Source organism: Cetorhinus maximus, chromosome 3, assembly GCF_964194155.1.
Source record: "Cetorhinus maximus chromosome 3, sCetMax3.hap1.1, whole genome shotgun sequence".
NCBI classification, from domain to species: Eukaryota; Metazoa; Chordata; class Chondrichthyes; order Lamniformes; family Cetorhinidae; genus Cetorhinus; species Cetorhinus maximus.
The window spans coordinates 2,801,352-2,862,299 of NC_135881.1; the positions used below are offsets into that span (position 1 = coordinate 2,801,352).

General features: G+C 40.5%; 1 long non-coding RNA gene across 2 annotated transcripts; it reads left to right on the top strand.

The window, feature by feature from the left end:
• Positions 1 to 36,071: 36,071 nt before the first annotated feature.
• LOC144674846 (uncharacterized) lies at positions 36,072 to 54,482 on the top strand. Of its 2 annotated transcripts, XR_013574655.1 has the most exons (5): positions 36,072 to 36,236; positions 36,343 to 36,423; positions 43,552 to 43,587; positions 52,792 to 52,873; positions 53,762 to 54,482. It is a non-coding gene; the product is annotated as an uncharacterized LOC144674846 (long non-coding RNA). The 2 variants fall into 2 exon arrangements; XR_013574654.1 differs by lacking the exon at positions 36,072 to 36,236 and having other exon boundaries at positions 36,316 to 36,423.
• The last annotated feature ends 6,466 nt before the right edge of the window (positions 54,483 to 60,948 follow it).

A 60,948-nucleotide genomic window follows, 5' to 3' on the forward strand; every position in this document is an offset into this window, starting at 1 on the left:
AATGGTTTTAAGGTTATAGATTTGATGGTGTGTGTGTTTAGTGGTTTTTCGGTTATACATTTGATGGTGTGTGTGTTTAGTGGTTTTAAGGTTATAGATTTGATGGTGTGTGTGTTTAGTGGTTTTACGGTTATAGATTTGATAGTGTGTGTGTTTGTTGTTTTTATAGTTATAGATTTGATGGTGTTCCTTTAGCGGTTTTACGGTTATACATTTGATGATGTGTATGTTTAGTGGTTTTACGGTTATAGACTTGATGGCGTGTGTTTAGTGGTTTTAAGGTTATACATTTGATGGTGTGTGTGTTTAGTGGTTTAATGGTTATAGATTTGGTTGTGTGTGTGTTTAGTGGTTTAATGATTATAGATTTGGTTGTGTGTGTGTTTAGTGGTTTTATGGTTATAGATTTGATGGTGTGAGTGTTTAGTGGTTTTACGGTTATAGATTTGATGGCGTGTGTTTAGTGGTTTTAAGGATATAGATTTGATGGTGTGTGTGTTTAGTGTTTTTAAGGTTATAGATTTGGTGGTGTGTGTGTTTAGTGGTTTTATGGTTATAGATTTGATGGTGTGTGTGTTTAGTGGTTTTATGGTTATCGATTTAACGGTGTGTGTGTTTAGTGGTTTTACGGTTATAGATTTGATGCTGTGTGTGTTTAGTGGTTTTAAGGTTATAAATTTGGTGGTGTGTATGTTTAGTGGTGTTACGATTATAGATTTGATGGTGTGTGTGTTTAGTGATATTGTGGTTATAGATTTGATGGTGTGTGTGTTTAGTGGTTTTTATGTTATCGATTTGATGGTGTGTGTGTTTAGTGGTTTTAAGTTTATCGATTGGATGGTGTGTGTGTTTAGTGGTTTTACGGTTATCGATTTGATCGTGCGTGTGTTTAGTGGTTTTAAGGTTATAGATTTGATGGTGTGTGTGGTTAGTGGTTTTAAGGTTATAGATTTGATGGTGTGTGTGTTTACTGGTTTTATGGATATCGATTTGATGGTGTGCGTGTTTAGTGCTATTGTGGTTATAGATTTGATGGTGTGTGTGTTTAGTGGTTTTACGGTTATAGATTTGATGGTGTGTGTGTTTAGTGGTTTTACGGTTATCGATTTGATGGTGTGTGTGTTTAGTGGTTTTCCGATTATAGATTTGATGCTGTGTGTGTTTAGTGGTTTTAAGGTTATATATTTGGTTGTGTGTATGTTTAGTGGTTTTAAGGTTATTGATTTGATGGTGTGTGTGTTTAGTGGTTTTGTGGTTATGGATTTGATGGTGTGTGTGTTTAGTGATATTGCGGTTATAGATTTGATTATGTGTGTGTTTAGTGCTATTGTGGTTATAGAATTGATGGTGTGTGTGTTTAGTGGTTTTACGTTTATCGATTTAATGGTGTGTGTGTTTAGTGGGTTTACGGTTATAGATTTGATGGTGTGTGTGTTTAGTGGTTTTACGGTTATAGATTTGATGCTGTGTGTGTTTAGTGGTTTTAAGGTTATAGATTTGGTGGTGTGTATGTATAGTGGTTTTAAGGTTATTGATTTGATGGTGTGTGTGTTTAGTGGTTTTGTGGTTATGGATTTGATGGTGTGTGTGTTTAGTGATATTGCGGTTATAGATTTGATTATGTGTGTGTTTAGTGCTATTGTGGTTATAGAATTGATGGTGTGTGTGTTTAGTGGTTTTACGTTTATCGATTTAATGGTGTGTGTGTTTAGTGGGTTTACGGTTATAGATTTGATGGTGTGTGTGTTTAGTGGTTTTACGGTTATAGATTTGATGCTGTGTGTGTTTAGTGGTTTTTAGGTTATAGATTTGGTGGTGTGTATGTATAGTGGTTTTAAGGTTATAGATTTGATGGTGTGTGTGTTTAGTGGTTTTGTGGTTATAGATTTGATGGTGTGTATGTTTAGTGTTATTGTGGTTATAGATTTGATGGTGTGTGTGTTTAGTGCTATTGTGGTTATAGATTTGATGGTGTGTGTGTTTAGTGGTTTTGTGGTTATAGATTTGATGGTGTGTGTGTTTAGTGATAATGTGGTTATAGATTTGATGGTGTGTGTGCTTAGTGCTATTGTGGTTATCGATTTGATGGTGTGTGTGTTTAGTGGTTTTATGGTTATAGATTTGGTGGTGTGTATGTTTAGTGGTTTTAAGGTTATAGATTTCATGGTGTGTGTGTTTAGTGGTTTTAAGGTTATGGATTTGGTGGTGTGTGTGTTTAGTGGTTTCATGGTTATCGATTTGATGCTGTGTGTATTTAGTGGTTTTACGGTTATAATTTTGATGCTGTGTGTGTTTAGTGGTTTTTAGGTTATAGATTTGGTGCTGTGTATGTTTAGTGGTTTTAAGGTTATAGATTTGATGGTGTGTGTGTTTAGTGGTTTTAAGGTTATAGATTTGGTGGTGTGTGTGTTTAGTGGTTTTATGGTTATAGATTTGATGGTGTGTGTGTTTAGTGGTTTTATGGTTATAGATTTGATGCTGTGTGTGTTTAGTCGTTTTAAGGTTATAGATTTGGTTCTGTGTTTGTTTAGTGATATTGTGGTTATAGATTTGATGGTGTGTGTGTTTAGTGATATTGTGGTTATCAATTTGATGGTGTGTGTGTTTAGTGGTTTTAAGGTTATAGATTTGATGGTGTGTGTGTTTAGTGGTTTTAAGTTAATCGTTTGGATGGTGGGTGTGTTTAGTGGTTTTACGGTTATCGATTTGATGGTGCGTGTGTTTAGTGGTTTTAAGGTTATAGATTTGATGGTGTGTGCGTTTAGTGGTTTTAAGGTTATAGATTTGGTGGTGTGTGTGTTTAGTGGTTTTATGGATATCGATTTGATGGTGTGTGTGTTTAGTGCTATTGTGGTTATAGATTTGATGGTGTGTGTGTTTAGTGGTTTTCCGATTATAGATTTGATGCTGTGTGTGTTTAGTGGTTTTAAGGTTATAGATTTGGTTGTGTGTATGTTTAGTGGTTTTAAGGTTATTGATTTGATGGTGTGTGTGTTTAGTGGTTTTGTGGTTATGGATTTGATGGTGTGTGTGTTTAGTGATATTGTGGTTATAGATTTGATGGTGTGTGTGTTTAGTGCTATTGTGGTTATAGAATTTATGGTGTGTGCGTTTAGTGGTTTTACGTTTATCGATTTAATGGTGTGTGTGTTTAGTGGGTTTACGGTTATAGATTTGATGGTGTGTGTGTTTAGTGGTTTTACGGTTATAGATTTGATGCTGTGTGTGTTTAGTGGTTTTAAGGTTATAGATTTGGTGGTGTGTATGTATAGTGGTTTTAAGGTTATAGATTTGATGGTGTGTGTGTTTAGTGGTTTTGTGGTTATAGATTTGATGGTGTGTATGTTTAGTGTTATTGTGGTTATAGATTTGATGGTGTGTGTGTTTAGTGCTATTGTGGTTATAGATTTGATGGTGTGTGTGTTTAGTGGTTTTGTGGTTATAGATTTGATGGTGTGTGTGTTTAGTGATAATGTGGTTATAGGTTTGATGGTGTGTGTTTTTAGTGGTTTTGTGGTTATAGATTTGATGGTGTGTGTGTTTAGTGATATTGTGGTTATAGATTTGAGGTGTGTATGTTTAGTGCTATTGTGGTTATCGATTTGATGGTGTGAGTGTTTAGTGGTTTTAAGGTTATAGATTTGATGGTGTGTGTGTTTAGTGGTTTTACGGTTATACATTTGATGGTGTGTGTGTTTAGTGGTTTTAAGGTTATAGATTTGATGGTGTGTGTGTTTAGTGGTTTTACGGTTATAGATTTGATAGTGTGTGTGATTATTGGTTTTATTGTTATAGATTTGATGGTGTTCCTTTAGCGGTTTTACGGTTATACATTTGATGATGTGTATGTTTAGAGGTTTTACAGTTATAGATTTGATGGTATGAGTGTTTAGTGGTTTTAAGGTTATAGATTTGATGGTCTGTGTGTTTAGTGGTTTAATGGTTATAGATTTGGTTGTGTGTGTGTTTAGTGGTTTAATGATTATAGATTTAGTTGTGTGTGTGTTTAGTGGTTTTATGGTTATAGATTTGATGGTTTGAGTGTTTAGTGGTTTTACTGTTATAGATTTGATGGTGTGTGTGTTTAGTGGTTTTATGGTTATAGATTTGATGGTGTGTGTGTTTAGTTTTTTTATGGTTATAGATTTGATGGTGTCTATGTTTAGTGGTTTTAAGGTTATAGATGTAATTGTGTGTATGTTTAGTGGTTTTAAGGTTATAGATTTGATGTTGTGTGTGTTTAGTGGTTTTATGGTTATAGATTTGATGGTGTGTGTGTTTAGTGATATTGTGGTTATAGATTTGATGGTGTGTGTGTTTAGTGATATTGTGGTTATCGATTTGTTGGTTTGTGTGTTTAGTGGTTTTAAGGTTATAGATTTGGTGGTGTGTGTGTTTAGTGATATTGTGGTTATAGATTTGATGGTGCGTGTGTTTAGTGATATTGTGGTTATCGATTTGATGGTGTGTGTGTTTAGTGGATTTAAGGTTATAGATTTGATGGTGTGTGTTTTTAGTGGTTTTAATGTTATAGTTTTGATGCTGTGTGTGTTTAGTGGTTTTAAGATTATAGATTTGGTGGTGTGTATGTTTAGTGTTTTTAAAGCCATAGATTTGACTGTGTGTGTGTTTAGTGGTTTTCAGGTTATAGATTTGGTGGTGTTTGTGTTTAGTGGTTTTATGGTTATAGATTTGATGGTGTGTGTGTTTAGTGGATTTAAGGTTATAGATTTGGTGGTGTGTATGTTTAGTGGTTTCAAGGTTATAGATTTGATGGTGTGTGTGTTTAGTGGTTTTAAGGTTATAGATTTGGTAGTGTGTGTGTTTAGTGGTTTTATGGTTATCAATTTGATGGTGTGTGTGTTTAGTGGTTTTAAGGTTATAGATTTGATGCTGTGTGTGTTTAGTGGTTTTAAGGTTATAGATTTGGTGGTGTGTATGTTTAGTGGTTTTAAGGTTATAGATTTGATGGTGTGTGTGTTTAGTGGTTTTAAGGTTATAGATTTTGTGTTGTGTGTGTTTAGTGGTTTTATGGTTATAGATGTAATGGTGTGTGTGTTTAGTGGTTTTATGGTTATAGATTTGATGGTGTGTGTGTTTAGTTTTTTTATGGTTATAGATTTGATGGTGTCTATGTTTATTGGTTCTAAGGTTATAGATGTAATTGTGTGTATGTTTAGTGGTTTTAAAGTTATAGATTTGATGTTGTGTGTGTTTAGTGGTTTTATGGTTATAGATTTGATGGTGTGTGTGTTTAGTGATATTGTGGTTATGGATTTGATGGTGTGTGTGTTTAGTGATATTGTGGTTATCGATTTGCTGGTGTGTGTGCTCTGTGGTTTTAAGGTTTTAGATTTGGTGTTGTGTGTGTTTAGTGATTTTGTGGTTATAGATTTGATGGTGCGTGTGTTTAGTGATATTGTGGTTATCGATTTGATGGTGTGTGTGTTAAGTGGTTTAAAGGTTATAGATTTGATGTTGTGTGTTTTTAGTGGTTTTAATGTTATAGATTTGATGCTGTGTGTGTTTAGTGGTTTTAAGATTATAGATTTGGTGGTGTGTATGTTTAGTGGTTTTAAGGCCATAGATTTGATTGTGTGTGTGTTTAGTGGTTTTAAGGTTAAAGATTTGGTGGTGTGTGTGTTTAGTGGTTTTATGGTTATAGATTTGATGGTGTGTGTTTTTAGTGGTTTTAAGGTTATAGATTTGGTGGTGTGTATGTTTAGTGGTTTTAAGGTTATAGATTTGATGGTGTGTGTGTTTAGTGGTTTTAAGGTTATAGATTTGGTGGTGTGTGTGATTAGTGGTTTTATGGTTATCGATTTGATGGTGTGTGTGTTTAGTGGTTTTACGGTTATAGATTTGATGCTGTGTGTGTTTAGTGGTTTTAAGGTTATAGATTTGGTGGTGTGAATGTTTAGTGGTTTTAAGGTTATAGATTTGATGGTGTGTGTGTTTAGTGGTTTTAAGGTTATAGATTTGGTGGTGTGTGTGTTTAGTGGTTTTATGGTTATAGATTTGATGGTGTGTGTGTTTAGTGGTTTTACGGTTATAGATTTGCTGCTGCGTGTGTTTAGTGGTTTTAAGGTCATAGATTTGGTGGTGTGTGTGTTTAGTGATATTGTGGTTATAGATTTGATGGTGTGTGTGTTTAGTGATATTCTAGTTATCGATTTGATGGTGTGTGTGTTTAGTGGTTTTAAAGTTATAGATTTGATGGTGTGTGTTTTTAGTGTTTTTAATGTTATAGATTTGATGCTGTGTGTGTTTAGTGGTTTTAAGGTTATAGATTTGGTGGTGTGTATGTTTAGTGGTTTTAAGGTTATAGATTTGATGGTGTGTGTGTTTAGTGGTTTTAAGGTTATAGATTTGGTGGTGTGTGTGTTTAGTGGTTTAACGGTTATAGATTTGACGGTGTGTGTGTTTAGTGGTTTTATGGTTATCGATTTGACAGTGTGAGTGTTTAGTGGTTTTATGGTTATAGATTTGATGCTGTGTGTGTTTAGTGGTTTTAAGGTTATAGATTTGGTGGTGTGTATGTTTAGTGGTTTTATGATTATCGATTTGAAGGTGCGTGTGTTTAGTGATATTGTGGTTATAGATTTGATGGTGTGTGTGTTTAGTGGTTTTTATGTTATCGATTTAATGGTGTGTGTGTTTAGTGGTTTTAAGTTTATCGATTTGATGGTGAGTGTGTTTAGTGGTTTTACGGTTATCGATTTGATGGTGTGTGTGTTCAGTGGTTTTAAGGTTATAGATTTGATGTTGTGTGTGTTTAGTGGTTTTAAGGTTATAGATTTGGTGGTGTGTGTGTTTAGTGGTTTTATGGTTATCGATTTGATGGTGTGTGTGTTTAGTGCTATTGTGGTTATAGATTTGATGGTGTGTGTTTAGTGGTTTTACGGTTATAGATTTGATGGTGTGTGTGTTTAGTGGTTTTACGGTTATCAATTTGATGCTGTGTGTGTTTAGTGGTTTTACGGTTATAGATTTGATGCTGTGTGTGTTTACTGGTTTTAAGGATATAGATTTGGTGGTGTGTATGTTTTGTGGTTTTAAGGTTATAGATTTGATGGCGTGTGTTTAGTGGTTTTAAGGTTATAGATTTGATGGTGTGTGTGTTTAGTGGTTTAATGGTTATAGATTTGGTTGTGTGTGTGTTTAGTGGTTTAATGATTATAGATTTGGTTGTGTGTGTGTTTAGTAGTTTTATGGTTATAGATTTGATGGTGTGAGTGTTTAGTGGTTTTACGGTTATAGATTTGATGGCGTGTGTTTAGTGGTTTTAAGGTTATAGATTTGATGGTGTGTGTGTTTAGTGGTTTAATGGTTATAGATTTGGTTGTGTCTGTGTTTAGTGGTTTTATGGTTATAGATTTGATGGTGTGTGTGTTTAGTGGTTTTACTGTTATAGATTTGATGATGTGTGTGTTTAGTGGTTTTACTGTTATAGATTTGATCATGTGTGTGTTTAGTGGTTTTAAGGCTATAGAATTGATGGTTTCTCTGTTTAGTGGTTTTATGGTTATTGATTTGATGGTGTGTGTGTTTAGTGGTTTTAAGGTTATGGATGTAATGGTGTGTGTGTTTAGTGGTTTTATGGTTATAGATTTGATGGTGTGTGTGTTTAGTGGTTTTAAGGTTATAGATGTAATGGTGTGTGTGTTTAGTGGTTTTATGGTTATAGATTTGATGCTGTGTGTGTTTAGTGGTTTTCAGGTTATAGATTTGGTGGTGTTTGTGTTTAGTGGTTTTATGGTTATTGATTTGATGGTTTGTGTGTTTAGTGGTTTTAAGGTTATAGATTTGGTGGTGTGTATGTTTAGTGATTTCAAGGTTATAGATTTGATGGTGTGTGTGTTTAGTGGTTTTAAGGTTATAGATTTGGTGGTGTGTGTGTTTAGTGGTTTTATGGTTATCGATTTGATGGTGTGTGTGTTTAGTGGTTTTACGGTTATAGATTTGATGCTGTGTGTGTTTAGTGGTTTTAAGGTTATAGATTTGGTGGTGTGTATGTTTAGTGGTTTTAAGGTTATAGATTTGATGGTGTGTGTGTTTAGTGGTTTTAAGGTTATAGATTTGGTGGTGTGTGTGTTTAGTGGTTTTATGGTTATAGATGTAATGGTGTGTGTGTTTAGTGGTTTTATGGTTATAGATTTGATGGTGTGTGTGTAGTTTTTTTATGGTTATAGATTTGATGGTGTCTATGTTTAGTGTTTTTAAGGTTATAGATGTAATTGTGTGTATGTTTAGTGGTTTTAAGGTTTTAGATTTGATGTTGTGTGTGTATAGTGGTTTTATGGTTATAGATTTGATGGTGTGTGTGTTTAGTGATATTGTGGTTATCGATTTGTTGGTGTGTGTGCTCTGTGGTTTTAAGGTTATAGATTTGGTGGTGTGTGTGTTTAGTGATATTGTGGTTATAGATTTGATGGTGCGTGTGTTTACTGATATTGTGTTTATCGATTTGATGGTGTGTGTGTTTAGTGGTTTTAAGGTTATAGATTTGGTGGTGTGTGTGTTTAGTGGTTTTATGGTTATAGATTTGATGGTGTGTGTGTTTAGTGGTTTTAAGGTTATAGATTTGGTGGTGTGTGTGTTTAGTGGTTTTATGGTTATCGATTTGATGGTGTGTGTGTTTAGTGCTATTGTGGTTATAGATTTGATGGTGTGTGTTTAGTGGTTTTACGGTTATAGATTTGATGGTGTGTGTGTTTCGTGGTTTTACGGTTATCAATTTGATGCTGTGTGTGTTTAGTGGTTTTACGGTTATAGATTTGATGCTGTGTGTGTTTACTGGTTTTAAGGATATAGATTTGGTGGTGTGTATGTTTTGTGGTTTTAAGGTTATAGATTTGATGGTGTGTGTGTTTAGTGGTTTTGTGGTTATAGATTTGATGGTGTATGTGTTTAGTGCTATTGTGGTTATAGAATTGATGGTGTGTGTGTTTAGTGGTTTTACGTTTATCGATTTGATGGTGTGTGTGTTTAGTGGTTTTAAGGTTATAGATTTGATGGTGTGTGTGTTTAGTGGTTTTGTGGTTATAGATTTGATGGTGTGTATGTTTAGTGTTATTGTGGTTATAGATTTGATGGTGTGTGTGTTTAGTGCTATTGTGGTTATAGATTTGATGGTGTGTGTTTTTCGTGGTTTTGTGGATATAGATTTGATGGTGTGTGTGTTTAGTGATATTGTGGTTATAGATTTGATGGTGAGTGTGTTTAGTGCTATTGTGGTTATAGATTTGATGGTGTGTGTGTTTAGTGGTTTTAAGGTTATAGATTTGATGGTGTGTGTGTTTAGTTGTTTTACGGTTATACATTTGATGGTGTGTGTGTTTAGTCGTTTTAAGGTTATAGATTTGATGGTGTGTATGTTCAGTGGTTTTACGGTTATAGATTTGATAGTGTGTGTGTTTATTGGTTTTATTGATATAGATTTGATGGTATTCCTTTATCGGTTTTACGGTTATACAATTGATGATGTGTATGTTTAGAGGTTTTACGGTTATAGATTTGATGGCGTGTGTTTAGTGGTTTTAAGGTTATAGATTTGATGGTGTGTGTGTTTAGTGGTTTAATGGTTATAGATTTGGTTGTGTGTGTGTTTAGTGGTTTAATGATTATAGATTTGGTTGTGTGTGTGTTTAGTAGTTTTATGGTTATAGATTTGATGGTGTGAGTGTTTAGTGGTTTTACGGTTATAGATTTGATGGCGTGTGTTTAGTGGTTTTAAGGTTATAGATTTGATGGTGTGTGTGTTTAGTGGTTTAATGGTTATAGATTTGGTTGTGTCTGTGTTTAGTGGTTTTATGGTTATAGATTTGATGGTGTGTGTGTTTAGTGGTTTTACTGTTATAGATTTGATGATGTGTGTGTTTAGTGGTTTTACTGTTATAGATTTGATCATGTGTGTGTTTAGTGGTTTTAAGGCTATAGAATTGATGGTTTCTCTGTTTAGTGGTTTTATGGTTATTGATTTGATGGTGTGTGTGTTTAGTGGTTTTAAGGTTATGGATGTAATGGTGTGTGTGTTTAGTGGTTTTATGGTTATAGATTTGATGGTGTGTGTGTTTAGTGGTTTTAAGGTTATAGATGTAATGGTGTGTGTGTTTAGTGGTTTTATGGTTATAGATTTGATGCTGTGTGTGTTTAGTGGTTTTCAGGTTATAGATTTGGTGGTGTTTGTGTTTAGTGGTTTTATGGTTATAGATTTGATGGTTTGTGTGTTTAGTGGTTTTAAGGTTATAGATTTGGTGGTGTGTATGTTTAGTGATTTCAAGGTTATAGATTTGATGGTGTGTGTGTTTAGTGGTTTTAAGGTTATAGATTTGGTGGTGTGTGTGTTTAGTGGTTTTATGGTTATCGATTTGATGGTGTGTGTGTTTAGTGGTTTTACGGTTATAGATTTGATGCTGTGTGTGTTTAGTGGTTTTAAGGTTATAGATTTGGTGGTGTGTATGTTTAGTGGTTTTAAGGTTATAGATTTGATGGTGTGTGTGTTTAGTGGTTTTAAGGTTATAGATTTGGTGGTGTGTGTGTTTAGTGGTTTTATGGTTATAGATGTAATGGTGTGTGTGTTTAGTGGTTTTATGGTTATAGATTTGATGGTGTGTGTGTTTAGTTTTTTTATGGTTATAGATTTGATGGTGTCTATGTTTAGTGTTTTTAAGGTTATAGATGTAATTGTGTGTATGTTTAGTGGTTTTAAGGTTATAGATTTGATGTTGTGTGTGTATAGTGGTTTTATGGTTATAGATTTGATGGTGTGTGTGTTTAGTGATATTGTGGTTATCGATTTGTTGGTGTGTGTGCTCTGTGGTTTTAAGGTTATAGATTTGGTGGTGTGTGTGTTTAGTGATATTGTGGTTATAGATTTGATGGTGCGTGTGTTTAGTGATATTGTGTTTATCGATTTGATGGTGTGTGTGTTTAGTGGTTTAAAGGTTATAGATTTGATGTTGTGTGTTTTTAGTGGTTTTAATGTTATAGATTTGATGCTGTGTGTGTTTAGTGGTTTTAAGATTATAGATTTGGTGGTGTGTATGTCTAGTGGTTTTAAGGCCATAGATTTGATTGTGTGTGTGTTTAGTGGTTTTAAGGTTATAGATTTGGTGGTGTGTGTGTTTAGTCGTTTTATAGTTATAGATTTGATGGTGTGTGTGTTTAGTGGTTTTAAGGTTATAGATTTGGTGGTGTGTATGTTTCGTGGTTTTAAGGTTATAGATTTGATGGTGTGTGTGTTTAGTGGTTTTAAGGTTATAGATTTGGTGATGTGTGTGTTTAGTGGTTTTATGGTTATCGATTTGATGGTGTGTGTGTTTAGTGGTTTTACGGTTATAGATTTGATGCTGTGTGTGTTTAGTGGTTTTAAGGTTATAGATTTGGTGGTGTGTATGTTTAGTGGTTTTAAGGTTATATATTTGATGGTGTGTGTGTTTAGTGGTTTTAAGGTTATAGATTTGGTGGTGTGTGTGTTTAGTGGTTTTATGGTTATAGATTTGATGGTGTGTGTGTTTAGTGATATTGTGGTTATAGATTTGATGGTGTATGTGTTTAGTGCTATTGTGGTTATAGAATTGATGGTGTGTGTGTTTAGTGGTTTTACGTTTATCGATTTGATGGTGTGTGTGTTTAGTGGTTTTAAGGTTATAGATTTGATGGTGTGTGTGTTTAGTGGTTTTGTGGTTATAGATTTGATGGTGTGTATGTTTAGTGTTATTGTGGTTATAGATTTGATGGTGTGTGTGTTTAGTGCTATTGTGGTTATAGATTTGATGGTGTGTGTGTTTAGTGGTTTTGTGGATATAGATTTGATGGTGTGTGTGTTTAGTGATATTGTGGTTATAGATTTGATGGTGAGTGTGTTTAGTGCTATTGTGGATATAGATTTGATGGTGTGTGTGTTTAGTGATATTGTGGTTATAGATTTGATGGTGAGTGTGTTTAGTGCTATTGTGGTTATAGATTTGATGGTGTGTGTGTTTAGTGGTTTTAAGGTTATCGATTTGATGGTGTTCCTTTAGCGGTTTTACGGTTATACATTTGATGATGTGTATGTTTAGAGGTTTTACGGTTATAGATTTGATGGCGTGTGTTTAGTGGTTTTAAGGTTATAGATTTGATGGTGTGTGTGTTTAGTGGTTTAATGGTTATAGATTTGGTTTTGTGTGTGTTTAGTGGTTTAATGATTATAGATTTGGTTGTGCGTGTGTTTAGTGGTTTTATGGTTATAGATTTGATGGTGTGAGTGTTTAGTGGTTTTATGGTTATAGATTTGATGGCGTGTGTTTAGTAGTTTTAAGGTTATAGATTTGATGGTGTGTGTGTTTAGTGGTTTAATGATTATAGATTTGGTTGTGTGTGTGTTTAGTGGTTTTATGGTTATAGATTTGATGGTGTGTATGTTTAGTGGTTTTACTGTTATAGATTTGATGATGTGTGTGTTTAGTGGTTTTACTGTTATAGATTTGATGATGTGTGTGTTTAGTGGTTTTAAGGCTATAGATTTGATGGTTTCTCTGTTTAGTGGTTTTATGGTTATAGATTTGATGGTGTGTGTGTTTAGTGGTTTTAAGGTTATAGATGTAATGGTGTGTGTGTTTAGTGGTTTTAAGGTTATAGATTTGATGGTGTGTGTGTTTAGTGGTTTAATGGTTATAGATTTGGTTGTGTGTGTTTTTAGTTTTTTATGGTTATAGATTTGATGCTGTCTGTGTTTAGTGGTTTTAAGGTTATAGATGTAATGGTGTGTATGTTTAGTGGTTTTAAGGTTATAGATTTGATGTTGTGTGTGTTTAGTGGTTTTATGGTTATAGATTTGATGGTGTGTGTTTAGTGGTTTTATGGTTATAGATTTGATGGTGTGTGTTTAGTGGTTTTATGCTTATAGATTTGATGGTGTGTGTGTTTAGTGGTTTAATGGTTATAGATTTGGTTGTGTGTTTTTAGTTTTTTATGGTTATAGATTTGATGGTGTCTGTGTTTAGTGGTTTTAAGGTTATAGATGTAATGGTGTGTATGTTTAGTGGTTTTAATGTTATAGATTTGATGTTGTGTGTGTTTAGTGGTTTTATGGTTATAGATTTGATGGTGTGTGTTTAGTGGTTTTATGGTTATAGATTTGATGGTGTGTGTTTAGTGGTTTTATGCTTATAGATTTGATGATGTGTGTGTTTAGTGGTTTTAAGGTTATAGATTTGATGGTGTGTGTGTTTAGTGGATTTATGGTTATAAATTTGATGGTTTGTATGTTTAGTGGTTTTACTGTTATAGATTTGATGGTGTGTGTGTTTACTTGTTTTACGGTTATAGATTTGATGTTCTGTGTTTAGTGGTTTAACGGTTATAGATTTGATGGTGTGTGCGTTTAGTGGGTTTATGGTTCTTGATTTGATGGTGTGTGTGTTTCGTGGTTCAACGGTTATAGCTTAGATGTTGTGTGTGTTGAGTGGTTTTACAGTTATAGATTTGATGGTGTGTGTGTTTGGTGGTTTTACGGTTATAGATTTGATGGTGTGTGTGTTTAGTGGTTTTACGGTTATAGATTTGGTGGTGTGTGTGTTTAGTGGTTTTATAGTTATAGATTTGATGGTGTTTCTTTAGCGGTTTTACGGTTATAGATTTGATGATGTGTATGTTTAGTGGATTTAAGGTTATAGACCTGGTGGTGTGTGTTTAGTGGTTTTACGGTTATAGATTTTATGGTGTGTATGTTTAGCGGTTTTAAGGTTATAGATTTGAGGGTGTGTGTTTAGTGGTTTTACGGTTATATATTTGATGCTGTGTGTTTAGTGGTATTACGGTTATAGATTTGATGGTGTGTATGCTTAGCGGTTTTAAGGTTATAGATTTGATGGTGTGTGTGTTTATTGGTTTTACGGTTATAGATTTGATGGTGTGTGTGTTTATTGGTTCTATAGTTATAGATTTGATGGTGTTTCTTTAGCGGTTTTACGGTTATAGATTTGATGATGTGTATGTTTAGTGGTTTAATGGTTATAGATTTGATGGTGTGTGTGTTTAGTGGTTTTAAGGTTATAGATTTGATGATGTGTATGTTTAGTGGTTTTAAGGTTATAGATTTGATGGTGTGTCTGTTTAGTGGTTTTGTGGTTATAGATTTGATGGTGTGTGTGTTTAGTGGTTTTACGGTTATAGATTTGATGGTGTGTCTGTTAAGTGGTTTTACGGTTATAGATTTGATGGTGTGTGTGTTTATTGGTTATACGGTTATAGATTTGATGATGTGTATGTTTAGTGGTTTTAAGGTTATAGATTTGATGGTGTGTGTGTTTAGTGGTTTTGTGGTTATAGATTTGATGGTGTGTTTATACTTGTTTTATGGTTATAGATTTGATGGTGTGTGTGTTTAGTGGTTTTACGCGTTTAGATTTGATGATGTGTGTGTTTAGTGGTTTTGTGATTATAGATTTGATGGTGTGTGTGTTTAGTGGTATTACAGTTATAGATTTGATGGTGTGTGTGTTTAGTGGTATTGTGGTTATAGATTTGATGGTATGTGTGTGTTTAGTGGCTTTACAGTTATAGATTTGATGGTGTGTGTGTTTAGTGGTATTAAGATTATAGATTTGATTTTGTGTGTGTGTGTTTAGTAATTTTACGGTTTTAGATTTGATGGTGTGTGTGTGTTTAGTGGTTTTACGGTTATAGATTTGATGGTGTGTGTGTTTAGTGATACTGTGGTTATAGATTTGATGGTGTGTGTGTTTAGTAGTTTTACGGTTATAGATTTGATGGAGTGTGTGTTTAGTGATACTGTGGTTATAGATTTGATGGTGTGTGTGTTTAGTAGTTAAAGAGTTATAGATTTGATGGTGTTTCTTCCGCGGTTTTACAGTTATAGATTTGATGATGTGTATGTTTAGTGGTTTTAAGGATATAGATTGGATGGTGTGTTTTTACTTGTTTTACGGATATAGATTTGATCGTGTGTGTTTAGTGGTTTTATGGTTATGGATTTAATCGTGTGTGTGTTTAGTGGTTTTATGGTTATAAATTTGATGGTGTGTGTTTCGTGGTTTTACGGTTATTGATTTGATGGTGTGTGTTTAGTGATATGGTGGTTATAGATTTGATAGTGCATGTGTTTAGTGATATTGTGGTTATGGATTTGATGGTGTGTGTGTTTAGTGGTTTTAAGGTTACAGATTTGATGGTGTGTGTTTTTAGAGGTTTAATGTTATAGATTTGATGCTGTGTGTGTTTAGTGGTTTTAAGGTTATAGATTTGGTGGTGTGTATGTTTAGTGGTTTTAAGGTTATAGATTTGATTGTGTGTGTGTTTAGTGGTTTTAAGGTTATAGATTTGGTGGTGTGTGTGTTTAGTTGTTTTATGGTTATAGATTTGATGGTGTGTGTGTTTAGTGGTTTTAAGGTTATAGATTTGATGGTGTGTATGTTTAGTGGTTTTAAGGTTATAGATTTGATGGTGTGTGTGTTTAGTGGTTTTAAGGTTATAGATTTGGTGGTGTGTGTGTTTAGTGGTTTTATGGTTATTGATTTGATGGTGTGTGTGTTTAGTGGTTTTACGGTTATAGATTTGATGATCTGTGTGTTTAGTGGTTTTAAGGTTATAGATTTGGTGGTGTGTATGTTTAGTGGTTTTAAGGTTATAGATTTGATGGTGTGTGTGTTTAGTGGTTTTAAGGTTATAGATTTGGTGGTGTGTGTGTTTAGTGGTTTTATGGTTATAGATTTGATGGTGTGTGTGTTTAGTGGTTTTACGGTTATAGATTTGATGCTGTGTGTGTTTAGTGGTTTTAAGGTTATAGATTTGGTGGTGTGTGTGTCTAGTGATATTGTGGTTATCGATTTGTTGGTGTGTGTGTTTAGTGGTTTTAAGGTTATAGATTTGATGATGTGTGTTTTTAGTGGTTTTAATGTTATAGATTTGATGGTGTGTGTGTTTAGTTGTTTTAAGGTTATAGATTTGGTGGTGTGTGTGTTTAGTGGTTTTGTGGTTATAGATTTGATGGTGTGTTTATACTTGTTTTACGGTTATAGATTTGATGGTGTGTGTGTTTAGTGGTTTTACGCGTTTAGATTTGATGATATGTGTGTTTAGTGGTTTTGTGATTATAGATTTGATGGTGTGTGTGTTTAGTGGTATTACAGTTATAGATTTGATGGTGTGTGTGTGTTTAGTGGTTTTACAGTTATAGATTTGATAGTGTGTGTGTTTAGTGCTATTGTGATTATAGATTTGATGGTGTGTGTGTGTGTTTAGTAATTTTACGGTTTTAGATTTGATGGTGTGTGTGTGTTTAGTGGTTTTACGGTTATAGATTTGATGGTGTGTGTGTTTAGTGGTTTAAAGGTTATACATTTGATGGTGTGTGTGTTTAGTGATATTGTGGTTATAGATTTGATGGTGTGTGTGTGTTTAGTAGTTTTACGGTTATAGATTTGATGGAGTGTGTGTTTAGTGATACTGTGGTTATAGATTTGATGGTGTGTGTGTTTAGTAGTTTAACAGTTATAGATTTGATGGTGTTTCTTCCGCGGTTTTACAGTTATAGATTTGATTTTGTGTATGTTTAGTGGTTTTAAGGATATAGATTGGATGGTGTGTTTTTACTTGTTTTACGGATATAGATTTGATCGTGTGTGTTTAGTGGTTTTATGGTTATGGATTTAATCGTGTGTGTGTTTAGTGGTTTTATGGTTATAAATTTGATGGTGTGTGTTTCGTGGTTTTACGGTTATTGATTTGATGGTGTGTGTTTAGTGATTTGGTGGTTATAGATTTGATGGTGCGTGTGTTTAGTGATATTGTGGTTATGGATTTGATGGTGTGTGTGTTTAGTGGTTTTAAGGTTACAGATTTGATGGTGTGTGCTTTTAGTGGTTTTAATGTTATAGATTTGATGCTGTGTGTGTTTAGTGGTTTTAAGGTTATAGGTTTGGTGGTGTGTATGTTTAGTGGTTTTAAGGTTATAGATTTGATTGTGTGTGTGTTTAGTGGTTTTAAGGTTATAGATTTGGTGGAGTGTGTGTTTAGTGGTTTTATGGTTATAGATTTGATGGTGTGTGTGTTTAGTGGTTTTAAGGTTATAGATTTGGTGGTGTGTATGTTTAGTGGTTTTAAGGTTATAGATTTGATGGTGTGTGTGTTTAGTGGTTTTAAGGTTATAGATTTGGTGGTGTGTGTGTTTAGTTGTTTTATGGTTATTGATTTGATGGTGTGTGTGTTTAGTGGTTTTACGGTTATAGATTTGATGCTGTGTGTGTTTAGTGGTTTTAAGGTTATAGATTTGGTGGTGTGTATGTTTAGTGGTTTTAAGGTTATAGATTTGATGGTGTGTGTGTTTAGTGGTTTTAATGTTATAGATTTGGTGGTGTGTGTGTTTAGTGATATTGTGGTTATAGATTTGATGGTGTGTGTGTTTAGTGATATTGTGGTTATCGATTTGGTGGTGTGTGTGTTTAGTGGTTTTAAGGTTATAGATTTGATGGTGTGTGTTTTTAGTGGTTTTTATGTTATAGATTTGATGCTGTGTGTGTTTAGTGGTTTTAAGGTTATAGATTTGGTGGTGTGTATGTTTAGTGGTTTTAAGGATATAGATTTGATGGTGTGTGTGTTTAGTAGTTTTAAGGTTATAGATTTGGTGGTGTGTATGTTTAGTGGTTTTAATATTATAGATTTGATGGTGTGTGTGTTTAGTGGTTTTAAGGTTATAGATTTGGTGTTGTGTGTGTTTAGTGGTTTTAAGGTTATAGATTTGATGGTGTGTGTGTTTAGTGGTTTAACGGTTATAGATTTGACGGTGTGTGTGTTTAGTGGTTTTATGGTTATCGATTTGACGGTGTGTGTGTTTAGTGGTTTTACGGTTATACATTTGATGCTGTGTGTGTTTAGTGTTTTTAAGGTTATAGATTTGGTGGTGTGTATGTTTAGTGGTTTTAAGATTATAGATTTGATGGTGTGTGTGTTTAGTGATATTGTGGTTATAGATTTGACGGTGTGTGTGTTTAGTGGTTTTGTGGTTATGGATTTGATGGTGTGTGTGTTTAGTGATATTGTGGTTATAGATTTGATGGTGTATGTGTTTAGTGCTATTGTGGTTATAGAATTGATGGTGTGTGTGTTTAGTGGTTTTACGTTTATCGATTTGATGGTGTGTGTGTTTTGTGGTTTTAAGGTAATAGATTTGATGGTGTGTGTGTTTAGTGGTTTTGTGGTTATAGATTTGATGGTGTGTATGTTCAGTGTTATTGTGGTTATAGATTTGATGGTGTGTGTGTTTAGTGCTATTGTGGTTATAGATTTGATGGTGTGTGTGTTTAGTGGTTTTGTGGATATAGATTTGATGGTGTGTGTGTTTAGTGATATTGTGGTTATAGATTTGATGGTGAGTGTGTTTAGTGCTATTGTGGATATAGATTTGATGGTGTGTGTGTTTAGTGATATTGTGGTTATAGATTTGATGGTGAGTGTGTTTAGTGCTATTGTGGTTATAGATTTGATGGTGTGTGTGTTTAGTGGTTTTAAGGTTATAGATTTGATGGTGTGTGTGTTTAGTGTTTTTAAGGTTATAGATTTGGTGGTGTGTATGTTTAGTGGTTTTAAGATTATAGATTTGATGGTGTGTGTGTTTAGTGATATTGTGGTTATAGATTTGATGGTGTGTGTGTTTAGTGGTTTTGTGGTTATGGATTTGATGGTGTGTGTATTTAGTGATATTGTGGTTATAGATTTGATGGTGTATGTGTTTAGTGCTATTGTGGTTATAGAATTGATGGTGTGTGTGTTTAGTGGTTTTACGTTTATCGATTTGATGGTGTGTGTATTTTGTGGTTTTAAGGTAATAGATTTGATGGTGTGTGTGTTTAGTGGTTTTGTGGTTATAGATTTGATGGTGTGTAAGTTCAGTGTTATTGTGGTTATAGATTTGATGGTGTGTGTGTTTAGTGCTATTGTGGTTATAGATTTGATGGTGTGTGTGTTTAGTGGTTTTGTGGATATAGATTTGATGGTGTGTGTGTTTAGTGATATTGTGGTTATAGATTTGATGGTGAGTGTGTTTAGTGCTATTGTGGATATAGATTTGATGGTGTGTGTGTTTAGTGATATTGTGGTTATAGATTTGATGGTGAGTGTGTTTAGTGCTATTGTGGTTATAGATTTGATGGTGTGTGTGTTTATTGGTTTTATTGTTATAGATTTGATGGTGTTCCTTTAGCGGTTTTACGGTTATACATTTGATGATGTGTATGTTTAGAGGTTTTACGGTTATAGATTTGATGGCGTGTGTTTAGTGGTTTTAAGGTTATAGATTTGATGGTGTGTGTGTTTAGTGGTTTAATGGTTATAGATTTGGTTGTGTGTGTGTTTAGTGGTTTAATGATTATAGATTTGGTTGTGCGTGTGTTTAGTGGTTTTATGGTTATAGATTTGATGGTGTGAGTGTTTAGTGGTTTTACGGTTATAGATTTGATGGCGTGTGTTTAGTGGTTTTAAGGTTATAGATTTGATGGTGTGTGTGTTTAGTGGTTTAATGATTATAGATTTGGTTGTGTGTGTGTTTAGTGGTTTTATGGTTATAGATTTGATGGTGTGTGTGTTTAGTGGTTTTACTGTTATAGATTTGATGATGTGTGTGTTTAGTGGTTTTACTGTTATAGATTTGATGATGTGTGTGTTTAGTGGTTTTAAGGCTATAGATTTGATGGTTTCTCTGTTTAGTGGTTTTATGGTTATAGATTTGTTGGTGTGTGTGTTTAGTGGTTTTAAGGTTATAGATGTAATGGTGTGTATGTTTAGTGGTTTTAAGGTTATAGATTTGATGTTGTGTGTGTTTAGTGGTTTTATGGTTATAGATTTGATGGTGTGTGTTTAGTGGTTTTATGGTTATAGATTTGATGGTGTGTGTTTAGTGGTTTTATGCTTATAGATTTGATGATGTGTGTGTTTAGTGGTTTTAAGGTTATAGATTTGATGGTGTGTGTGTTTAGTGGATTTATGGTTATAAATTTGATGGTTTGTATGTTTAGTGGTTTTACTGTTATAGATTTGATGGTGTGTGTGTTTACTTGTTTTACGGTTATAGATTTGATGTTCTGTGTTTAGTGGTTTAACGGTTATAGATTTGATGGTGTGTGCGTTTAGTGGGTTTATGGTTCTAGATTTGATGGTGTGTGTGTTTCGTGGTTCAACGGTTATAGCTTAGATGTTGTGTGTGTTGAGTGGTTTTACAGTTATAGATTTGATGGTGTGTGTGTTTGGTGGTTTTACGGTTATAGATTTGATGGTGTGTGTGTTTAGTGGTTTTACGGTTATAGATTTGGTGGTGTGTGTGTTTAGTGGTTTTATAGTTATAGATTTGATGGTGTTTCTTTAGCGGTTTTACGGTTATAGATTTGATGATGTGTATGTTTAGTGGATTTAAGGTTATAGACCTGGTGGTGTGTGTTTAGTGGTTTTACGGTTATAGATTTTATGGTGTGTATGTTTAGCGGTTTTAAGGTTATAGATTTGAGGGTGTGTGTTTAGTGGTTTTACGGTTATATATTTGATGCTGTGTGTTTAGTGGTATTACGGTTATAGATTTGATGGTGTGTATGCTTAGCGGTTTTAAGGTTATAGATTTGATGGTGTGTGTGTTTATTGGTTTTACGGTTATAGATTTGATGGTGTGTGTGTTTATTGGTTCTATAGTTATAGATTTGATGGTGTTTCTTTAGCGGTTTTACGGTTATAGATTTGATGATGTGTATGTTTAGTGGTTTAATGGTTATAGATTTGATGGTGTGTGTGTTTAGTGGTTTTAAGGTTATAGATTTGATAATGTGTATGTTTAGTGGTTTTAAGGTTATAGATTTGATGGTGTGTCTGTTTAGTGGTTTTGTGGTTATAGATTTGATGGTGTGTGTGTTTAGTGGTTTTACGTTTATAGATTTGATGGTGTGTCTGTTAAGTGGTTTTACGGTTATAGGTTTGATGGTGTGTGTGTTTAGTGGTTTTATGGTTATAGATTTGATGATGTGTATGTTTAGTGGTTTTAAGGTTATAGATTTGATGGTGTGTGTGTTTAGTGGTTTTGTGGTTATAGATTTGATGGTGTGTTTATACTTGTTTTACGGTTATAGATTTGATGGTGTGTGTGTTTAGTGGTTTTACGCGTTTAGATTTGATGATGTGTGTGTTTAGTTGTTTTGTGATTATAGATTTGATGGTGTGTGTGTTTAGTGGTATTACAGTTATAGATTTGATGGTATGTGTGTGTTTAGTGGTTTTACAGTTATAGATTTGATGGTGTGTGTGTTTAGTGGTATTAAGATTATAGATTTGATGGTGTGTGTGTGTGTTTAGTAATTTTACGGTTTTAGATTTGATGGTGTGTGTGTGTTTAGTGGTTTTACGGTTATAGATTTGATGGTGTGTGTGTTTAATGGTTTAAAGGTTATACATTTGATGGTGTGTGTGTTTACTGATATTGTGGTTATAGATTTGATGGTGTGTGTGTGTTTAGTAGTTTTATGGTTATAGATTTGATGGAGTGTGTGTTTAGTGATACTGTGGTTATAGATTTGATGGTGTGTGTGTTTAGTAGTTTAACAGTTATAGATTTGATGGTGTTTCTTCCGCGGTTTTACAGTTATAGATTTGATTTTGTGTATGTTTAGTGGTTTTAAGGATATAGATTGGATGGTGTGTTTTTACTTGTTTTACGGATATAGATTTGATCGTGTGTGTTTAGTGGTTTTATGGTTATGGATTTAATCGTGTGTGTGTTTAGTGGTTTTATGGTTATAAATTTGATGGTGTGTGTTTCGTGGTTTTACGGTTATTGATTTGATGGTGTGTGTTTAGTGATATGGTGGTTATAGATTTGATGGTGCGTGTGTTTAGTGATTTGATTTGATGGTGTGTGTGTTTAGTGGTTTTAAGGTTACAGATTTGATGGTGTGTGTTTTTAGAGGTTTAATGTTATAGATTTGATGCTGTGTGTGTTTAGTGGTTTTAAGGTTATAGATTTGGTGGTGTGTATGTTTAGTGGTTTTAAGGTTATAGATTTGATTGTGTGTGTGTTTAGTGGTTTTAAGGTTATAGATTTGGTGGTGTGTGTGTTTAGTTGTTTTATGGTTATAGATTTGATGGTGTGTGTGTTTAGTGGTGTTAAGGTTATAGATTTGATGGTGTGTATGTTTAGTGGTTTTAAGGTTATAGATTTGATGGTGTGTGTGTTTAGTGGTTTTAAGGTTATAGATTTGGTGGTGTGTGTGTTTAGTGGTTTTATGGTTATTGATTTGATGGTGTGTGTGTTTAGTGGTTTTACGGTTATAGATTTGACGGTGTGTGTGTTTAGTGGTTTTACGGTTATACATTTGATGCTGTGTGTGTTTAGTGTTTTTAAGGTTATAGATTTGGTGGTGTGTATGTTTAGTGGTTTTAAGATTATAGATTTGATGGTGTGTGTGTTTAGTGATATTGTGGTTATAGATTTGATGGTGTGTGTGTTTAGTGGTTTTGTGGTTATGGATTTGATGGTGAGTGTGTTTAGTGCTATTGTGGATATAGATTTGATGGTGTGTGTGTTTAGTGATATTGTGGTTATAGATTTGATGGTGAGTGTGTTTAGTGCTATTGTGGTTATAGATTTGATGGTGTGTGTGTTTAGTGGTTTTAAGGTTATAGATTTGATGGTGTGTGTGTTTAGTGGTTTTACGGTTATAGATTTGATAGTGTGTGTGTTTATTGGTTTTATTGCTATAGATTTGATGGTGTTCCTTTAGCGGTTTTACGGTTATACATTTGATGATGTGTATGTTTAGAGGTTTTACGGTTATAGATTTGATGGCGTGTGTTTAGTGGTTTTCAGGTTATAGATTTGATGGTGTGTGTGTTTAGTGGTTTAATGGTTATAGATTTGGTTGTGTGTGTGTTTAGTGGTTTAATGATTATAGATTTGGTTGTGCGTGTGTTTAGTGGTTTTATGGTTATAGATTTGATGGTGTGAGTGTTTAGTGGTTTTACGGTTATAGATTTGATGGCGTGTGTTTAGTGGTTTTAAGGTTATAGATTTGATGGTGTGTGTGTTTAGTGGTTTAATGATTATAGATTTGGTTGTGTGTGTGTTTAGTGGTTTTATGGTTATAGATTTGATGGTGTGTGTGTTTAGTGGTTTTACTGTTATAGATTTGATGATGTGTGTGTTTAGTGGTTTTACTGTTATAGATTTGATGATGTGTGTGTTTAGTGGTTTTAAGGCTATAGATTTGATGGTTTCTCTGTTTAGTGGTTTTATGGTTATAGATTTGATGGTGTGTGTGTTTAGTGGTTTTAAGGTTATAGATGTAATGGTGTGTGTGTTTAGTGGTTTTATGGTTATAGATTTGATGGTGTGTGTTTTTAGTGGTTTTAAGGTTATAGATTTGATGGTGTGTGTGTTTAGTGGTTTAATGGTTATAGATTTGGTTGTGTGTGTTTTTAGTTTTTTATGGTTATAGATTTGATGGTGTCTGTGTTTAGTGGTTTTAAGGTTATAGATGTAATGGTGTGTATGTTTAGTGGTTTTAAGGTTATAGATTTGATGTTGTGTGTGTTTAGTGGTTTTATGGTTATAGATTTGATGGTGTGTGTTTAGTGGTTTTATGGTTATAGATTTGATGGTGTGTGTTTAGTGGTTTTATGCTTATAGATTTGATGATGTGTGTGTTTAGTGGTTTTAAGGTTATAGATTTGATGGTGTGTGTGTTTAGTGGATTTATGGTTATAAATTTGATGGTTTGTATGTTGAGTGGTTTTACAGTTATAGATTTGATGGTGTGTGTGTTTACTTGTTTTACGGTTATAGATTTGATGTTCTGTGTTTAGTGGTTTAACGGTTATAGATTTGATGGTGTGTGCGTTTAGTGGGTTTATGGTTCTAGATTTGATGGTGTGTGTGTTTCGTGGTTCAACGGTTATAGCTTAGATGGTGTGTGTGTTGAGTGGTTTTACAGTTATAGATTTGATGGTGTGTGTGTTTGGTGGTTTTACGGTTATAGATTTGATGGTGTGTGTGTTTAGTGGTTTTACGGTTATTAATTTGGTGGTGTGTGTGTTTAGTGGTTTTATAGTTATAGATTTGATGGTGTTTCTTTAGCGGTTTTACGGTTATAGATTTGATGATGTGTATGTTTAGTGGATTTAAGGTTATAGACCTGGTGGTGTGTGTTTAGTGGTTTTACGGTTATAGATTTTATGGTGAGTATGTTTAGCGGTTTTAAGGTTATAGATTTGAGGGTGTGTGTTTAGTGGTTTTACGGTTATATATTTGATGGTGTGTGTTTAGTGGTATTACGGTTATAGATTTGATGGTGTGTATGCTTAGCGGTTTTAAGGTTATAGATTTGATGGTGTGTGTGTTTATTGGTTTTACGGTTATAGATTTGATGGTGTGTGTGTTTATTGGTTCTATAGTTATAGATTTGATGGTGTTTCTTTAGCGGTTTTACGGTTATAGATTTGATGATGTGTATGTTTAGTGGTTTAATGGTTATAGATTTGATGGTGTGTGTGTTTAGTGTTTTTAAGGTTATAGATTTGATGATGTGTATGTTTAGTGGTTTTAAGGTTATAGATTTGATGGTGTGTCTGTTAAGTGGTTTTACGGTTATATATTTGATGGTGTGTGTTTAGTGGTTTTACGGTTATAGATTTGATGGTGTGTATGTTTAGCGGTTTTAAGGTTATAGATTTGATGGTGTGTGTGTTTATTGGTTATACGGTTATAGATTTGATGGTGTGTGTGTTTATTGGTTCTAAAGTTATAGATTTGATGGTGTTTCTTTAGCGGTTTTACGGTTATAGATTTCATGATGTCAATGTTTAGTGGTTTAAAGGTTATAGATTTGATGGTGTGTGTGTTTAGTTGTTTTAATGTTATAGATTTGATGATGTGTATGTTTAGTGGTTCTAAGGTTATAGATTTGATGGTGTGTCTGTTTAGTGGTTTTGTGGCTATAGATTTGATGGTGTGTGTGTTTAGTGGTTTTGTGTTTATAGATTTGATGATGTGTATGTTTAGTGGTTTTAAAATTATAGATTTGATGGTGTGTGTGTTTAGTGGTTTTGTGGTTATAGATTTGATGGTGTGTTTATACTTGTTTTACGGTTATAGATTTGATGGTGTTTGTGTATAGTGGTTTTACGCGTTTAGATTTTATGATGTGTGTGTTTAGTGGTTTTGTGATTATAGATTTGATGGTGTGTGTGTTTAGTGGTATTACAGTTATAGATTTGATGGTGTGTGTGTTTAGTGGTATTGTGGTTATAGATATGATGGTGTGTGTGTTTTTAGTGGTTTTACAGTTATAGATTTGATGGTGTGTGTGTTTATCGGTTTTACGGTTATAGATCTGATGGTGTCTGTGTTTAGTGGTTTTACGGTTATTGATTTGATGGTGTGTGTTTAGTGATATGGTGGTTATAGATTTGATGGTGCGTGTGTTTAGTGATATTGTGGTTATGGATTTGATGGTGTGTGTGTTTAGTGGTTTTAAGGTTATAGATTTGGTGGTGTCTGTGTTTAGTGGTTTTGTGGTTATAGATTTGATGGTGTGAGTTTAGTGGTTTTATGGTTATAGATTTAATGATGTGTGTGTTTAGTGGTATTACGGTTATAGATTTGATGGTGTGTGTGTTTAGTGGTTTAACGGTTATAGATTTGATGGTGTGTATATTTAGTGGTTTTACGGATATCGATTTGATGGTGTGTGTGTTTAGTGGTTTTACGGATATCGATTTGATGGTGTGTGTGTTTAGTGGTTTTAAGGTTATCGATTTGATGGTGTGTGTTTTTAGAGGCTTAATGTTGTAGATTTGATGGTGGGTGTATTTAGTGGTTTTACAGTTATTGATTTGATGGTGTGTGTGTTTAGTCGTTTTAAGGTTATAGATTTGATGATGTGTATGTTTAGTGGTTTTAAGGTTATAGATTTGATGATATGTGTGTTTAGTGGTTTTAAGGTTATAGATTTGATGGTGTGTTTTTACTTGTTTTACGGTTATAGATTTGATGGTGTGTGTTTAGTGGTTTTACTGTTATAGATTTGATGATGTGTGTGTTTAGTGGTTTTAAGGTTATAGATTTGATGGTTTCTCTGTTTAGTGGTTTTATGGTTAAAGATTTGATGGTGTGTCTGTTTAGTGGTTTTATGGTTATAGATTTGATGGTGTGTGTGTTTAGTGGTTTTAAGGTTACAGATTTCCTGGTGTGTGTGTTTAGTTGTTTTACGGTTATAGATTTGATGGTGTGTGTGTTTAGTGGTTTTATGGTTATGGATGTAATGGTGTCTGTGTTTAGTGGTTTTATGGTAATTGATTTGATGGTGTGTGTGTTCAGTGGTTTTTTGCTTATAGATTTGATGGTGTGTGTGTTTAGTGGTTTTATGGTTATTGATGTAATGGTGTGTGTGATTAGTGGTTTTATGTTTATAGATTTGATGGTGTGTGTGTTTAGTGGTTTTAAGGTTATAGATTTCATAGTGTGTGTGTTTAGTGGTTTTATGGTTATAGATTTGATGGTGTGTATGTTTAGTGGTTTTAAGGTTATAGATTTGATGGTGTGTGTGTTTAGTGGTTTTATGGTTATAGATTTGATGGTGTGTGTGTTTAGTGGTTTTATGGTTATAGATTTGATGGTGTGTGTGTTTAGTGGTTTTAAGGTTATCGATTTGATGGTGTGTGTGTTTAGTGGTTTTATGGCTATAGATTTGATGGTTTCTCTGTTTAGTGGTTTTATGGTTATAGATTTGATGCTGTGTGTGTATAGTGGTTTTACGGTTATAGATTTGATGGTGTGTGTGTTTAGTGGTTTTACGGTTATAGATTTGATGGTGTGTATGTTTATTGTTTTACGGTTATAGATTTGATGGTTTGTGTGTTTAGTGGTTTTACGGTTATAGATTTGATGGTGTGTGTGTTTATTGGTTCTATAGTTATAGATTTGATGGTGTTTCTTTAGCGGTTTTACGGTTATAGATTTGATGATGTGTATGTTTAGTGTGTTAAAGGTTATAGATTTGATGGTGTGTGTTTAGTGGTTTTGTGGTTATAGAATTGATGGTGTGTGTGTTTAGTGGTTTTGTGGTTATAGATTTGATGGTGTGTTTATACTTGTTTTACGGTTATACATTTGATGGTGTCTGTGTTTAGTGGTTTTACGCGTTTTGATTTGATGATGTGTGTGTTTAGTGGTTTTGTGATTATAGATTTGAAGGTGTGTGTTTAGTGGTTTTACAGTTATAGATTTGATGGTGTGTGTGTTTAGTGGTATTGTGGTTATAGATTTGATGGTGTGTGTGTGTTTAGTGGTTTTACAGTTATAGATTTGATGGTGTGTGTGTTTAGTGGTATTGTGGTTATAGATTTGATGGTGTGTGTGTGTTTAGAAATTTTACGGTTATAGATTTGATGGTGTGTGTGTGTTTAGTGGTTTTACGGTTATAGGTTTGATGATGTGTATGTGTAGTGGTTTAAAGGTTATACATTTGATGGAGTGTGTGTTTAGTGATACTGTGGTTATAGATTTGATGGTGTGTGTGTTTAGTAGTTTAACAGTTTTAGATTTGATGGTGTTTCTTCCGCGGTTTTACAGTTATAGATTTGATGATGTGTATGTTTAGTGGTTTTAAGTTTACAGATTTGATGGTGTGTATTTACTTGTTTTACGGATATAGATTTGATCGTGTGTGTTTAGTGGTTTTATGGTTATGGATTTAATCGTGTGTGTGTTTAGTGGTTTTATGGTTATAAACTTGATGGTGTGTGTTTCGTGGTTTTACGGTTATTGATTTGATGGTGTGTGTTTAGTGATTTTATAGTTATAGATTTGATGATGAGTGTGTTTAGTGGTATTGTGGTTATAGATATGATGGTGCGTGTGTTTAGTGGTTTAACAGTTATAGATTTGATGGTGTATGTGTTTAGTAGTTTTACAGTTATAGATTTGATGGTGTGTGTGTTTATCGGTTTTACGGTTATAGATTTGATGGTGTCTGTGTTTAGTGGTTTTAAGGTTATAGATTTGATGGTGTGTGTGTTTAGTGGTTTTATGGTTATAGATTTGAAGGTGTGTGTGTTTAGTGGTTTTACGGTTATAGATTTGATGCTGTGTGTGTTTAGTGGTTTTAAGGTTATAGATTTGGTGGTGTCTGTGTTTAGTGGTTTTGTGGTTATAGATTTGATGGTGTGAGTTTAGTGGTTTTATGGTTATAGATTTGATGATGTGTGTGTTTAGTGGTTTTACGGTTATAGATTTGATGGTGTGTGTGTTTAGTGGTTTAACGGTTATAGATTTGATGGTGTGTGTGTTTAGTGGTTTTACGGATATCGATTTGATGGTGTGTGTGTTTAGTGGTTTTAAGGTTATCGATTTGATGGTGTGTGTTTTTAGTGGTTTTAATGTTATAAATTTGATGGTGTGTGTGTTTAGAGGTTTTACGGTTATAGATTTGATGGTGTGTCTGTTTAGTGGTTTTAAGCTTATAGATTTCATGGTGTGTGTGTTTAGTGGTTTTAAGGTTATCGATTTGATGGTGTGTGTTTTTAGAGGCTTTAATGTTATAGATTTGATGGTGTGTGTGTTTAGTGGTTTTACAGCTATTGATTTGATGGTTTGTGTGTTTAGTGGTTTTAAGGTTATAGATTTGATGATGTGTATGTTTAGTGGTTTTAAGGTTATAGATTTGATGATATGTGTGTTTAGTGGTTTTAAGGTTATAGATTTGATGGTGTGTTTTTACTTGTTTTACGGTTATAGATTTGATGGTGTGTGTTTAGTGGTTTTACTGTTATAGATTTGATGATGTGTGTGTTTAGTGGTTTTAAGGTTATAGATTTGATGGTTTCTCTGTTTAGTGGTTATATGGTTATAGATTTGATGGTGTGTCTGTTTAGTGGTTTTATGGTTATAGATTTGATTGTGTGTGTGTTTAGTGGTTTTAAGGTTACAGATTTCCTGGTGTGTGTGTTTAGTGGTTTTACGGTTATACATTTGATGGTGTGTGTGTTTAGTGGTTTTATGGTTATGGATGTAATGGTGTGTGTGTTTAGTGGTTTTATGGTAATAGATTTGATGGTGTGTGTTTTTAGTAGTTTTTTGGTTATAGATTTGATGGTGTGTGTGTTTAGTGGTTTTATGGTTATTGATGTAATGGTGTGTGTATTTAGCGGTTTTATGTTTATAGATTTGATGGTGTTTGTGTTTAGTGGTTTTATGGTTATCGATTTGATGGTATGTGTGTTTAGTGGTTTTAAGGTTATTGATTTGATGGTGTGTGTGTTTAGTGGTTTTATGGTTATAGATTTGATGGTGTGTGTGTTTAGTGGTTTTAAGGTTATCGATTTGATGGTGTGTGTGTTTAGTGGTTTTAAGTTTATTGATTTGATGGTGTGTGTGTTTAGTGGTTTTATGGTTATATGAATGAACTGGTTTAAAGATATTATTAGTCAGACCGTTAGCTCCTTGATTCCACCACTCACACAGATCCTGGCTGATCTGGTGTTAATTTCCCTTTGCTCCAGATCCCTCGTTATATTTACCCCACAAAATACCTGTTGTGAGGTGAATCATTTTGGAGGAAGAACATCGAGAGAGAATATCAAATAAAGGATACAACTTTAAAATGGGCAGTGGAGAAGAGGGACCTGGGTCCTGGGTGTGTATGAATGATGGTAGGTGGCAGGGCAGGTTGAGAATGTGGTTAGTAAAGCGCACAGTATATTTTTATTCATTCACAGGATGTGGGCATTGCTGGCTTGGCCAGTATTTATTGCCCTTGGTCAGGGGTCACATGTAGATCAGAACAGGTAAGGACAGCAGATTTCCTTCCCTAAAGGACAATAGTGAACCAGATGGGTTTTTACAACAATTGACAATGGATTTTCATGGTCATCATTAGACTTTGGATTGAGATTTTTTTTTGAATTCAAATTTCAACACTGCTGTGGTGGGATTTCAACCTGGGTCCCCAGATAATTATCTTGGGTCTCTGGAATACTAACCCAGCAACAATACCACTAAACCATTGCCTCCCCCATTTATCCCCCACTATCCTGGGCTTTATAAATGGGGGCATAGATATAAGAGCAAAGAGGTTATGTTGAACTTGTATAAGTCACTAGTTCAGCTACAGCTGGAGTATTGTGCCCAGTTCTGGGTGCCGCACTTTGGGAAGGATGTGAAGGCATTGGAGAGAGTGCAGGAAAGATTCATAAGAATGGCTCCAGGGATGTGGAACTTCGGTTATGAAGATCGATTGGAGATGTTGAGACTGTTCTCCTTGGAGAAGAGAAGGCTGAGAGGAGATTTGATAGAGGTGTTCAAAATCATGAGGGGGTTTGGACAGAGTAGATGGGGAGAAACTGTTCCTACTCATGAAAGGACCGAGAATGAGAGGGCACAGATTTAAAATAATTAGTAAAAGAAGCAATATTGATATGAGGAGAAACTTTTTCACACAGTCTGGGCACCAGTCTGAATGCATTGGAGAGAGTGCAGACGGGATTTACAGGAATGGTTCCAGGGATGGGAAACTTCAGCTATGAGGATAGATTGGAGAGGTTGGGACTGTTCTTCTTGGAGAGAAGGCGGCTGAGAGGAGATTTGATCAAGATGTTCAAAATGATGAGGGGGCTGGACAGAGTAGATAGGGAGAAGCTGTTCCCACTCGTAAAAGGATCAAGAGCGAGAGGGCACAGATTTAAAGTGATTTGCAAAGGAAGCAAATGTGATGTGAGAAAAACGTTTTCACACAGCGAGTGGTTCAGGTCTGGAATGCGCTGCCTGGAAGTGTGGTGGAGGCAGGTTCAATCGAGGCATTCAAGAGGGCATTAGATGATTATTTAAATAGAAACAATGTGCAGGGGTACGGGAAAAAGGCAGGGCAATGGCACGAGGTGATAATGCTCATTTGGAGAGCTGGTGCAGACAGAATGGGCCGAATGGCCTCATTCTGTGCCGTTAAAATTCTGTGATTGTGAGTGGTTCGGGTCTGGGGTGCACTGCCTGAGAGTGTGGTGGAGGCAGGTCCAATCGAGGCGTTGAAAAGGGAGTTGGACTGTTTCCTGAGAAGGAAGAATGTGCAGGGTTACGTGGGGAAGGCGGGAGAATGGCACTGAGGGAATTGCTCATTCAGGGAGCCAGTACAGACACGCTGGGCCGAATGGCCTCCTCCTGCGCGGTAACAAGTCTGTGATTCTTTCTGTGAAGAAACGCTTCCTGACATCACCCCTGGACGGCCTGACTCGCACTTTAAGGTTCTGCCCCCATGTTCTGGACACCCCGCCTCTCCCAGCAACCAGAGGAAATAAGCTTCACTTTATCGACCCGATCAAACCCACCTCGATTAAATCGCCCCTTAATCTTCTCCGTTCACGAATACAACCCAGTCACTGCAACCCGTCCACAGAATTTAACTCCTTTAGCAAACCAGTGCTGTCAAGAAGATGACTGAACCCCCCGGACACTGGACCCCACCCCAGTCCAAGCAGTAAAACCTCACTGGAAAACGGACTCTCTCTGGCACAGCAAAGCCATGAAACAGGAACAGCAACAAGTAGGGGGCGCTCACCCTCCAGGGCGGACGCCAGTCTCCATGAATTGATGATCAGCGCTGATTACAAAACCAGAGAAAAATCATCGGGACATTAAAAATCCTTTTCCTTTGTCATTTTCTTAGAACCGTTTCTTTTTAACCAGACACAAAAATATTGAAAATGGGAGAAAAAGGGCTGTTTGTCTGACAGAGTCAAGCATCATCCAATTGGGCCATGAGTCCTTTTGCTTTCCGATTGGTGTAGGAAGGCCGTGCATCACAAGGATGGACCTGTTGGCCGATTAACGGCTGGAGAGTGGGGGAAAGTCATGTGATGAAAGTCCAGGGGTAGAATTCTCCCCCCGTTGTGGGGTGGGGGGAAGTTGAAGGGCGGGCGTGTAGAGGTACCCCTCCAATCGGAGCCCCTGATTGGGGCCGCGCCGCCATTTTATGTAGGCGGGCCAATTAAGGCCCGCCCAGCGTGACGACTGCCAGGAAGCGCTGAGCGTTCCCTGTGCGGGCGGGGGAGGGGGATTCCCTGAGCCGGGAGTGCGCTCTTTCACGCACGCGCACGGAAGAGTGCACTCGTCTCCCCGAGGCTAAGTGCAGCCTCAGGGAGATCGGCTCCACAATAAAAAAATCTTAAAAATAATTAAAAAAAATTCCTGACATGTTCCCCTCGTGTGACACTGTCACATGAGTTGGGACATGTCCATCACTTTTAAATTCCGTTTAATTATATTTTTTATAACCTACATGAAACCTGGTCCCGCTGGTGGATGAGGTTTCATGTTTTCTCTAATTCCCGCCGGGGCTCCCGGCCTGCCCGCCAATGGGCAGGTCCTTTCATTACTTCAATGATCCTGTCAACGGCCTCAATTGGCCATTGACAGGTCGGCGGGCCCACAGCTGATTTTGCTGAGCCCCCGCCTACCTGAAAATTTAACCGGGGTGCGGTGACATCGGGAGTTCCACCCGACCTCATCCCGCGTCATTTTACACGTCGGCGAGTGGGCCCCGCCCCCCCGCTCGCCAACGGCAAAATCCTGGCCCAGGGATACATTTGGCAACCGTACTGACAAGACATTGGGTCTAGCCAGCTATATGGAGGAGAACCTCACCAAAGAGGCAGAAGACCAAGGATCAGAAGACCCCCTACTCCCACCTCCATCGTGGTAAGGTGAGCTGGCCATTGCAAATGTCTACAATCCACCAAATGACCTGTGGCCCAACATCACTAATACACAACCAACCATCCACTCGGCTGTTCCTGGGCTCAAGGGGTTTGTCTTATGGGGAAAGGTTGTTAAGGTTGGGCCTGTACCCATTGGAGGTTAGAAGAATGAGAGGTGATCTTATTGAAATAAGAGGCCACTCATTTAAGACAGAGACAAGGAGAAATGTTTTCTCTCAGAGGGTTGATTGTCTTTGGAGCTCTCCTCCTGACAGTGCAGCGCTCCCTCAGTACTGACCCTCTGACAGTGCAGCGCTCCCTCAGTACTGACCCTCTGACAGTGCAGCGCTCCCTCAGTACTGACCCTCTGACAGTGCAGCGCTCCCTCAGTACTGACCCTCTGACAGTGCAGCGCTCCCTCAGTACTGACCCTCTGACAGTGCAGCACTCCCTCAGTACTGACCCTCCGACAGTGCGGCACTCCCTCAGTACTGACTCTCTGACAGTGCAGCACTCCCTCAGTACTGACCCTCTGACAGTGCGGCACTCCCTCAGTAGTGACACTCCGACAATGCAGCACTCACTCAGTACTGACCCACCGACTGTGCAGCACTCCCTCAGTACTGACCCTCTGACAGTGCAGCACTCCCTCAGTACTGACACTCCGACAGTGCCGCACTCCCTCAGTACTGACCCTCTGACAGTGCAGCACTCCCTCAGTACTGACCCTCTGACAGTGCAGCACTCCCTCAGTACTGACCCTCTGACAGTGCAGCACTCCCTCAGTACTGACCCTCTGACAGTGCAGCACTCCCTCTGTACTGACCCTCTGACAGTGCAGCACTCCCTCAGTACTGACCCTCTGACAGTGCAGCACTCCCTCAGTACTGACCCTCTGACAGTGCAGCACTCCCTCAGTACTCACCCTCTGACAGTGCAGCGCTCCCTCAGTACTGACCCTCTGACAGTGCAGCACTCCCTCAGTACTGACTTTTATACAGCAGCCAGGGTTTTATATATAAAGGCAGTGAGCACCAAAGCAAGGGCATTATGGTGAACATTAATCAAACAATGATTCAGCCTCAGCTGGAGTATCATGTCCAGTTCTAGGCTCCACACTTTAGGAAGGATCTGACGGCCTGGGAGCGGGTGCAGAGGAGATGAACCGGAATGGTTCCAGGAATGGGGGAGTCCGGTTAATGTGCAGAGACCGGAGAAGCTGGGATTGTTCTCCTTAGAGCCGAGAAGGTTAAGGGGGAGATTTAATAGAGGTTTTCAAAATCATTTTGACGTAGGAAAATCCAACTTGAGTGGCAGGTTTGGTAATGACAGTTCATAGATTTAAGATAATTGATAGGAGAGATGAGGAATCATTTTTTTTTCCACAGCCAGTTGTTGTGATCTGGAAGGTGCTGACTGCAGGTTCAATAGGAACTTTCAAAAGGAAATTGGATAAATACATATTTGCAGAGCTATGGGGAAAGAGCAGGGGGGATTGGGACTAACTGAACAGGTCTTTTGAAGAGGCAGCACAGACACAGCTGGGCTAATGGGCGCCTTCTGTATGACTCATAGGATTACACAGGATACCCAACCTGGAAACAGGCCATTCAGCCCAACCACTCCCGCTCCCCTCCAGCCTCCTCCAAACTTTCCTCATCTAAACCTACCATCGTAACCCTCGAGTCCTTCATAGAATTGCCCAGTTTCCCCTCAAATGAACCTATACAGTTCACTTCACCCACTCCCTGTGCCAGCGAGTTCCACATTCTCACCGCTCTCTGGGTAAAGAGGTTTCTCCTGAATTCCCCATTGGATTTCTTGGTGACCCTCTCATATTAATGGTCTCTAGTCCTGCCCTTCCCCACAAGAGGAAACGGTCTGTCTGTATCCAATCGATCAAAACCTTGCATCATTTTAAGATTCTCTATTAGGTCACCCCCTCAGCCTCCTTTTTACAAGAGCAAAGAGACCCAGCCTGTCACTCTTTCCCTGATATGTACATCCACACATTTCTGGTATCATCTTTGTAAATCTTCTCTTTATCCTTTCCAGCAGTTCAAAATCCTTTTTATAACATAGGGACCAGGACAGCACACACTGTTCTATGTGGGCCCTAACCAAGCTTCAGTACAGGTTCAAAATAACTTCCTTACTTTTCGATTCTAACCCGATTGTAATGGATGCTCCAGGTACAATGTGGCTCCTGTTTCCACAGCTGCCCGTTGTGGAGCTGGTGAGGAGACTCCGGGCTGGAGATACAGAGAGTTTTTAACCTGGAAAAAAACTGAGAGAAGCTGTAAACATCCCCACTCCGCCCAATGGAGTTCAGCATCAGTCACTCGCCTACCTACAACCCAGTCACAATCATCACCAAGACCCCCAGCCTTCAACACTTGCCTGGGTGAGTGCAGCTCCCACAACACCCAAGAAGCTTGACACCATCCAGGACAAAGCAGCCCCGCTTGATTGGCACCACATCCATAAACATTCACTCCCTCCATCACCGACGCACAGTAGCAGCAGTGTGTGTACCATCTACAAGATACACTGCAGGAATTCACCAAGGCTCCTTCGACAGCACCTTCCAAACACACGACCACTACCTTCTAGAAGGACAAGGGCAGCAGATAGATGGGAACACCACCACCACCTGGAAGTTCGTCTCCGAGTCACTCACCATCCTGACTTGGAAATATATCGCCGTTCCTTCACTGTCGCTGGGTCAAATCCCTGGAACTCCCTCCCTAACAGCACTGTGGGTGTACCTACACCACATGGACTGCAGCGGTTCAAGAAGGCAGCTCACCACCACCTTCTCAAGGGGAATTAGGGATGGGCAATAAATGCTGGCCTAGTCAGCGAAGCCCACACCCTGTGAATGAATAAAAGACAACATGTTATCTCACACCTGAGACTGATGCCTCTCTCTGGCATATCTAAGTAGTTCTTTAAGTTCCAGTCAAGCCCTGTATAGCCCCTTGAGTTTCCTGTTAGCCATGAATTGGAGACCCCCCCCCTTGGTGTGCTCTTAAGATCCTCTTAGGGTCCTTTAAGCTAAGACAGTCATCTTGATGTTGCTGGGGTTAAGTTCCAACCTTATTCAAGACTGACTAATTTCTCCAGGTTTTTAGTTGAGGTTCTAATCTCACCCTCAGACTGATTCTCCTCCTGGTCCCCGGGATAACTGCGGCTTCATGTCCGACTTTGGCATTACCCTGCCCCTCGCTTTCTAACCTTGGCCGTGTCCTGCACTCTGAACTCAGGCTGTGTGCCAAGACCCACACAGTTCTGCTAACTGTCCAGATTCTTTAAGCCCAGGGTTGCTGTCATCTAATCACCAGCTCCTGACTTGCAGTTTCTGGAGTTCTTAAGAAGAAAATAACAGAGCGCGAGAGCTGAAATTACCCTGAATTACAGAGTGATTCTGACTGAGCGCAGGGTGAGGTTCTGACACAGAGCGAGTTAGAATAACAGCGGGCTGGAATCCCCATCAGCAGGGTATTTATACCCAGAGAGTGAGCAGTGAAAACAAGTCTTCCTCCACCAGCACTCAGTCGAAGGTTGCCTTCCCTCCCAGGCCCTTTCACACTCTCTCTCTCATTCTCTCTCAAACTCGGAGAGTCAAGTACCTCACCATGATGAACTGGACACTCTGGCTATCGTTGGGGTCTGTGGCTTTTATCCTGATGCTCCAAGATGGGGGTAAGAGACCGTCCCATTGTTAATTGTTAGCCGTGTGCTTTTAGCCTAGCTGAGTGAAGGGGATCAGTGTGAAATGTGAAGATGTAGCAGGTAAAGATCCCCAGTTTATGCAACTAGGCAAGCTGTGTACTCGGAGAGAATATCAACAGGAACCATATCGCCGAGCACCATCTCCCTGGATTCTGTCTCACTGGCTTCTCTCTCACTGGGCTCCGTCTCACTGGCTTCTCTCTCACTGGGCTCTGTCTCACTGGGCTCCCTCTTACTGGCTTCTCTCTCACTGGGCTCTGTCCCACTGGCTTCTCTATCACTGGGCTCCCTCCCACTGGCCTCTCTCTCACTGAGCTCTCTCTCACTGGACTCTGTCTCACTGGCTTCTCTCTCATTGGGATCTCTCTCTGGGCTCTCTCTCACTGGGCTCTGTCTCACTGGGCCCTCTCTCACTGGACTCTCTCTCACTGGACTCTCTCTCACTGGACTCTGTCTCACTGGGCTCTGTCTCACTGGGCTCTGTCTCACTGGGCCCTCTTCTCACTGGGACTCTCTCACTGGGCTCTGTCTCACTGGACTCTTTCTCGCTGGATTATCTCTCACTGGGCTCTCTCTCACTGGGCACTGTCTCACTGGGCTCTGTCTCACTGGACTCTCTCTCACTGGACTCTCTCTCACTGGGCTCTCTCTCACTGGGCACTGTCTCGCTGGACACTGTCTCAATGTGCTCTGTCTCACTGGGCTCTCTCTCACTGGGCACTGTCACGCTGGGCACTGTCTCACTGGGCTCTGTCTCACTGGACACTGTCTCACTGGGCACTGTCTCACTGGGCTCTGTCTCACTGGACTCTCTCTCACTGGACTCTCTCTCACTGGGCTCTCTCTCACTGGGCACTGTCTCGCTGGACACTGTCTCAATGTGCTCTGTCTCACTGGGCTCTCTCTCACTGGGCACTGTCACGCTGGGCACTGTCTCGCTGGGCACTGTCTCGCTGGACACTGTCTCAATGTGCTCTGTCTCACTGGGCTCTGTCTCCCTGGACTCTCTCTCACTGGGCTCTCTATCACTGGGCATTGTCTTGCTGGGCTCTGTCTCACTGGACAAGGGAAAGGAATCACTGGTAAGTAGTGGGTAAGGTATTTACTACTTTAATCGCTTATAGTTTAAGGTCTTTTTGTGGTTTACAGTTTGTATATTCGACAGTAACGAGGATCAGGAAAGAAGGGCGCTAGAGCAATTGACTTAAAAGGTTTAATTTAAAGGGATAAGTCATGGCAGGAGCGCTCAAAGCTGTGGTGTGCTCCTCGTGCTCCATGTGGGAAGCCGGGGACAATTCCAGTGCCCGGGACCAGCATGTGTGCAGGAAGTGTGTCCAGCTACAGCTCCTGGAAGCTCGGGTTTCAGAGCTGGAAGGGCGGCTGGGGACACTGTGGAGCATCCGCGAGTCTGAGAGCATCGTGGATAGCACGTTTAGAGAGGTGGTCATTCCGCAGATACAGGGACTTGAGGAAGGAAGAGAATGGGTGACCACCAGGCAGTCCAAGAGAAACAGGCAGGTAGTTCAGGACTCCACTGGTGTCCCGCTTGTAAATCGGTATTCCATTTTGGAGGCTGATGAGGGCGCTGGTTCCTCCAGGGAGTGCGGACAGAGCCAAGCTTCTGGCACCATAAACAGCCTGTCTGTACAGGAGGGGAGGAAGGGAGGAAGAGCAATAGTAATAGGGAATTCTATTGTCAGGGGAACAGATAGGCGCTACTGTGGCCATCAACGTGACTCCAGGATAGTGTGTTGCCTCCCTGGTGCCAGGGTCCGGGATGTCACTGAACGGCTGCAGGGCATCCTGAAGGGGGAGGGCGTTAATGCAGAGGCCATGGTACGTGTTCGTACCAATGAGATAGATAGAAAGAGGGATGAGGTCTTGCATCAAGAATTCAGGGAGTTAGGCAGTAGACTGAAAAGCAAAACCTCTCGAGTTGTAATCTCTGGATTACTCCCAGTGCCACGTGCTAGTGAGCTCAGAAATAGGAGAATAGCGCAGATGAATATGTGGCTTAAGAGTTGGTGCAGGAGGGAGGGTTTTAGATTCCTGAATCATTGGGATCTGGGGAAGGTGGGACCTGAACAAGCGAAACAGTCTACATCTGAACCAGAGCGGGACTAACATCCTTGCAGGCGGGTTTGCTAGTGCTGTTGGGAGGAGTTTAAGCTAATTTGGCAGGGGGAGGGGACACAGAAAGTTAGCAGAATAGGGACACATCATAACACAGTAAAACAATCAAGTCAGAGGAAGTACAGCTGCATTAAGTTTCAAGGGAGTAAGGCAAGGCTGGATGGCCTCTACTTTAATGCCAGGGGTGTTACAGGTAAAACATTAAGGGTGAGGATTGACACCTGGAATTGTGATGTAGTAGCCATCACTGAGACGTGGTTGAGGGAGGGGCAGGATCGGCAGCTCAACATTCCAGGATATAGAATCTTCAGGCGAGACAGGGGAGGGGGTAAAAGAGGAGGAGGGGTTGTATTATTAGTTAAGGAGACAGTTACTGCAGTAAGGAGAGATGATATCTTGGAGGGGGCCTCGAATGGAGCTTTGTGGGTAGATCTTAGGAATAAAAAAGGGGCAGCCACATTATTAGGTGTTTATTATAGACCCCCAGATAGTCAGCAGGAAATTGAGGAGCAAATATGTGCACAGTTTGTGGGGGTATGTAAAAACAATACCAATAGGGTAATTAGGTGATTTCAACTTTCCCAACATTAATTGGGACAGACATAGTGTTAAGGGCTTGGATGGAGTGGATTTCTTGAAATGTATACAGGAGAACTTTTTAGATCAATATGTAGAGGGTCCAACAAGTGACGGTGCATTGCTGGACCTAATTCTGGGGAATGAAGCCGGACAGGTGGCTGAGGTGGTGGTGGGCGAGCATTTTAGTGATAGCGACCACAACATGGTACAGTTTAAGTTTGTTATCGACAAAGAAATCGACAAGTTGCAAAAAAATGTTTTGGATTGGGAGAGAGCGGATTTTAGTAAAATAAGGCAGGATCTGGCCAAGGTAGACTGGGAACAGTTACTTGTGGGGAAATCTACAGAGGAGCAGTGGGGGGCGTTCAAAAAGGAAATGGGGAAGGCACAGGCTCAACATGTTCCCTCTAGGGCGATAGGAAGGAGTAACAAGCCCAGAGAACCATGGATGACCAGAGATATTCAGGTTACGATGAGAAGGAAAAGAGAGGCTTTTAGCAGGTACAAGGGAAGCAAATCAGCAGAGGCATTAGTGGAGTACAGAAAGTGCAGGGTGGAGCTGAAGAAAGCAATTAGGAGAGCAAAGAGGGGATATGAGAAAGCTCTGGCTGGTAAAAGTAGGGAAAATCCCAAGATATTCTCTAAGTATATCAATGGGAAGAGGATAACCAGGGAAAGAATAGGGCCCATTAGGGACCAAGGGGGCAATCTATGGGTGGAGCCAGAGGACATCGCTAGAGTGTTGAATGAATACTTCACGTCCATCTTCACCCAAGTGAATGAGGATGAAGGTATCGAACTCGGGGAGAGAGACTGTGAGGTTCTTAAGCAAATTGATATAGGGAGTGACAAGGTATTGAAGGTGTTGGCAGGCTTAAAAGTGGGCAAATCTCCAGGTCCAGATGATTTGTGTCCCAGACTGCTGAGGGAGGCAAGGGCGGAGATCGCAGGGGCTCTGACCCGAATTTTTAATTCCCCTCTGGCCACGGGGGAGGTGCCAGAGGACTGGAGAACAGCTAATGTGATTCTGCTATTTAAGAAGGGTTGTAGAGATAAGCCAGGGAACTACAAGCCAGTGAGTCTCACGTCAGTGGTAGGGAAACTATTGGAGAAATTTCTGAAGGAGAGAATCTATCCCCACTTGGAGAGGCAAGGTTTGATCAGGGATAGTCAGCATGGCTTTGTCAGAGGGAGGTCATGCCTAACAAATTTGATTGAATTTTTTGAGGAGGTGACCAGGTGTGTAGATGAGGGTAGTGCAGTTGATGTAGTTTATATGGATTTCAGCAAAGCCTTTGACAAGGTCCCATGTGGGAGACTTATAAAGAAGGCAAATGCACATGGGATACAGGGTAATGTGATTAGGTGGATTCAAAATTGGCTTAGTTGTAGGAGGCAGAGGGTGATGACAGAAGGATGCTTTAGTGACTGGAAGCCAGTGTCCAGTGGCGTACCACAGGGATCTGTGCTGGGTCCCCTACTATTTGTCATTTTTATAAACGACATAGATGACTATGTGGGGGGTAGGATTAGTAAGTTTGCAGATGACACAAAGATTGGCCGGGTGGTTAACACTGAGGTTGTGTGTCTTGGGCTACAGGAAGATATAGACGGGATGGTCAAATGGGCAGATAAGTAGCAGATGGAATTTAACCCTGAAAAGTGTGAGGTGATACACTTTGGAAGGAGTAATTTGACAAGGAAGTATTCAATGAACGGCATGACACTAGGAAGTTCTGAGGAACAAAGGGACCTTGGCGTGTGTGTCCATAGATCTCTGAAGGCAGAGGGGCATGATAGTCGGGTGGTGAAAAAGGCATATGGGACACTTGCCTTTATCAATCGAGACATAGATTACAAAAGTAGGGAGGTCATGTTGGAGTTGTATAGAACCTTGGTGAGGCCACAGCTGGAGTAATGTGTGCAGTTCTGGTCACCACATTATAGGAAGGATGTGATTGCACTGGAGGGGGTGCAGAGGAGATTCACCAGGATGTTGCCTGGGATGAAACATTTAAGTTATGAAGAGAGGTTGGATAGACTTGGTTTGTTTTTGTTGGAGCAGAGAAGACAGGGGCGACCTGATCGAGGTGTACAAGATTATGAGGGGCATGGACAGGGTGGATAGGGAGCAGCTGTTCCCCTTAGTTGAAGGGTCAGTCACAAGGGGGCATAAGTTCAAGGTGAGGGGCAGGAGGTTTAGGGGGAATGTGAGGAAATACTTTTTTACCCAGAGGGTGGTGACGGTCTGGAATGTGTTGCCTGGGAGGGTGGTGGAGGCGGGTTGCCTCACATCCTTTAAAAAGTACCTGGATGAGCACTTGGCACGTCATAACATTCAAGGCTGTGGGCCAAGTGCTGGTAAATGGGATTAGGTAGGTAGGTCAGGTGTTTCTCACGTGCCGGTGCAGACTCGATGGGACGAAGGGCCTCTTCTGCACTTTGAGATTCTGTGATTCTGACTCTGTCTCACTGGGTTCTCTCTCTCACTGGGCTATCTCTCTCACTGGGCTCTCTCTCTCACTGGGCTCTCTCTCTCACTGGGATCGCTCTCTCACTGGGTTCTCTCTCTCACTGGGCTCTGTCTCTCACTGGGATCTCTCTCACTGGGCTCTGTCTCTCACTGGGCTCTCTCTCACTGGGCTCTCTCTCTCACTGGGCTCTGTCTCTCACTGGGCTCTGTCTCTCACTGGGCTCTCTCTCTCACTGGGCTTTCTCTCACTGGGCTCTCTCTCTCACTGGGCTCTCTCTCACTGGAGCCTCACTAGACCCAGGGTCTCTCGATGGTGCCTCACTAGACCCAGGGTCACTCGATGGTGCCTCACTAGACCCAGGGTCACTCGATGGTGCCTCACTAGACCCAGGGTCTCTCGATGGTGCCTCACTAGACCCAGGGTCGCTCGATGGTGCTTCACTAGGCCCAGGGTCTCTCGATGGTGCCTCACTAGACCCAGGGTCTCTCAATGGTGCCTCGCTAGACCCAGGGTCTCTCGATGGTGCCTCACTAGACCCAGGGTCTCTCGATGGTGCCTCGCTAGACCCAGGGTCTCTCGATGGTGCCTCACTAGACCCAGGGTCTCTCGATGGTGCCTCGCTGGACCCAGGGTCTCTCGATGGTGCCTCGCTAGACCCAGGGTCTCTCGATGGTGCCTCGCTAGACCCAGGGTCTCTCGATGGTGCCTCGCTAGACCCAGGGTCTCTCGATGGTGCCTCGCTAGACCCAGGGTCTCTCGATGGTGCCTCGCTAGACCCAGGGTCTCTCGATGGTGCCTCGCTAGACCCAGGGTCTCTCGATGGTGCCTCGCTAGACCCAGGGTCTCTCGATGGTGCCTCGCTAGACCTAGGGTCTCTCGATGGGGCCTCACTAGACCCAGGGTCTCTCGATGGTGCCTCACTAGACCCAGGGTCTCTCGATGGTGCCTCACTAGACCCAGGGTCTCTCGATGGTGCCTCGCTAGACCTAGGGTCTCTCGATGGTGCCTCAGTAGACCCAGGGTTTCTTGATGGTGCCTCACTAGACCCAGTGTGTGAGTTGAGAGTGCGAGAAGAGTGACTAACTCGTTCATCTTCTTTTGGCACTGGGTGACTGTTCTCTGACCACCGCTGTCACCGCCTCCCATGCTGGATTTGTCACCTTGCTTGATGGTCCTCACCCAGAGCGGGGGTAGAGGACTTCACAAGGGCCTCTACTGCGTTCAGCAGGTGCCCAAGGGAGGCATCACTAAACTTGGGGGCAGCATGTTTCCCCCTCTGTCAGCCATGGCTTTGCCACCCTGTCTCTCTAACTCTGTCCTCCTGACTCTCTGTCACTGTCTCTGTCGCTCTTTCTCTCTCTATCTCTCTCACTCTGTCTCTTTGTTACTGTCTCTCTCACTCTCTCTCTCTCTCTCTCTCTCTCTCTCTGTCACTCTTTCTCCCTCTGCCTTTCTCTTTCTCTCTGTCTCTCTCATTCTGAATCTCTGCCACTCTGTCTATCTCTGTCTCTGTACCAATCCCCTGCTCTTTCTCCACGACCCTGTAAATGTTTCCCCTTCAAGTATTTCTCCAATTCCCTTTTGGAAGCTATTATTGAATCTGCTTCCACCGCCCTTTCAGGCAGCGCCTTCCAGATCACAACAACTCGCTGTGTGTAAAACAAAAACTTCCTCATTTCATTTCTGATTCTTTTCCCGATTCTCTTCAATCTGCGTCCCTCTGGTTACTGACCCTCCTGACACTGGGAAACAGTTTCTCCTTATTTACTCTTTCAAAACCCCCTCATGATTTCAAACACGTGTATTAAATCTCCTCTTAACCTGCTCTGCTCTGAGGAGAACATCTCCAGCCTCTCCCTGTACAGTAATATTTTTCGGTGTAATAACAGGTTTCCTATTGTCTTTCTTTCAGATGCCTCAGGACAACCTGAAGATGACAAACAGACGGGTTTGTACATTCTACAATACAGAAACGTTCATCGTAACACTCTGCACCGGTTTAACACTACCCTCTAACTGGTTAAAGATCCTTCCTGAGGAGATTTGGGGATCTGGTGGCGTAGTGGTAATGTCACTGGGCTAGTAATCCAGAGGTCCAGGCTAATTCCCCGAGGACACAGGGGTTCAAATCCCATCAGGGCAGCTGGTAGAATTTAAATTCAATGAATAAAATCTGGAATTGAGAATTAGTCTCAGTAACGGTGACCATGAAACTATCATCGATTGTTGTAAAAAACCCAACTGGCTCACCAACTCCCTTTAGGGAAGGAAATCTTCTGTCCTTCCCTGATCTGGCCTTTCGCAGCCATGTGGCTGACTCTTAACTAACTGCCCTCTGAAATGGTCCAGCAAGCCGCTCAGTTAAAAGCAAAATAGCGAGGATGCTGAAAATCTGAAATAAAAACAGAAAATGCTGGAAAACAGGCAGCGGCATTAGTGGAGAGCGAAACAGAGTCAATGTCTTGAGTCCGTATGGCTTTTCAGGTTTTAAGTATAGATTAAGAATCAAGATCAAGGACCAGCCTTCAACTAAGCTAGGTTAGCTTGTTAATCAGAGAACTGCCTGGAGTGGCAGTTATCTGTCAGTCACCTGAAAGCAGTTGGTTCAAGTTGTGTTAATTACTGTAGCAGGAAGCTAAACTAGCCAGTGACTCATCAGAGGGTCTATAAAAGAGACAGGCTTTTCAAGCCACATGATCAGTGAGGGGGCTGCGAGGAGGCTGATGACTCTGCCGGAGTGAGATGGGGACTGCAGCAAATTAGGTTCATGTGGGAATCCAGTGCATGGGGGAAAGAGGTGTGGCATACATAGGAATTATTCTAAGTTAATCAAGTGAGTTATTAAATTAAGTTGCAAAAACAACACAAGTAACAATGGCAGGACAGGCGTTATGTTGCAGCTGTGGAATCCACTTTGGTGGGAAAAACAGAATGGCAGAGTATTATTGAAATGGTGCTAGATTGGGAAATGTTGATGTACAAAGGGACCTGGGTGTCCTTGTACACCAGTCACTGAAAGTAAGCATGCAGGTGCAGCAAGCAGTTAAAAAGGTAAATGGTTTGTTGGCCTTCATTGTGAGAGGACTTGAGTACAGGAGTAAGGATGTCTTACTGCAGCTGTACAGGGCCTTGGTGAGACCACACCTGGAGTATCGTGTGCAGTTTTGGTCTCCTTACCTAAGAAAGGATATACTCGCCATAGAGGGAGTGCAGCGAAGGTTCACCAGACTGATTCCTGGGATGGCAGGATTGTCGGATGGGGAGAGATTGGGCCGACTAGGCCAATATTCACTGGAGTTTAGAAAAATGAGAGGAGACCTCATTGAAATGTATAAAATTCTGACAGGGGTGGACAGACTGGACGCAGGGAGGATGTTTCCTCTGGCTGGGGTGGGGCGGTCTAGAACAAGGAGGGGTCACAGTCTCAGGATACAGGGTAGGTTATTTAGGACTGAGATGAGGAGAAACTTCTTCACTCAGAGGGTGGTGAACCTGTGGAATTCTCTACCACAGAGGCTGTGGAGGCCAAGTCACTGAATATATTTAAGAAGGAAATGGATAGATTTCTAGACTATAAAGGCATCAAGGGAAATGGGGGGAGAGTGGGAGTGCGGCGTTGAGATAGAGGATCAGCCATGATCACACTGAACAGCAGAGCAGGCTCGAAGGGCCGAATGACCTGCTCCTGCTCCTATTTGTTATGTTTGGAAGATGGATGAGCAGATTGGCCATGGCACTGGGGTACAGGAAGCTGTTCAAGCAGGGGGAGCACACTGGAATGGAGTGATAGTGAGGTACAGTATAGTGAGGGGGATTGACACTGTTCTCCTCAACAAAGAGCGAGAGTCCGGACAGATGTGTTGCCTGCCCAATGCCAGGGGTCAGGACATCTACTCAGGGCTGGAGAGGAACTTGCAGTGGGAAGGGGAGGATTCAGTTGTCGTGGTCCATGTAGGTACCAACGACATAGGCAGGATGAGGAAGGAGGCTCTGCACTGTCAGTATGAGGAGCTAGGCACCAAATTAAGAAGCAGAACTTCATAGGTAATAATCTCTGGATTACCACCTGAGCCACATGCAAATTGGCATAGGGCAAATAAGATTAGAGAGAGCAAAGTTTGGCTCAGAGACTGGTGTGGGAGAAGTGGGTTCCGCTGTGTGGGGCACTGACACCAGTACTGGGGAAAGTGGGGGCTATACCGTTGGGACGGTTGACACCTGAACCGTGCTGGGATGAGTGTCCTCGCAAATCACATAACGAGGGAAGTAGAGAGGACTTTAAACCAAAGAGGGGTGAGGGATCAAACTTGGGTAGATGTAGCAATTCAAAGGGTAGATTCAAGGTAAACGACCATCATAGTAATATGGAAAATGATGGTCATAGGTTAGCAGGAAGGGACAGAGAGATAAAACCGAAGAATACACCAACAGTCAAGAGCAGATGTTGCAAAGGTAACAAAAAGATAAAACTGAAGGCTCTCTATCTGAATGTGCGTAGCATTCATAACAAAGTAAATGAATTGATGGCCCACACTGAAGTAAATAAATATGACCTGTTAGCAATTACGGAGACGTGGCTGCAGGATGACAAGGATTGGGTCCTGAATATTGAGGGGTACATGACATTCGAGACGAATAGGAAGTTAGGTAAAGGTGGAGGGGTAGCACTGTTAATCAGGGATGGCATTGGTGCAATAGTTAGAGATGACCTTGGTTCAGGAGATCAGGATGTAGAATCGGTTTAGGTGGAGATCAGGAATAGTAGGGGAAAGAAGTCACAAGTGGGAGTGGTCTACAGGCCCCCTAACAGTAGCCACAATGTAGGATAAAGTATACAAGAGATATTGGGTGCTTGTGATAAAGGGATGGCAACAATCATGGGTGATTTTAATCTATATAGAAACTGGAAAAATCAGATTGGCAGTCATAGCCTGGATAAGGAGTTCATAGAGTGTTTTCTAGATAGTTTCTTAGAGCAGCATGTTCTGGAACCAACCAGAGAGCAGGTTATATTAGACTTGGTATTGTGTAATGTGACAGGATTAATTAATGACCTCAGGGTAAAGGCACCCCTAGGTAGCAGTGACCACAATATGATTGAATTTTACATCCAGTTTGAAAGGGAGAAGAGTGGGTCTAAGACTAGTATTTTAAACTTAAGTGAGGGCAACTATGTGGGGATGAAAGCTGAGCTAGCTAAAGTGAACTAGGGTATGAGGCTATGGGATAGATCAATAGAGAAGCGGTGGCAGACATTTAAGGGGATATTTCAGAATACTCAGAATAAGTATATTCCTCCTATAAAGAGAAATTCTAAGGGGTGACCCACCATCCATGGTTAATGAAAGAAATTAAGGAAAGTATCAAACTTAATGAAAAAGCATATAACTGCGCAAAGATGAGTGGCAGGTCAGATGATTGGTCAGAACATAAAGAAGAGAAGAGAATGACTAAGAGTAGCAAGAATTTCTACAGGTATTTAAAAAGGAAAAGAGTGGGTAAAGTGAGTGTTGGTCCTCTAGAGAGTGACAATGGGGAATTAATAGTAGATAATAGGGAAATGGCGAATGAAATGAACAAATATTTTGCTTCTGTCTTCACTATAGAGGATACAAAAAAACGTTCCAGTAATAGCTGTAAATTGGGAGGTGGAGGGGAGAGGGGAACTTGGTCACAGGGAAGCAAACTCTTGGAGCTGTGGGCTGACAAGTCTCTGGGTCCAGATGGACTTCATCCTAGGGTCTTAAAGAGATAGCTAAAGAGGTCTGAGGTGCATTGGTGTTAATTTTCCAAAATTCCTTAGATTCTATCAGATTGGAAAGTAACAAATATAACCCCTCTATTCAAGAAGGGATGGAGGTAGAAAACAGGAAACTATAGGCCAGTTAGCTTGATGTCTGTCGTAGGGAAGATGTTAGGATCGATCATTCAAGAGGTTATAGCCGGACACTTAGAAAAACTCAAGGTAATCAAGAAGAGTTTAACCAATTTATTGGAGCTCTTTGAAGGAGTAACATGTGCAGTGGATAAAGGGGAGTCTGTAGACGTGCTGTATTTGGATTTCCAGAAGGCATTTGATAAGGTGCCACATCAAAGATTATTATGGAAAATAAAAGCTCATGGTGTAGGGGGTAACATATTAGCATGGATAGAAGATTGGCTGGCAGAAAACAGAGCGTATGTATAAATGGGTCTTTGTCTGATTGGCAGGATGTGACGAGTGGAGTCCCACAGGGGTCTGTACTGGGGCCTCAACTTTTTACAATTTACATCAAGGACTTAGATGAGGGGAGTGAAGACATGGTAGGTAAATTTGCAGATGACACAAAGATAGGTAGGAAAGTATGTTGTGAAGAGGACATGAGGAGGTTGCAGATGGATATAGATAGGTTGAGTGAGTGGGCAAAATCCTGGCAGATGGAGTATAATGTGGGAAAATGTGAAGTTGTTCACTTTGGCAGGAAGAATAAAAAAGCAGAGTATTACTTAAATGGAGAACAACTGCATGATTCTGAGGTGCAGAGGGATCTAGGTGTTCTAGTGCATGAGTCACAAAAAGTTAATATGCAGGTACAGCAAGTAATTAAGAAGGCTAATGGAATGCTATCCTTTATTACGAGAGGGATTGAACATCAAAGTAAGGATGTTATGTTTCAGTTATACAGGGCATTGGTGAGACCGCACCTCGAATACTGTGTGCAGTTTTGGTCTCCTTATTTAAGGAAGGATGTAAATGCATTGGAGGCCGTTCAAAGGGGGTTTACTAGATTGATACCTGGAATGAGTGGGTTGTCTTATGAGGAAAGGTTGGACAGACTGGGCTTGTTTCCACTGGAGTTTAGAAGAGTGAGGGGTGATTTGATTGAAGTTTACAAGATCCTGAACGGCCTTGACAAGGTGGACGTGGAAAGGATATTTCCTCTTGTGGGTGAGTCCAGAACTAGGGGGCACTGTTTTAAAATTAGGGGTCGCCCTTTTAGGACAGAGATGAGGAGAATTTTTTTCTCTCAGAGGGTTGTGCGACTTTGGAACTCTCTGCCTCAGAAGGTGGTGGAGGTGGGGTCATTGTATATTTTTAAGGCAGAGGTAGATAGATTCTTGTTAGGCAAGTGAATTAAAGGCTATCGGGGGTAGATGGGAATGTGGAATTTGAAACACAAACAGATCAGCCATGATCTTATTGAATGGCAGAGTAGGTTTAAGGGGCCGAATGCCCTACTCCTTTCCTAATTTGTATGTTCGTAGGGTTCTTCTTCAGAGCCCCAGGGCAATTAGGGATAGGTATGTCTGAATCCTGTGAAAGAATGAAAGTAAATGCTCAGTGTGAGACGCAGTGACAAGACTTGGAAATATCCCAAGATGGAATTCCCATCCTGTGAGGATGGAGCTGATCAGCGTCCTCCCAGTATAGATACATTTAAAGGAGCTGGACAAGTGTATGAGGGAGAAGGGAATCTAGGGTTATGATGGCAGATGAGGAAAGATGGGAAGAGGCTCGAGTGGACTATAAACACCAGCATGGAGTTGTTGGGCCGAATGGCCTGTGTCATTGTTGTATATCCTCTGTAATCCTATCTGGAAATTAACATGCAAGTACGATAAGCAATTAGGAAGACCAATAGTCTATTAGCTATTGATCACAAGGGATTGGAGTATAAGAGTGAAGAAGTCTTTGTGCAACTATATCAGGCATTGGTGAGACCACACCTGGAGTATTGTGTACAGTTCTGGACCCCTTGCCCAAGGAAGGATGTACTTGTCATAAAGGGAATGCCATGAGGGTTCACCAGACCAATTCTTTGGCTGATGGAATTGGCCTATGAGTAAAGATTGAAGAGACTGGATCTATGTTCCCTGGACTTCAGAACCATGAGAGTTGATCTCATTGAAAAATATAAAATTCTTATGGGGCTTGGCAGGGCAGTTTCCCCCTGGCTTGGGGCCTAGAACCCGGGGACACAGTATCAGAATAAGGGGTCAGCCAGTTACCACTGAGATGAGGAGAAATGTCTTCACTCAGAGGGTTGTGAATCTTTGGAATTCCCTACCGCAGAGGGATGGGGATGCTGTATGTGACTTTTTGAGAGGACAGGCGGGAAGGAAAGGGTGGTGGGATAGCTTTGTTAGCACGTGATGGAATAAACACAATAGCGAGAAATGACCTTGGATTGGAAGATGTAGAATCCATATGGGTGGAGGTAAGATATAACAAGGGGAAGAAGACACTAGTGGGAGTAGTTTATAGGCCCCATGACAGTAGCTACACTGTAGGACAGAGAATAAATCAAGAGATAATGAGGGCAGGTAAAAAAGGCAGTGCACTAATGATGGGTGACTTTAGTCTTCATGTAGATTGGGAAAATCAAATTGGCAGAGGTAGGCATGAGCAAGAATTCATAGAGTGTATTCGGGACAGTTTCCTAGAACTATGTTCTGAATCCAAACAGGGATCAGGCTATTTTGGATCTGGTAATGTATAATGAGGCAGGTTTAATAAATGATCTCAGAGTAAAGGATCCCCTAGGAAACCGTGACCATAACATGGTAGAATTTAGCATTCAGTTTGAGAGTGAGAAACTTGGGTCGGAAACAAGTGTGCTAAACTTAAAGGTAATTACAATGGAATGAGGGCAGAGTTGGCTGGAGTGGACTGGGAAAGGAGTTTAGCAGAAAAGACAGTTGATGAACAATGGCAGACGTTTAAGAAAATAGTTCATGACTCTCAACAAAGATATATCCCAGTGAGGAAGGAGGATTCTAGGAAGGGAATAAACCAACTATAGTTAACCAAGGAAGTTAAGGATAGTATCAAATTGAAAAGAAAAACATACAATGTGACCAAGATTAATGGTAAACCAGAGGATTGGGAAAGTTTTAAAAGCCAACAAAAGATGACCAAAAAAAAAGGAGAAAATAAACTTTACGGGTAAACTAGCAAATAATATAAAAACAAACAGTAAGAGCTTCTTTAGATGTATGAAAAGGAAGAGAGAGACCAAAGTGAACATAGGCCCCTTAGAGATTGAAGCTGGGGAAATAATAATGGGGAACCAGGAAATGGCAGAGGAGTTGAATAAATACTTTGCTTCAGTCTTCACGGTAGAAGATACTAATAGTATTCCAAAAACACTAAATAGTCAAGGGGCAAAAGGGGGCGGGCAGGAAATAAATACAAAAATGATCACCAGAGAAAAAGTACTATGGAAACTAATGGGGCTAAAGGCCGATAGGTCCCCTGGACCTGATGGGTTGCATCCTAGGATATTAAAGGAGGTAGCTACAGAGATAGTGGATGCACTGGTAGTAATCTTCCAAGAACCCTTAGATTCTGGAAAAGTCCTAGAGGATTGGGGAACGGCCAGTGTAACACCCTGATACAAAAAGGGAGGGAGACAAAAATGGGTAACTATAGGCCATTTAGCTTAACATCTGTCATTGGGAAAATATTGGAGTCTATTATAAAGGATGAAACAGCAGAGCATTTAGAAATACATAATCTAATCAAGCAGAGTCAGCATGGCTTCATGAAGGGGAAATCATGCCTGACAAATTTAGTAAAATTCTTTGAGGATAGATAAAGGGGAACCAGTAGATGTAATATATTTGGATTTCCAAAAGGCGTTCGATAAGGTACTGCACATAAGGTTACGTAATAAGATAAGAGCCCATGGTTTTGGGGGTAGTATATTAACATGGATAGAGGATTGGTTCACTAATAGAAGACAGAGAGTTGGGATAAGGGAGGCATTTTCAGGATGGCAACCTATACCTGTGACGTGCTACAGTGATCAGTGCTGGGGCCTCAATTATTTACAATAAATATTAATGTCTTAGGTGAGGGAAGTGAATGTACTATCAACAAGTTTGTGGATGACACAAAAATAGGTGGGAAGGCAAGTGGTGAGGATGACACAAGGAGTCTACAGAGGGATATAGACAGGTTAAGTAAGTGGGCAAAAACTTGGAAGGTGGAATATAATGTGGGAAAATGTGAGGTTATGCACTTTGGCAGGAAGAATAGAGGAGCTGAATATTATTTAAATGGAGTAAGACTGCAGAAAGTTGCAGCACAGAGGGATTTGGGGGTCCTTGTGCACGAATCACACAAAGCTAACAAACAAGTTCAGCAGGTAATAGGGAAAGCAAATGGAATGTTGGCCTTTATTTCAAAGGGAATGGAGAATAAAAATAGGGAAGTCTTGTTAAAACTATACAAGGCACTAGTTAGACCACACCTAGAATACTGTGAACAGTTTTGGCCCCCTTATACTGAAATATACTGGCATTGGAAGCAGTCCAGAGAAGGTTCACTAGGTTGATCCCAGGTATGGAGGGATTTTCTTCTGAGGAGAGGTTGAGTAGGTTGGGCCTGTACTCATTGGAGTTTAGATGAATGAGAGGCGACCTTATTGAAACATAAGATTCTTAAGGGTCTTGACAGGGTAGATGCTGAGAGGTTGTTTCCCCTTGTGGGAGAGTCTAGGACTAGAGGGTGTAATCTCAAAGTAAGGGGGTTGCCCATTTAAAACAGAGATGATGAGGAATTTCTTCTCTCAGAGGGTAGTGAATCTGTGGAATTCTTTACCGCAGAGGCTGTAGAGGCTGGGTCATTAAGTATATTCAAGGTGAGATAGACAGATTTTTAAGGGAATCGAGGGTTATGGGGAAAAGGCAGGAAAGTGGAGTTGAGGACTATCAGATTTTTAGACACTAAAGAAGTAAAGGGACAGACGGATAGGGCAGGAAAACCGTGTTGAAGTGGAAGATCTGCCACGATATTATTGTTTGGCTGAATGACTTCGATGAGGCCAGTGGCCCTACTCCCACTCCTATTTCCCAGGTTCCTATGTCAGCCTGGGAAAACAGAATCAGACTCATGTGCAGAACTTTTCACAGCCAAAAACTCACCCACGCTCGCCCTGCAGAATGTGGCTTTCGGTGATCGCTAACCCTTTGTGAAAGCCAACAGGAGGTCAACACCATCAGGAGGTGGGAATGGGATCTGGGAGGGAGTGAGATTCCATATCGCTTACTGTGTGATGCAGCTGGGAACAAGAGGAAGTGACTGAGGGTGAGGTGCAGGGGGACAGAGTCAGTCAGGTACCGCAGCCTCTGCATTTCAACATCCACATCTCTCGCTCTCTCTTTTCAGAAGTCTTCCTGACCCAGGACACAGCAAACAACTTCATAAAACGGCTAAAGCGCTCGTTGGAAATACCTGATCTACTGGAAAGGTCAGATACACGAGGAAACGTTCAATCTAAACCTAACTCCGAGGCAGTTACAGAGATATGGAGACAGGCAGATAGCTCCGTTAGTGAACCCATCTGGCTCACTAATGCCCTTTAAGGAAGTAAATCTCCTTACCCAGTCTGGCCTAGATGCGACTCCAGGCCCACAGCAATGTGGTTACCTCCTAACTGCCCTCTGAAATGGCCTAGCAAACCACTCAACTCCAGGGCAAATAGGAAGGGCAACAAATGCTGGCCTTGCCGATGACATTCACAGTCCATGTGGTGTAGGTACACCCACTGTGCTGTTAGGGAGGGAGTTCCAGGATTTTGACCCAGCGACAGTGAAGGAACGGCCGATATATTTCCATGTCAGGGTGGTGAGTCACTTGGAGGGGAACTTGCAGGTGGTGGTGTTCCCATCTATCTGCTGCCCTTGTCCTTCTAGGTGGATTGGGTTTGGAAGGTGCTGTCTAAGGAGCCTTGGTGAATTCCTGCAGTGCATCTTGTAGATGGTACACACACTGCTGCTACTGTGCGTCAGTGGTGGAGGGAGTGAATGTTTAAGTGGTGGATGGAGAGCCAATCAAGTGGACTGCTTTGTCCTGCAAGATGTCCATCCACATCCATCCATCTGCAAGGCACAAGTCAGGAGTGTGATGGAATACTCTCCACTGGCCTGGATGAGTGCAGCTCCCGCAACACTCAAGAGGTTTGACACTGTCCATGTACAGAGCAGTGGGTTTAATGTTAATTGTAAGGGAGTCAGGGAACTCTATCAACACAGACTGAGAGGCTGAACCCTCAGACAAGTCTGATCATATTGGAAGAGAATCGGTCTCAGCTTGTGGTGAATCAATGGCAATGAATTTGTGCTTCTTACCATTCCAGTATCACTGAAGGAGTCGGAGGGGCTTGGGAGAGAGTGAAGGAAGTCTTTGAGCAAATAACAGATTCAAAATTTCTCGATTAGGGAAAAGATGGATGATACAGCTCCCGACCAGATTCCTGTCCTCATCTGCTGTTGGTGTCAGCTTCAATCATTAACGAAACCCAGATAATAACCAATAGTTACATTATTTATTTACTGGGCCAGGTACACAATGAATTCAGAATCAGTATATCACATAATGCGTACAATATACCTACTGTACCCACTGAATTCAGGATCTGTATATCTCACACTGCGTACAATATACTCACTGTACACACTGAATTCAGAATCTGTATATCACAGTGTCCAATATACTCACTGCACACACTGAATTCAGAATCTGTATATCGCACCCTGCGTACAATGTACTGACTGTGCACACGGAATTCAGGAACTGTGTATTGCACACGGTGTCCAATATACTCACTGTGCACACTGGGCTGCAGCGGTTCAAGAAGGCAGCTCACCACCACCTTCTCAAGGGCAACTAGGGATGGGCAATAAATGCTGGGCCAGCCAGCGAAGCCCACATCTCGTGAATGAATAAAATAAAATAAATCAGAATCTGTATCGCACACTGTGTCCAATAAATTCACTGTGCACACTGAATTCAGAATCTGTATATCACACTCTGTGCACAATGTACTCACTGTACACACTGAATTCAGAATCTGTATCACACACTGTGTCCAATAAATTCACTGTGCACACTGAATTCAGAATCTGTATATCTCACTCTGTGCACAATGTACTCACTGTATACACTGAATTCAGAATCGGTATATCACACTCTGTGTACAATGTACTCACTGTATACACTGAATTCAGAATCTGTATATCACACTCTGTACACAATGTACTCACTGTATACACTGAATTAAGAATCTGTATATCACACTCTGTGTACAATGTACTCACTGTACACACTGAATTCAGAATCTGTATATCACACTCTGTGTACAATGTACTCACTGTATACACTGAATTCAGAATCTGTATATCACACTCTGTACACAATGTACTCACTGTATACACTGAATTAAGAATCTGTATATCACACTCTGTGTACAATGTACTCACTGTACACACTGAATTCAGAATCTGTATATCACACTCTGTGTACAATGTACTCACTGTATACACTGAATTCAGAATCGGTATATCACACTCTGTGTACAATGTACTCACTGTATACACTGAATTCAGAATCTGTATATCACACTCTGTGTACAATGTACTCACTGTATACACTGAATTCAGAATCTGTATATCACACTCTGTACACAATGTACTCACTGTATACACTGAATTAAGAATCTGTATATCACACACTGTGTCCAATAAATTCACTGTGCACACTGAATTAAGAATCTGTATATCACACTCTGTGTACAATGTACTCACTGTATACACTGAATTCAGAATCTGTATATCACACTCTGTGTACAATGTACTCACTGTACACACTGAATTCAGAATCTGTATATCACACTCTGTGTACAATGTACTCACTGTACACACTGAATTCAGAATCTGTATATCACACTCTGTGTACAATGTACTCACTGTATACACTGAATTCAGAATCTGTATATCACATTCTATGTACAATAATAATTTTAATAAACATTCTGTTTTTCATATGGGGTCACTTTTAATAGCCTGACAAGTGTTAGGTTTACATGAGGCTCAAATCCAATCTTTGTTGGTCTCAATCACCATGCCCAAACACAATCTGACCATTACTGTTTGTAAAGTAAACTGAAGGACATTTATAGATGATCCCTTACTTTAGTACAGTTAATGGAAGTGAGCAATTGCAGACAATGCCTATAGGAAAAATGATTGTTTGTTTGACTATTTAGAGACAGCCCTTTACTGCAATATGATTATTTGTGTATTGAAATTTAGAGACAGTCCCTTACTGAAGTGTTACGTTTGCAGAGAATCCCTGACTGCAGTCTCGCCATTTATGAATGATTATTTAGAGGCAGTCCCTGACTGCGGTGTCACTATTTGAGTTTTGCAATTTAGAGGCAGTCCCTTAGTGTACTGTCACTCTTTGTGAATGACTATTTATAGACTGTCCCTTGTTGGGTATCAATATTTGTGAGTGACTATTTAGAAATTGTCCCTTATTATATATATATATATATATATATAAGTGTATATAAGGCCTGCACCCGGTCAGCCGCACTCCGCTCGGGACTTCGAGGTTTGTTTGCCCACCTTGCTTCGGGCAGCACCCACAGTCTCAGCGCCAGGCTTCACAGGCAGCACCACATCACTGTTAGGGGGTCTCACAGGCAGATATCTACCCACCAGACCAACCGTAAGGCAGGGGGGTGGCTTTTCAATGGCTGCGGGGCTAGGGCTTGCTTGGGGAAGGGGGTGAAGTGGCCTCAGGCAAGGGAAGAGGCCGCAGGGTGAGGGCTGTACTGGGGAAGGAGGGTATCCCAGGGTGTGTGTGGGGGGCACATGTTGATCTGTGCAAGTGGCCTCAGGATGGTGAGGGCTGAGGTGTCAGTCTCCAGAGGAGATGAGGCCAGATGGAGATGTGAGGGTGTGTGAGAGAGAGTGAGTGGTGATGTCCCTTGAGTTGACAGTGAGTGAGATGCCAGTGAATGTGTGATGGGCTTGTGAGTGTGTGTCTCAGTCTGTATGTGTCACTCTGTGTGTCTATCTGTGTGTGTGTGTGTGGGTCTGCCTGTGTGTGTCTGTGTGTCAGTCTGTGTGTCTGTGTGTCTATCTGTGTGTGTGTCTGTGTGCCTATCTGTGTCTGTGTGTCTATCCGTGTGTGTGTCAGTCTGCGTCTGTGTGTCTATCTGTGTCTGTGTGTCTATCTGTGCGCGTGTCTGTGTGTCTATCTGTGACTGTGTGTCTATCTGTGTGTGTGTGTGTCTATCTGTGTGTGTGTGTCTATCTGTGTGTGTGTCTGTGTGTCTATCTGTGTGTGTGTGTGTCTATCTGTGTGTGTGTGTGTGTGTGTGTGTGTGGGTCTTCTGTGCAGCATTGGCACTGACCACCTCTGCCACCACCTCCCAAGCCGGGTGGTGAGATTGCTGGACCTCCTGCGGCCAGGGTCCTGTGAAGAGATGAAGAATGGAACGTGTGGTGGCTCTAGATTCAGTCTGCTGAGGGTTACAATGAGGGAAGCGTTAGTGACGAGGCTCCCTGACAGGGGAAGGAGGGTCCTTAGGGATGCAAACACAGCCAGAGCAAATGTCTACCAGGTGCCTTCTCATCGATCTTCGTTGTAGGTAGTTTATGAGATCGCAAATGAAAGCTATGTAATGGTTGCAACTTCACATTTTTGGCAATAGGAGCAGTGGGGCCATTCAGCTCACTGAACCAGCTCCACCATTTAACTAGGTCATGGCTAATCTACTACCTCAACACCACCTTCCCACACTATCCCTGTACCTGAACTCATGGGTATCTAGAAATCTATCGAACTCTGTCTTGAACAGACTCAATGACTGAGTTTCCACAGCCTCTGGGGTAGAGAATTCCAAAGGTTCACAACCCTCAGAGAGAAGAAATTCCTCCTCATCTCAATCCTAAATGACCTGCCCCTTATTCTGAGACTGTGTCCCCTGGTCCTAGACCCCCCCCCACCCAGGGGAACATCCTTCCTGCATCCACCCTGTCACTCCCGTTCAGAATTTTGTGAGTTTCAGTGAGGTCGCCTCTCATTCGTCCAAACTCTAGAGAATACAGGCCCAGTCTCCTCAATCTCCCCCCATAAGACAGTCCCGCCATCCCAGGGATCGGTCTGGTGAACCTCCGCTGCGCTCCCTCTATGGCAAGCGTATCCTTCCTTAGATACGTGGACCAAAACTGCACACAGTGGTCCAGGTGCATTACTTAAATATCTAATCTCTCATCTCTAGAAGGACAAAGTCTGCTTGGACGAAGGGAGCATGAGATGTGCTTTGAAATTGCCAGGTGCACAATGTTCACTTGAAGCTACCGCACAGAATTGTACCAGCAGAGGGAGTGTGGTGGAGCTGTTTGAATTAAGGAGATAATGTTTGCTTCAGCTCTTCCTGAGGTATCCCTGGCTGTTAAAATCACCAAGAATCATCGCACTGATGATGAGGACAGTGTAAAATAAGAAGGTGTGAGGTTTTTTCTGGTGGGTTTTGGGATGGTGTAGCGGTATTCTCACTGGATGAGTAATCCCGAGACCCAGGGCGATGCTCTGGGGGGGACCCGGGTTAAATCCCACCAGGGCAGATGGTGAAATTTGGATTCAGTAAAAATCTGGAATTAAAAGGCCGATGATGACCATGAAAACGTTGCCGATTGTCGTAAAACCTACTGCCCTTTAGGGAAGGAAACCTGCTGTCCTTACCCGGTCTGGCCTACACATGACTCCAGACCCACAGCAATGTGGTTGACTCTTAAATGCCCTCTGAACAAGGGCAATTAAGGAAGGGCAATAAATGCTGACCCAGCCTGTGACACCCACATCCCAGGAATGAATTTTAAAAAACACAGCGTTTTAAACTATGGAATTTGAGAGACACTCAGGCTGTGTTCAGACCTCACGAGCAGGAAAGTTTTTACAGGGAGGTTCCATTCTGATGATGGATGAAAATGGCATTGTGTATGGTGAACTATTCCCTTTTTGAAGCACGTTTGGAACCCTCCTCTGTATCCCCACGTTGGCAAAAATGGTCACAGCTTTTTGAAGGGGACGTGGGGAAGTTTTGGCCATTGGAGAACAGAAGGAAAAATCTATTGCTTTTCCTATTTGATGCCAGAGAGGATTACAACTGATGGAACAGTCATCTTCAGACACGCAGGATGCTGGATCCTGGTCACTAGTTTAGAAACATAGAAACTAGGAGCAGGAGAAGGCCATTCGGCCCTTCGAGCCTGCTCCGCCATTCATTATGATCATGGCTGATCATCCAACTCAATAACCTGCTCCCGCTTTCTCCCCATACCCTTTGATCCCTTTCACCCCAAGAGCTATATCTAACTCCTTCCTGAAAACATACAATGTTTTGGCCTCAACTACTTTCTGTGGTAGTGAATTCCACAGGCTCACCACTCTCTGGGTGAAGAAATTTCTCCTCATCTCAGTCCTAAATGGTCTACCACATATCCTCAGACTGTGACCCCTGGTTCTGGACTCCCCCACCATCGGGAACATCCTTCCTGCATCTACCCTGTCTAGTCCTGTTAGAATTTTATAGGTTTCTATGAGATCCCCCCTCATTCTTCTGAACTCCAGCGAATATAATCCTAACTGACTCAATCTCTCCTCATATGTCAGTCCCGCCATCCCAGGAATCAGTCTGGTAAACCTTCGCTGCACTCCCTCTACAGCAAGTACATCCTTCCTCAGATAAGGAGACCAAAACTGCACACAATATTCCAGGTGTGGTCTCACCAAGACCCTGTATAATTGCAGCAAGATATCCCTGTTCCTGTACTCGAATCCTCTGGCTATGAAGGCCATTTGCCTTCTTTACCGCCTGCTGCACCTGCATGCTTACCTTCAGCGACTGGTGTACGAGGACACCCAGGTCTCGTTGCACATTCCCATCTCTCAACTTATAGCCATTCAGATAATAATCTGCCTTCCTGTTTTTGCTACCAAAGTGGATAACCTCGCATTTATCCACATTATACTGCATCTGCCCACTCACTCAGCTTGTCCAAATCACACTGAAGCATCTCTGCATCCTCCTCACAGCTCACCCTCCCACCCAGCTTTATGTCATCTGCAAATTTGGAGATATTACATTTAGTTCCCTCATCTAAATCATTAATATATATTGTGAATAACTGGGGTCCCAGCACCGATCCCTGCGGTACCCCACTAGTCACTGCCTGCCATTCGGAAAACAACCCGTTTATTCCTACTCTTTGTTTCCTGTCTGCCAACCAGTTTTCTATCCATCTCAATGCATTACCCCCAATCCCATGCGCTTTAATTTTACACGCCAATCTCTTATGTGGGACTTTGTCGAAAGCCTTCTGAAAGTCCAAATAAACCACATCCACTGGCTCCCCCTCATCAACTCTACTAGTTACATCCTCAAAAAACTCCAGTAGATTTGTCAAGCATGATTTCCCTTTCGTAAATTCATGCTGACTCTGCCCGAATCTGCCACTGTTTTCCACGTGCTCAGCTATTAAATCTTTTATAATAGACTCGAGAATTTTCCCCACTACCGACGTCAGGCCGACTGGTCTATAATTCCCTGTTTTCTCTCTACCTCCCTTTTTAAATAGTGGGGTTACATTAGCTACCTTCCAATCTGTAGGAACTGTACCAGAGTCTATAGAATCTCGGAAGATGACCACCAATGCATCCACTATTTCTAGGGCCACTTCCTTAAGTACTCTGGGATGTAGATTATCAGGCCCCGGGGATTTATCGGCCTTCAATCCCATCAATTTCCCCAACACCATTTCACTACTAATACTGATTTCTTTCAGTTCCTCCCTCTCACTAAACCCTGTGTTCCCCAACATTTCTGGTATGTTATTAGTGTCCTCCTTTGTGAAGACAGAACCAAAGTGTGTATTTACTTGGTCAGCCATTTCTTTGTTCCCCATTATAAATTCCCCTGTTTCTGACTGTAAGGGACCTACATTTGTCTTCACCAATCTTTTTCTCTTCACATACCTATAGAAGCTTTTACAGTCAGTTTTTATGTTCCCTGCAAGCTTACTCTCGTACTCTATTTTCCTCTTCTTAATCAATCCCTTAGTCCTCCTTTGTTGAATTCTAAACTGCTCCCAATCCTCAGGTCTGTTGTTTTTTCTGGCCAATTTGTATGCCTCTTCCTTGGATCTAATACAATCTCTAATTTCCCTTGTAAGCCATGGTTTGGCCACCTTTCCTGTTTTACTTTTGTGCCAGACAGGAATAAACGATTGTTGCAGTTCACCCATGCGCTCTTTGAATGTTTGCCATTGCCTATCGACCATCATCCCTTTAAGTAACGTTTCCCAATCCATCATAGACAACTCACGCCTCATACCATCGTAGTTTCCTTTATTAAAATTCAGGACCCTAGTCTCAGAATCAACGACGTCACTCTGCATCTTGATGAAGAATTCTATCATATTATGGTCGCTCATCCCCAAGGGGCCTCGCACAACTAGATTGCCAATTATT